The sequence below is a fragment of the Strix uralensis genome, chromosome 10 (genome assembly GCF_047716275.1).
Source record: "Strix uralensis isolate ZFMK-TIS-50842 chromosome 10, bStrUra1, whole genome shotgun sequence".
Lineage (NCBI taxonomy): Eukaryota > Metazoa > Chordata > Aves > Strigiformes > Strigidae > Strix > Strix uralensis.
In genome coordinates this window covers 25,622,730-25,692,798 of record NC_133981.1, presented here as the reverse complement: position 1 = coordinate 25,692,798, position 70,069 = coordinate 25,622,730, and positions in this window count along the sequence as shown.

Sequence of the window (70,069 nt, the reverse complement as noted above, 5' to 3'; positions counted from 1 at the left end):
GGAGAGCTTGCAGAGCACTGGGGAAAGGCAGGCAGAGAATTCCCTGCTAGCACCTTCTCTGTGCCTGGGAAACAGAAGTGTTCACATTGCTTCGCAGAATCGCTTTTGTGCAGAAAACAATAACACCTGTTCAGAACGAAAGAAAGCACAGAGCCCCAGATTTTATGTTGTCCTGGAGAGCTTGCAGAGTACTGGGGAAAAGCAGGCAGAGAATTCCCTGCTAGCACCTTCTCTGTGCCTGGGAAACAGAAGTGTTCACATTGCTTCGCAGAATCGCTTTTGTGCAGAAAACAGTAACACTTGTTCAGAACGAAAGAAAGCACAGAGCCCCAGATTTTATGTTGTCCTGGAGAGCTTGCAGAGCACTGGGGAAAGGCAGGCAGAGAATTCCCTGCTAGCACCTTCTCTGTGCCTGTTCACATTGCTTCGCAGAATCGCTTTTGTGCAGAAAACAGTAACACTTGTTCAGACGAAAGAAAGCACAGAGCCCCAGATTTTATGTTGTCCTGGAGAGCTTGCAGAGCACTGGGGAAAGGCAGGCAGAGAATTCCCTGCTAGCACCTTCTCTGTGCCTGGGAAACAGAAGTGTTCACATTGCTTCGCAGAATCGCTTTTGTGCAGAAAACAGTAACACTTGTTCAGAACGAAAGAAAGCACAGAGCCCCATATTTTATGTTGTGCTGGAGAGCTTGCAGAGTACTGGGGAAAAGCAGGCAGAGAATTCCCTGCTAGCACCTTCTCTGTGCCTGGGAAGCAGAAGTGTTCAGATTGCTTGGCAGAATCGCTTTTGTGCAGAAAACAGTAACACTTGTTCAGAACAAAAGAAAGCACAGAGCCCCAGATTTTATGTTGTCCTGGAGAGCTTGCAGAGCACTGGGGAAAAGCAGGCAGAGAATTCCCTGCTAGCACCTTCTCTGTGCCTGGGAAACAGAAGTGTTCACATTGCTTCGCAGAATCGCTTTTGTGCAGAAAACAGTAACACTTGTTCAGAACGAAAGAAAGCACAGAGCCCCAGATTTTATGTTGTCCTGGAGAGCTTGCAGAGCACTGGGGAAAGGCAGGCAGAGAATTCCCTGCTAGCACCTTCTCTGTGCCTGTTCACATTGCTTGGCAGAATCGCTTTTGTGCAGAAAACAGTAACACTTGTTCAGAACGAAAGAAAGCACAGAGACCCAGATCTGCTGTTGTCCTGGTGAGCTTGCAGAGCACTGGGGAAAAGCAGGCAGAGAATTCCCTGCTAGCACCTTCTCTGTGCCTGGGAAACAGAAGTGTTCACATTGCTTCGCAGAATCGCTTTTGTGCAGAAAACAGTAACACTTGTTCAGAACGAAAGAAAGCACAGAGCCCCAGATTTTATGTTGTCCTGGAGAGCTTGCAGAGCACTGGGGAAAGGCAGGCAGACAATTCACTGCTAGCACCTTCTCTGTGCCTGTTCACATTGCTTCGCAGAATCGCTTTTGTGCAGAAAACAGTAACACTTGTTCAGACGAAAGAAAGCACAGAGCCCCAGATTTTATGTTGTCCTGGAGAGCTTGCAGAGCACTGGGGAAAGGCAGGCAGAGAATTCCCTGCTAGCACCTTCTCTGTGCCTGGGAAACAGAAGTGTTCACATTGCTTCGCAGAATCGCTTTTGTGCAGAAAACATTAACACTTGTTCAGAACAAAAGAAAGCACAGAGCCCCAGATTTTATGTTGTCCTGGAGAGCTTGCAGAGCACTGGGGAAAAGCAGGCAGAGAATTCCCTGCTAGCACCTTCTCTGTGCCTGGGAAACAGAAGTGTTCACATTGCTTCGCAGAATCGCTTTTGTGCAGAAAACAGTAACACTTGTTCAGAACGAAAGAAAGCACAGAGCCCCAGATTTTATGTTGTCCTGGAGAGCTTGCAGAGCACTGGGGAAAGGCAGGCAGAGAATTCCCTGCTAGCACCTTCTCTGTGCCTGGGAAGCAGAAGTCTTCACATTGCTTCGCAGAATCGCTTTTGTGCAGAAAACAATAACACTTGTTCAGAACGAAAGAAAGCACAGAGCCCCAGATTTTATGTTGTCCTGGAGAGCTTGCAGAGCACTGGGGAAAAGCAGGCAGAGAATTCCCTGCTAGCACCTTCTCTGTGCCTGGGAAGCAGAAGTGTTCACATTGCTTCGCAGAATCGCTTTTGTGCAGAAAACAGTAACACTTGTTCAGAACGAAAGAAAGCACAGAGCCCCAGATTTTATGTTGTCCTGGAGAGCTTGCAGAGCACTGGGGAAAGGCAGGCAGACAATTCCCTGCTAGCACCTTCTCTGTGCCTGGGAAGGAGAAGTGTTCACATTGCTTGGCAGAATCGCTTTTGTGCAGACAACAGTAACACTTGTTCAGAACAAAAGAAAGCACAGAGCCCCATATTTTATGTTGTGCTGGAGAGCTTGCAGAGTACTGGGGAAAAGCAGGCAGAGAATTCCCTGCTAGCACCTTCTCTGTGCCTGGGAAACAGAAGTGTTCACATTGCTTCGCAGAATCGCTTTTGTGCAGAAAACAGTAACACTTGTTCAGAACGAAAGAAAGCACAGAGCCCCAGATTCTATGTTGTCCTGGAGAGCTTGCAGAGCTCTGGGGAAAAGCAGGCAGAGAATTCCCTGCTAGCACCTTCTCTGTGCCTGGGAAACAGAAGTGTTCACATTGCTTCGCAGAATCGCTTTTGTGCAGAAAACAGTAACACTTGTTCAGAAGGAAAGAAAGCACAGAGCCCCAGATTTTATGTTGTGCTGGAGAGCTTGCAGAGCACTGGGGAAAGGCAGGCAGAGAATTCCCTGCTAGCACCTTCTCTGTGCCTGGGAAACAGAAGTGTTCACATTGCTTCGCAGAATCGCTTTTGTGCAGAAAACAGTAACACTTGTTCAGAACGAAAGAAAGCACAGAGCCCCAGATTTTATGTTGTCCTGGAGAGCTTGCAGAGCACTGGGGAAAGGCAGGCAGAGAATTCCCTGCTAGCACCTTCTCTGTGCCTGGGAAACAGAAGTGTTCACATTGCTTCGCAGAATCGCTTTTGTGCAGAAAACATTAACACTTGTTCAGAACAAAAGAAAGCACAGAGCCCCAGATTTTATGTTGTCCTGGAGAGCTTGCAGAGCACTGGGGAAAAGCAGGCAGAGAATTCCCTGCTAGCACCTTCTCTGTGCCTGGGAAACAGAAGTGTTCACATTGCTTCGCAGAATCGCTTTTGTGCAGAAAACAGTAACACTTGTTCAGAACGAAAGAAAGCACAGAGCCCCAGATTTTATGTTGTCCTGGAGAGCTTGCAGAGCACTGGGGAAAGGCAGGCAGAGAATTCCCTGCTAGCACCTTCTCTGTGCCTGGGAAGCAGAAGTCTTCACATTGCTTCGCAGAATCGCTTTTGTGCAGAAAACAATAACACTTGTTCAGAACGAAAGAAAGCACAGAGCCCCAGATTTTATGTTGTCCTGGAGAGCTTGCAGAGCACTGGGGAAAAGCAGGCAGAGAATTCCCTGCTAGCACCTTCTCTGTGCCTGGGAAGCAGAAGTGTTCACATTGCTTCGCAGAATCGCTTTTGTGCAGAAAACAGTAACACTTGTTCAGAACGAAAGAAAGCACAGAGCCCCAGATTTTATGTTGTCCTGGAGAGCTTGCAGAGCACTGGGGAAAGGCAGGCAGACAATTCCCTGCTAGCACCTTCTCTGTGCCTGGGAAGGAGAAGTGTTCACATTGCTTGGCAGAATCGCTTTTGTGCAGACAACAGTAACACTTGTTCAGAACGAAAGAAAGCACAGAGCCCCAGATTCTATGTTGTCCTGGAGAGCTTGCAGAGCACTGGGGAAAAGCAGGCAGAGAATTCCCTGCTAGCACCTTCTCTGTGCCTGGGAAACAGAAGTGTTCACATTGCTTCGCAGAATCGCTTTTGTGCAGAAAACAGTAACACTTGTTCAGAAGGAAAGAAAGCACAGAGCCCCAGATTTTATGTTGTGCTGGAGAGCTTGCAGAGCACTGGGGAAAGGCAGGCAGAGAATTCCCTGCTAGCACCTTCTCTGTGCCTGGGAAACAGAAGTGTTCACATTGCTTCGCAGAATCGCTTTTGTGCAGAAAACAGTAACACTTGTTCAGAACGAAAGAAAGCACAGATACCCAGATCTGCTGTTGTCCTGGTGAGCTTGCAGAGCACTGGGGAAAAGCAGGCAGAGAATTCCCTGGTAGCACCTTCTCTGTGCCTGGGAAACAGAAGTGTTCCCATTGCTTGGCAGAATCGCTTTTGTGCAGAAAACAGTAACACTTGTTCAGAACGAAAGAAAGCACAGAGACCCAGATTTGCTGTTGTCCTGGAGAGCTTGCAGAGCACTGGGGAAAGGCAGGCAGAGAATTCCCTGCTAGCACCTTCTCTGTGCCTGGGAAACAGAAGTGTTCCCATTGCTTCGCAGAATCGCTTTTGTGCAGAAAACAGTAACACTTGTTCAGAAGGAAAGAAAGCACAGAGCGCCAGATTTTATGTTGTCCTGGAGAGCTTGCAGAGCACTGGGGAAAAGCAGGCAGAGAATTCCCTGCTAGCACCTTCTCTGTGCCTGGGAAACAGAAGTGTTCACATTGCTTCGCAGAATCGCTTTTGTGCAGAAAACATTAACACTTGTTCAGAACAAAAGAAAGCACAGAGCCCCAGATTTTATGTTGTCCTGGAGAGCTTGCAGAGCACTGGGGAAAAGCAGGCAGAGAATTCCCTGCTAGCACCTTCTCTGTGCCTGGGAAACAGAAGTGTTCACATTGCTTCGCAGAATCGCTTTTGTGCAGAAAACAGTAACACTTGTTCAGAACGAAAGAAAGCACAGAGCCCCAGATTTTATGTTGTCCTGGAGAGCTTGCAGAGCACTGGGGAAAGGCAGGCAGAGAATTCCCTGCTAGCACCTTCTCTGTGCCTGTTCACATTGCTTCGCAGAATCGCTTTTGTGCAGAAAACAGTAACACTTGTTCAGACGAAAGAAAGCACAGAGCCCCAGATTTTATGTTGTCCTGGAGAGCTTGCAGAGCACTGGGGAAAGGCAGGCAGAGAATTCCCTGCTAGCACCTTCTCTGTGCCTGGGAAACAGAAGTGTTCACATTGCTTCGCAGAATCGCTTTTGTGCAGAAAACAGTAACACTTGTTCAGAAGGAAAGAAAGCACAGAGCCCCATATTTTATGTTGTGCTGGAGAGCTTGCAGAGTACTGGGGAAAAGCAGGCAGAGAATTCCCTGCTAGCACCTTCTCTGTGCCTGGGAAGCAGAAGTGTTCAGATTGCTTGGCAGAATCGCTTTTGTGCAGAAAACAGTAACACTTGTTCAGAACAAAAGAAAGCACAGAGCCCCAGATTTTATGTTGTCCTGGAGAGCTTGCAGAGCACTGGGGAAAAGCAGGCAGAGAATTCCCTGCTAGCACCTTCTCTGTGCCTGGGAAACAGAAGTGTTCACATTGCTTCGCAGAATCGCTTTTGTGCAGAAAACAGTAACACTTGTTCAGAACGAAAGAAAGCACAGAGCCCCAGATTTTATGTTGTCCTGGAGAGCTTGCAGAGCACTGGGGAAAGGCAGGCAGAGAATTCCCTGCTAGCACCTTCTCTGTGCCTGTTCACATTGCTTGGCAGAATCGCTTTTGTGCAGAAAACAGTAACACTTGTTCAGAACGAAAGAAAGCACAGAGACCCAGATCTGCTGTTGTCCTGGTGAGCTTGCAGAGCACTGGGGAAAAGCAGGCAGAGAATTCCCTGCTAGCACCTTCTCTGTGCCTGGGAAACAGAAGTGTTCACATTGCTTCGCAGAATCGCTTTTGTGCAGAAAACAGTAACACTTGTTCAGAACGAAAGAAAGCACAGAGCCCCAGATTTTATGTTGTCCTGGAGAGCTTGCAGAGCACTGGGGAAAGGCAGGCAGACAATTCCCTGCTAGCACCTTCTCTGTGCCTGGGAAGGAGAAGTGTTCACATTGCTTGGCAGAATCGCTTTTGTGCAGACAACAGTAACACTTGTTCAGAACAAAAGAAAGCACAGAGCCCCAGATTCTATGTTGTCCTGGAGAGCTTGCAGAGCACTGGGGAAAAGCAGGCAGAGAATTCCCTGCTAGCACCTTCTCTGTGCCTGGGAAACAGAAGTGTTCACATTGCTTCGCAGAATCGCTTTTGTGCAGAAAACAGTAACACTTGTTCAGAAGGAAAGAAAGCACAGAGCCCCAGATTTTATGTTGTGCTGGAGAGCCTGCAGAGCACTGGGGAAAGGCAGGCAGAGAATTCCCTGCTAGCACCTTCTCTGTGCCTGGGAAACAGAAGTGTTCCCATTGCTTCGCAGAATCGCTTTTGTGCAGAAAACAGTAACACTTGTTCAGAAGGAAAGAAAGCACAGAGCGCCAGATTTTATGTTGTCCTGGAGAGCTTGCAGAGCACTGGGGAAAAGCAGGCAGAGAATTCCCTGCTAGCACGTTCTCGGTGCCTGGGAAGCAGAAGTGTTCACATTTCTTAGCAGTATCGCTTTTGTGCAGAAAACAGTAACACTTGTTCAGAACGAAAGAAAGCACAGAGCCCCAGATTTTATGTTGTCCTGGAGAGCTTGCAGAGCACTGGGGAAAGGTAGGCAGAGAATTCCCTGCTAGCACCTTCTCTGTGCCTGGGAAGCAGAAGTCTTCACATTGCTTCGCAGAATCGCTTTTGTGCAGAAAACAGTAACACTTGTTCAGAACGAAAGAAAGCACAGAGCCCCAGATTTTATGTTGTCCTGGAGAGCTTGCAGAGCACTGGGGAAAGGCAGGCAGAGAATTCCCTGCTAGCACCTGCTCTGTGCCTGGGAAACAGAAGTGTTCACATTGCTTCGCAGAATCGCTTTTGTGCAGAAAACAGTAACACTTGTTCAGAACGAAAGAAAGCACAGAGCCCCAGATTTTATGTTGTCCTGGAGAGCTTGCAGAGCACTGGGGAAAGGCAGGCAGAGAATTCCCTGCTAGCACCTGCTCTGTGCCTGGGAAGCAGAAGTGTTCACATTGCTTCGCAGAATCGCTTTTGTGCAGAAAACAGTAACACTTGTTCAGAACGAAAGAAAGCACAGAGCCCCAGATTTTATGTTGTCCTGGAGAGCTTGCAGAGCACTGGGGAAAGGCAGGCAGAGAATTCCCTGCTAGCACCTTCTCTGTGCCTGGGAAGAAGAAGTGTTCACATTGCTTCGCAGAATCGCTTTTGTGCAGAAAACAATAACACCTGTTCAGAACGAAAGAAAGCACAGAGCCCCAGATTTTATGTTGTCCTGGAGAGCTTGCAGAGTACTGGGGAAAAGCAGGCAGAGAATTCCCTGCTAGCACCTTCTCTGTGCCTGGGAAACAGAAGTGTTCACATTGCTTCGCAGAATCGCTTTTGTGCAGAAAACAGTAACACTTGTTCAGAACGAAAGAAAGCACAGAGCCCCAGATTTTATGTTGTCCTGGAGAGCTTGCAGAGCACTGGGGAAAGGCAGGCAGAGAATTCCCTGCTAGCACCTTCTCTGTGCCTGTTCACATTGCTTCGCAGAATCGCTTTTGTGCAGAAAACAGTAACACTTGTTCAGACGAAAGAAAGCACAGAGCCCCAGATTTTATGTTGTCCTGGAGAGCTTGCAGAGCACTGGGGAAAGGCAGGCAGAGAATTCCCTGCTAGCACCTTCTCTGTGCCTGGGAAACAGAAGTGTTCACATTGCTTCGCAGAATCGCTTTTGTGCAGAAAACAGTAACACTTGTTCAGAACGAAAGAAAGCACAGAGCCCCATATTTTATGTTGTGCTGGAGAGCTTGCAGAGTACTGGGGAAAAGCAGGCAGAGAATTCCCTGCTAGCACCTTCTCTGTGCCTGGGAAGCAGAAGTGTTCAGATTGCTTGGCAGAATCGCTTTTGTGCAGAAAACAGTAACACTTGTTCAGAACGAAAGAAAGCACAGAGCCCCAGATTTTATGTTGTCCTGGAGAGCTTGCAGAGCACTGGGGAAAGGCAGGCAGACAATTCCCTGCTAGCACCTTCTCTGTGCCTGGGAAGGAGAAGTGTTCACATTGCTTGGCAGAATCGCTTTTGTGCAGACAACAGTAACACTTGTTCAGAACAAAAGAAAGCACAGAGCCCCATATTTTATGTTGTGCTGGAGAGCTTGCAGAGTACTGGGGAAAAGCAGGCAGAGAATTCCCTGCTAGCACCTTCTCTGTGCCTGGGAAACAGAAGTGTTCACATTGCTTCGCAGAATCGCTTTTGTGCAGAAAACAGTAACACTTGTTCAGAACGAAAGAAAGCACAGAGCCCCAGATTCTATGTTGTCCTGGAGAGCTTGCAGAGCTCTGGGGAAAAGCAGGCAGAGAATTCCCTGCTAGCACCTTCTCTGTGCCTGGGAAGGAGAAGTGTTCACATTGCTTGGCAGAATCGCTTTTGTGCAGACAACAGTAACACTTGTTCAGAACGAAAGAAAGCACAGAGCCCCAGATTTTATGTTGTCCTGGAGAGCTTGCAGAGCACTGGGGAAAGGCAGGCAGACAATTCACTGCTAGCACCTTCTCTGTGCCTGTTCACATTGCTTCGCAGAATCGCTTTTGTGCAGAAAACAGTAACACTTGTTCAGAACGAAAGAAAGCACAGAGCCCCAGATTTTATGTTGTCCTGGAGAGCTTGCAGAGCACTGGGGAAAGGCAGGCAGAGAATTCCCTGCTAGCACCTTCTCTGTGCCTGGGAAACAGAAGTGTTCACATTGCTTCGCAGAATCGCTTTTGTGCAGAAAACATTAACACTTGTTCAGAACAAAAGAAAGCACAGAGCCCCAGATTTTATGTTGTCCTGGAGAGCTTGCAGAGCACTGGGGAAAAGCAGGCAGAGAATTCCCTGCTAGCACCTTCTCTGTGCCTGGGAAACAGAAGTGTTCACATTGCTTCGCAGAATCGCTTTTGTGCAGAAAACAGTAACACTTGTTCAGAACGAAAGAAAGCACAGAGCCCCAGATTTTATGTTGTCCTGGAGAGCTTGCAGAGCACTGGGGAAAGGCAGGCAGAGAATTCCCTGCTAGCACCTTCTCTGTGCCTGGGAAGCAGAAGTCTTCACATTGCTTCGCAGAATCGCTTTTGTGCAGAAAACAATAACACTTGTTCAGAACGAAAGAAAGCACAGAGCCCCAGATTTTATGTTGTCCTGGAGAGCTTGCAGAGCACTGGGGAAAAGCAGGCAGAGAATTCCCTGCTAGCACCTTCTCTGTGCCTGGGAAGCAGAAGTGTTCACATTGCTTCGCAGAATCGCTTTTGTGCAGAAAACAGTAACACTTGTTCAGAACGAAAGAAAGCACAGAGCCCCAGATTTTATGTTGTCCTGGAGAGCTTGCAGAGCACTGGGGAAAGGCAGGCAGACAATTCCCTGCTAGCACCTTCTCTGTGCCTGGGAAGGAGAAGTGTTCACATTGCTTGGCAGAATCGCTTTTGTGCAGACAACAGTAACACTTGTTCAGAACGAAAGAAAGCACAGAGCCCCAGATTCTATGTTGTCCTGGAGAGCTTGCAGAGCACTGGGGAAAAGCAGGCAGAGAATTCCCTGCTAGCACCTTCTCTGTGCCTGGGAAACAGAAGTGTTCACATTGCTTCGCAGAATCGCTTTTGTGCAGAAAACAGTAACACTTGTTCAGAAGGAAAGAAAGCACAGAGCCCCAGATTTTATGTTGTGCTGGAGAGCTTGCAGAGCACTGGGGAAAGGCAGGCAGAGAATTCCCTGCTAGCACCTTCTCTGTGCCTGGGAAACAGAAGTGTTCACATTGCTTCGCAGAATCGCTTTTGTGCAGAAAACAGTAACACTTGTTCAGAACGAAAGAAAGCACAGATACCCAGATCTGCTGTTGTCCTGGTGAGCTTGCAGAGCACTGGGGAAAAGCAGGCAGAGAATTCCCTGGTAGCACCTTCTCTGTGCCTGGGAAACAGAAGTGTTCCCATTGCTTGGCAGAATCGCTTTTGTGCAGAAAACAGTAACACTTGTTCAGAACGAAAGAAAGCACAGAGCCCCAGATTTGCTGTTGTCCTGGAGAGCTTGCAGAGCACTGGGGAAAGGCAGGCAGAGAATTCCCTGCTAGCACCTTCTCTGTGCCTGGGAAACAGAAGTGTTCCCATTGCTTCGCAGAATCGCTTTTGTGCAGAAAACAGTAACACTTGTTCAGAAGGAAAGAAAGCACAGAGCGCCAGATTTTATGTTGTCCTGGAGAGCTTGCAGAGCACTGGGGAAAAGCAGGCAGAGAATTCCCTGCTAGCACGTTCTCGGTGCCTGGGAAGCAGAAGTGTTCACATTTCTTAGCAGTATCGCTTTTGTGCAGAAAACACTAACACTTGTTCAGAACAAAAGAAAGCACAGAGCCCCAGATTCTATGTTGTCCTGGAGAGCTTGCAGAGCACTGGGGAAAGGCAGGCAGAGAATTCCCTGCTAGCACCTTCTCTGTGCCTGGGAAGCAGAAGTCTTCACATTGCTTCGCAGAATCGCTTTTGTGCAGAAAACAGTAACACTTGTTCAGAACGAAAGAAAGCACAGAGCCCCAGATTTTATGTTGTCCTGGAGAGCTTGCAGAGCACTGGGGAAAGGCAGGCAGAGAATTCCCTGCTAGCACCTTCTCTGTGCCTGGGAAGCAGAAGTCTTCACATTGCTTCGCAGAATCGCTTTTGTGCAGAAAACAGTAACACTTGTTCAGAACGAAAGAAAGCACAGAGCCCCAGATTTTATGTTGTCCTGGAGAGCTTGCAGAGCACTGGGGAAAGGCAGGCAGAGAATTCCCTGCTAGCACCTGCTCTGTGCCTGGGAAACAGAAGTGTTCCCATTGCTTCGCAGAATCGCTTTTGTGCAGAAAACAGTAACACTTGTTCAGAACGAAAGAAAGCACAGAGCCCCAGATTTTATGTTGTCCTGGAGAGCTTGCAGAGCACTGGGGAAAGGCAGGCAGAGAATTCCCTGCTAGCACCTTCTCTGTGCCTGGGAAGAAGAAGTGTTCACATTGCTTCGCAGAATCGCTTTTGTGCAGAAAACAATAACACCTGTTCAGAACGAAAGAAAGCACAGAGCCCCAGATTTTATGTTGTCCTGGAGAGCTTGCAGAGTACTGGGGAAAAGCAGGCAGAGAATTCCCTGCTAGCACCTTCTCTGTGCCTGGGAAACAGAAGTGTTCACATTGCTTCGCAGAATCGCTTTTGTGCAGAAAACAGTAACACTTGTTCAGAACGAAAGAAAGCACAGAGCCCCAGATTTTATGTTGTCCTGGAGAGCTTGCAGAGCACTGGGGAAAGGCAGGCAGAGAATTCCCTGCTAGCACCTTCTCTGTGCCTGTTCACATTGCTTCGCAGAATCGCTTTTGTGCAGAAAACAGTAACACTTGTTCAGACGAAAGAAAGCACAGAGCCCCAGATTTTATGTTGTCCTGGAGAGCTTGCAGAGCACTGGGGAAAGGCAGGCAGAGAATTCCCTGCTAGCACCTTCTCTGTGCCTGGGAAACAGAAGTGTTCACATTGCTTCGCAGAATCGCTTTTGTGCAGAAAACAGTAACACTTGTTCAGAAGGAAAGAAAGCACAGAGCCCCATATTTTATGTTGTGCTGGAGAGCTTGCAGAGTACTGGGGAAAAGCAGGCAGAGAATTCCCTGCTAGCACCTTCTCTGTGCCTGGGAAGCAGAAGTGTTCAGATTGCTTGGCAGAATCGCTTTTGTGCAGAAAACAGTAACACTTGTTCAGAACAAAAGAAAGCACAGAGCCCCAGATTTTATGTTGTCCTGGAGAGCTTGCAGAGCACTGGGGAAAAGCAGGCAGAGAATTCCCTGCTAGCACCTTCTCTGTGCCTGGGAAACAGAAGTGTTCACATTGCTTCGCAGAATCGCTTTTGTGCAGAAAACAGTAACACTTGTTCAGAACGAAAGAAAGCACAGAGCCCCAGATTTTATGTTGTCCTGGAGAGCTTGCAGAGCACTGGGGAAAGGCAGGCAGAGAATTCCCTGCTAGCACCTTCTCTGTGCCTGTTCACATTGCTTGGCAGAATCGCTTTTGTGCAGAAAACAGTAACACTTGTTCAGAACGAAAGAAAGCACAGAGACCCAGATCTGCTGTTGTCCTGGTGAGCTTGCAGAGCACTGGGGAAAAGCAGGCAGAGAATTCCCTGCTAGCACCTTCTCTGTGCCTGGGAAACAGAAGTGTTCACATTGCTTCGCAGAATCGCTTTTGTGCAGAAAACAGTAACACTTGTTCAGAACGAAAGAAAGCACAGAGCCCCAGATTTTATGTTGTCCTGGAGAGCTTGCAGAGCACTGGGGAAAGGCAGGCAGACAATTCCCTGCTAGCACCTTCTCTGTGCCTGGGAAGGAGAAGTGTTCACATTGCTTGGCAGAATCGCTTTTGTGCAGACAACAGTAACACTTGTTCAGAACAAAAGAAAGCACAGAGCCCCAGATTCTATGTTGTCCTGGAGAGCTTGCAGAGCACTGGGGAAAAGCAGGCAGAGAATTCCCTGCTAGCACCTTCTCTGTGCCTGGGAAACAGAAGTGTTCACATTGCTTCGCAGAATCGCTTTTGTGCAGAAAACAGTAACACTTGTTCAGAAGGAAAGAAAGCACAGAGCCCCAGATTTTATGTTGTGCTGGAGAGCCTGCAGAGCACTGGGGAAAGGCAGGCAGAGAATTCCCTGCTAGCACCTTCTCTGTGCCTGGGAAACAGAAGTGTTCCCATTGCTTCGCAGAATCGCTTTTGTGCAGAAAACAGTAACACTTGTTCAGAAGGAAAGAAAGCACAGAGCGCCAGATTTTATGTTGTCCTGGAGAGCTTGCAGAGCACTGGGGAAAAGCAGGCAGAGAATTCCCTGCTAGCACGTTCTCGGTGCCTGGGAAGCAGAAGTGTTCACATTTCTTAGCAGTATCGCTTTTGTGCAGAAAACACTAACACTTGTTCAGAACAAAAGAAAGCACAGAGCCCCAGATTCTATGTTGTCCTGGAGAGCTTGCAGAGCACTGGGGAAAGGCAGGCAGAGAATTCCCTGCTAGCACCTTCTCTGTGCCTGGGAAGCAGAAGTCTTCACATTGCTTCGCAGAATCGCTTTTGTGCAGAAAACAGTAACACTTGTTCAGAACGAAAGAAAGCACAGAGCCCCAGATTTTATGTTGTCCTGGAGAGCTTGCAGAGCACTGGGGAAAGGCAGGCAGAGAATTCCCTGCTAGCACCTTCTCTGTGCCTGGGAAGCAGAAGTCTTCACATTGCTTCGCAGAATCGCTTTTGTGCAGAAAACAGTAACACTTGTTCAGAACGAAAGAAAGCACAGAGCCCCAGATTTTATGTTGTCCTGGAGAGCTTGCAGAGCACTGGGGAAAGGCAGGCAGAGAATTCCCTGCTAGCACCTTCCCTGTGCCTGGGAAAGAGAAGTGTTCCCATTGCTTCGCAGAATCGCTTTTGTGCAGAAAACAGTAACACTTGTTCAGAACGAAAGAAAGCACAGAGCCCCAGATTTTATGTTGTCCTGGAGAGCTTGCAGAGCACTGGGGAAAGGTAGGCAGAGAATTCCCTGCTAGCACCTTCTCTGTGCCTGGGAAGCAGAAGTCTTCACATTGCTTCGCAGAATCGCTTTTGTGCAGAAAACAGTAACACTTGTTCAGAACGAAAGAAAGCACAGAGCCCCAGATTTTATGTTGTCCTGGAGAGCTTGCAGAGCACTGGGGAAAGGCAGGCAGAGAATTCCCTGCTAGCACCTTCTCTGTGCCTGGGAAGAAGAAGTGTTCACATTGCTTCGCAGAATCGCTTTTGTGCAGAAAACAATAACACCTGTTCAGAACGAAAGAAAGCACAGAGCCCCAGATTTTATGTTGTCCTGGAGAGCTTGCAGAGTACTGGGGAAAAGCAGGCAGAGAATTCCCTGCTAGCACCTTCTCTGTGCCTGGGAAACAGAAGTGTTCACATTGCTTCGCAGAATCGCTTTTGTGCAGAAAACAGTAACACTTGTTCAGAACGAAAGAAAGCACAGAGCCCCAGATTTTATGTTGTCCTGGAGAGCTTGCAGAGCACTGGGGAAAGGCAGGCAGAGAATTCCCTGCTAGCACCTTCTCTGTGCCTGTTCACATTGCTTCGCAGAATCGCTTTTGTGCAGAAAACAGTAACACTTGTTCAGACGAAAGAAAGCACAGAGCCCCAGATTTTATGTTGTCCTGGAGAGCTTGCAGAGCACTGGGGAAAGGCAGGCAGAGAATTCCCTGCTAGCACCTTCTCTGTGCCTGGGAAACAGAAGTGTTCACATTGCTTCGCAGAATCGCTTTTGTGCAGAAAACAGTAACACTTGTTCAGAACGAAAGAAAGCACAGAGCCCCATATTTTATGTTGTGCTGGAGAGCTTGCAGAGTACTGGGGAAAAGCAGGCAGAGAATTCCCTGCTAGCACCTTCTCTGTGCCTGGGAAGCAGAAGTGTTCAGATTGCTTGGCAGAATCGCTTTTGTGCAGAAAACAGTAACACTTGTTCAGAACAAAAGAAAGCACAGAGCCCCAGATTTTATGTTGTCCTGGAGAGCTTGCAGAGCACTGGGGAAAAGCAGGCAGAGAATTCCCTGCTAGCACCTTCTCTGTGCCTGGGAAACAGAAGTGTTCACATTGCTTCGCAGAATCGCTTTTGTGCAGAAAACAGTAACACTTGTTCAGAACGAAAGAAAGCACAGAGCCCCAGATTTTATGTTGTCCTGGAGAGCTTGCAGAGCACTGGGGAAAGGCAGGCAGAGAATTCCCTGCTAGCACCTTCTCTGTGCCTGTTCACATTGCTTGGCAGAATCGCTTTTGTGCAGAAAACAGTAACACTTGTTCAGAACGAAAGAAAGAACAGAGACCCAGATCTGCTGTTGTCCTGGTGAGCTTGCAGAGCACTGGGGAAAAGCAGGCAGAGAATTCCCTGCTAGCACCTTCTCTGTGCCTGGGAAACAGAAGTGTTCACATTGCTTCGCAGAATCGCTTTTGTGCAGAAAACAGTAACACTTGTTCAGAACGAAAGAAAGCACAGAGCCCCAGATTTTATGTTGTCCTGGAGAGCTTGCAGAGCACTGGGGAAAGGCAGGCAGACAATTCACTGCTAGCACCTTCTCTGTGCCTGTTCACATTGCTTCGCAGAATCGCTTTTGTGCAGAAAACAGTAACACTTGTTCAGACGAAAGAAAGCACAGAGCCCCAGATTTTATGTTGTCCTGGAGAGCTTGCAGAGCACTGGGGAAAGGCAGGCAGAGAATTCCCTGCTAGCACCTTCTCTGTGCCTGGGAAACAGAAGTGTTCACATTGCTTCGCAGAATCGCTTTTGTGCAGAAAACATTAACACTTGTTCAGAACAAAAGAAAGCACAGAGCCCCAGATTTTATGTTGTCCTGGAGAGCTTGCAGAGCACTGGGGAAAAGCAGGCAGAGAATTCCCTGCTAGCACCTTCTCTGTGCCTGGGAAACAGAAGTGTTCACATTGCTTCGCAGAATCGCTTTTGTGCAGAAAACAGTAACACTTGTTCAGAACGAAAGAAAGCACAGAGCCCCAGATTTTATGTTGTCCTGGAGAGCTTGCAGAGCACTGGGGAAAGGCAGGCAGAGAATTCCCTGCTAGCACCTTCTCTGTGCCTGGGAAGCAGAAGTCTTCACATTGCTTCGCAGAATCGCTTTTGTGCAGAAAACAATAACACTTGTTCAGAACGAAAGAAAGCACAGAGCCCCAGATTTTATGTTGTCCTGGAGAGCTTGCAGAGCACTGGGGAAAGGCAGGCAGAGAATTCCCTGCTAGCACCTTCCCTGTGCCTGGGAAAGAGAAGTGTTCCCATTGCTTCGCAGAATCGCTTTTGTGCAGAAAACAGTAACACTTGTTCAGAACGAAAGAAAGCACAGAGCCCCAGATTTTATGTTGTCCTGGAGAGCTTGCAGAGCACTGGGGAAAGGTAGGCAGAGAATTCCCTGCTAGCACCTTCTCTGTGCCTGGGAAGCAGAAGTCTTCACATTGCTTCGCAGAATCGCTTTTGTGCAGAAAACAGTAACACTTGTTCAGAACGAAAGAAAGCACAGAGCCCCAGATTTTATGTTGTCCTGGAGAGCTTGCAGAGCACTGGGGAAAGGCAGGCAGAGAATTCCCTGCTAGCACCTTCTCTGTGCCTGGGAAGAAGAAGTGTTCACATTGCTTCGCAGAATCGCTTTTGTGCAGAAAACAATAACACCTGTTCAGAACGAAAGAAAGCACAGAGCCCCAGATTTTATGTTGTCCTGGAGAGCTTGCAGAGTACTGGGGAAAAGCAGGCAGAGAATTCCCTGCTAGCACCTTCTCTGTGCCTGGGAAACAGAAGTGTTCACATTGCTTCGCAGAATCGCTTTTGTGCAGAAAACAGTAACACTTGTTCAGAACGAAAGAAAGCACAGAGCCCCAGATTTTATGTTGTCCTGGAGAGCTTGCAGAGCACTGGGGAAAGGCAGGCAGAGAATTCCCTGCTAGCACCTTCTCTGTGCCTGTTCACATTGCTTCGCAGAATCGCTTTTGTGCAGAAAACAGTAACACTTGTTCAGACGAAAGAAAGCACAGAGCCCCAGATTTTATGTTGTCCTGGAGAGCTTGCAGAGCACTGGGGAAAGGCAGGCAGAGAATTCCCTGCTAGCACCTTCTCTGTGCCTGGGAAACAGAAGTGTTCACATTGCTTCGCAGAATCGCTTTTGTGCAGAAAACAGTAACACTTGTTCAGAACGAAAGAAAGCACAGAGCCCCATATTTTATGTTGTGCTGGAGAGCTTGCAGAGTACTGGGGAAAAGCAGGCAGAGAATTCCCTGCTAGCACCTTCTCTGTGCCTGGGAAGCAGAAGTGTTCAGATTGCTTGGCAGAATCGCTTTTGTGCAGAAAACAGTAACACTTGTTCAGAACAAAAGAAAGCACAGAGCCCCAGATTTTATGTTGTCCTGGAGAGCTTGCAGAGCACTGGGGAAAAGCAGGCAGAGAATTCCCTGCTAGCACCTTCTCTGTGCCTGGGAAACAGAAGTGTTCACATTGCTTCGCAGAATCGCTTTTGTGCAGAAAACAGTAACACTTGTTCAGAACGAAAGAAAGCACAGAGCCCCAGATTTTATGTTGTCCTGGAGAGCTTGCAGAGCACTGGGGAAAGGCAGGCAGAGAATTCCCTGCTAGCACCTTCTCTGTGCCTGTTCACATTGCTTGGCAGAATCGCTTTTGTGCAGAAAACAGTAACACTTGTTCAGAACGAAAGAAAGAACAGAGACCCAGATCTGCTGTTGTCCTGGTGAGCTTGCAGAGCACTGGGGAAAAGCAGGCAGAGAATTCCCTGCTAGCACCTTCTCTGTGCCTGGGAAACAGAAGTGTTCACATTGCTTCGCAGAATCGCTTTTGTGCAGAAAACAGTAACACTTGTTCAGAACGAAAGAAAGCACAGAGCCCCAGATTTTATGTTGTCCTGGAGAGCTTGCAGAGCACTGGGGAAAGGCAGGCAGACAATTCACTGCTAGCACCTTCTCTGTGCCTGTTCACATTGCTTCGCAGAATCGCTTTTGTGCAGAAAACAGTAACACTTGTTCAGACGAAAGAAAGCACAGAGCCCCAGATTTTATGTTGTCCTGGAGAGCTTGCAGAGCACTGGGGAAAGGCAGGCAGAGAATTCCCTGCTAGCACCTTCTCTGTGCCTGGGAAACAGAAGTGTTCACATTGCTTCGCAGAATCGCTTTTGTGCAGAAAACATTAACACTTGTTCAGAACAAAAGAAAGCACAGAGCCCCAGATTTTATGTTGTCCTGGAGAGCTTGCAGAGCACTGGGGAAAAGCAGGCAGAGAATTCCCTGCTAGCACCTTCTCTGTGCCTGGGAAACAGAAGTGTTCACATTGCTTCGCAGAATCGCTTTTGTGCAGAAAACAGTAACACTTGTTCAGAACGAAAGAAAGCACAGAGCCCCAGATTTTATGTTGTCCTGGAGAGCTTGCAGAGCACTGGGGAAAGGCAGGCAGAGAATTCCCTGCTAGCACCTTCTCTGTGCCTGGGAAGCAGAAGTCTTCACATTGCTTCGCAGAATCGCTTTTGTGCAGAAAACAATAACACTTGTTCAGAACGAAAGAAAGCACAGAGCCCCAGATTTTATGTTGTCCTGGAGAGCTTGCAGAGCACTGGGGAAAAGCAGGCAGAGAATTCCCTGCTAGCACCTTCTCTGTGCCTGGGAAGCAGAAGTGTTCACATTGCTTCGCAGAATCGCTTTTGTGCAGAAAACAGTAACACTTGTTCAGAACGAAAGAAAGCACAGAGCCCCAGATTTTATGTTGTCCTGGAGAGCTTGCAGAGCACTGGGGAAAGGCAGGCAGAGAATTCCCTGCTAGCACCTTCTCTGTGCCTGGGAAGCAGAAGTCTTCACATTGCTTCGCAGAATCGCTTTTGTGCAGAAAACAATAACACTTGTTCAGAACGAAAGAAAGCACAGAGCCCCAGATTTTATGTTGTCCTGGAGAGCTTGCAGAGCACTGGGGAAAGGCAGGCAGAGAATTCCCTGCTAGCACCTTCTCTGTGCCTGGGAAAGAGAAGTGTTCCCATTGCTTCGCAGAATCGCTTTTGTGCAGAAAACAGTAACACTTGTTCAGAACGAAAGAAAGCACAGAGCCCCAGATTTTATGTTGTCCTGGAGAGCTTGCAGAGCACTGGGGAAAGGTAGGCAGAGAATTCCCTGCTAGCACCTTCTCTGTGCCTGGGAAGCAGAAGTCTTCACATTGCTTCGCAGAATCGCTTTTGTGCAGAAAACAGTAACACTTGTTCAGAACGAAAGAAAGCACAGAGCCCCAGATTTTATGTTGTCCTGGAGAGCTTGCAGAGCACTGGGGAAAGGCAGGCAGAGAATTCCCTGCTAGCACCTTCTCTGTGCCTGGGAAGAAGAAGTGTTCACATTGCTTCGCAGAATCGCTTTTGTGCAGAAAACAATAACACCTGTTCAGAACGAAAGAAAGCACAGAGCCCCAGATTTTATGTTGTCCTGGAGAGCTTGCAGAGTACTGGGGAAAAGCAGGCAGAGAATTCCCTGCTAGCACCTTCTCTGTGCCTGGGAAACAGAAGTGTTCACATTGCTTCGCAGAATCGCTTTTGTGCAGAAAACAGTAACACTTGTTCAGAACGAAAGAAAGCACAGAGCCCCAGATTTTATGTTGTCCTGGAGAGCTTGCAGAGCACTGGGGAAAGGCAGGCAGAGAATTCCCTGCTAGCACCTTCTCTGTGCCTGTTCACATTGCTTCGCAGAATCGCTTTTGTGCAGAAAACAGTAACACTTGTTCAGACGAAAGAAAGCACAGAGCCCCAGATTTTATGTTGTCCTGGAGAGCTTGCAGAGCACTGGGGAAAGGCAGGCAGAGAATTCCCTGCTAGCACCTTCTCTGTGCCTGGGAAACAGAAGTGTTCACATTGCTTCGCAGAATCGCTTTTGTGCAGAAAACAGTAACACTTGTTCAGAACGAAAGAAAGCACAGAGCCCCATATTTTATGTTGTGCTGGAGAGCTTGCAGAGTACTGGGGAAAAGCAGGCAGAGAATTCCCTGCTAGCACCTTCTCTGTGCCTGGGAAGCAGAAGTGTTCAGATTGCTTGGCAGAATCGCTTTTGTGCAGAAAACAGTAACACTTGTTCAGAACAAAAGAAAGCACAGAGCCCCAGATTTTATGTTGTCCTGGAGAGCTTGCAGAGCACTGGGGAAAAGCAGGCAGAGAATTCCCTGCTAGCACCTTCTCTGTGCCTGGGAAACAGAAGTGTTCACATTGCTTCGCAGAATCGCTTTTGTGCAGAAAACAGTAACACTTGTTCAGAACGAAAGAAAGCACAGAGCCCCAGATTTTATGTTGTCCTGGAGAGCTTGCAGAGCACTGGGGAAAGGCAGGCAGAGAATTCCCTGCTAGCACCTTCTCTGTGCCTGTTCACATTGCTTGGCAGAATCGCTTTTGTGCAGAAAACAGTAACACTTGTTCAGAACGAAAGAAAGAACAGAGACCCAGATCTGCTGTTGTCCTGGTGAGCTTGCAGAGCACTGGGGAAAAGCAGGCAGAGAATTCCCTGCTAGCACCTTCTCTGTGCCTGGGAAACAGAAGTGTTCACATTGCTTCGCAGAATCGCTTTTGTGCAGAAAACAGTAACACTTGTTCAGAACGAAAGAAAGCACAGAGCCCCAGATTTTATGTTGTCCTGGAGAGCTTGCAGAGCACTGGGGAAAGGCAGGCAGACAATTCACTGCTAGCACCTTCTCTGTGCCTGTTCACATTGCTTCGCAGAATCGCTTTTGTGCAGAAAACAGTAACACTTGTTCAGACGAAAGAAAGCACAGAGCCCCAGATTTTATGTTGTCCTGGAGAGCTTGCAGAGCACTGGGGAAAGGCAGGCAGAGAATTCCCTGCTAGCACCTTCTCTGTGCCTGGGAAACAGAAGTGTTCACATTGCTTCGCAGAATCGCTTTTGTGCAGAAAACATTAACACTTGTTCAGAACAAAAGAAAGCACAGAGCCCCAGATTTTATGTTGTCCTGGAGAGCTTGCAGAGCACTGGGGAAAAGCAGGCAGAGAATTCCCTGCTAGCACCTTCTCTGTGCCTGGGAAACAGAAGTGTTCACATTGCTTCGCAGAATCGCTTTTGTGCAGAAAACAGTAACACTTGTTCAGAACGAAAGAAAGCACAGAGCCCCAGATTTTATGTTGTCCTGGAGAGCTTGCAGAGCACTGGGGAAAGGCAGGCAGAGAATTCCCTGCTAGCACCTTCTCTGTGCCTGGGAAGCAGAAGTCTTCACATTGCTTCGCAGAATCGCTTTTGTGCAGAAAACAATAACACTTGTTCAGAACGAAAGAAAGCACAGAGCCCCAGATTTTATGTTGTCCTGGAGAGCTTGCAGAGCACTGGGGAAAAGCAGGCAGAGAATTCCCTGCTAGCACCTTCTCTGTGCCTGGGAAGCAGAAGTGTTCACATTGCTTCGCAGAATCGCTTTTGTGCAGAAAACAGTAACACTTGTTCAGAACGAAAGAAAGCACAGAGCCCCAGATTTTATGTTGTCCTGGAGAGCTTGCAGAGCACTGGGGAAAGGCAGGCAGACAATTCCCTGCTAGCACCTTCTCTGTGCCTGGGAAGGAGAAGTGTTCACATTGCTTGGCAGAATCGCTTTTGTGCAGACAACAGTAACACTTGTTCAGAACAAAAGAAAGCACAGAGCCCCATATTTTATGTTGTGCTGGAGAGCTTGCAGAGTACTGGGGAAAAGCAGGCAGAGAATTCCCTGCTAGCACCTTCTCTGTGCCTGGGAAACAGAAGTGTTCACATTGCTTCGCAGAATCGCTTTTGTGCAGAAAACAGTAACACTTGTTCAGAACGAAAGAAAGCACAGAGCCCCAGATTCTATGTTGTCCTGGAGAGCTTGCAGAGCTCTGGGGAAAAGCAGGCAGAGAATTCCCTGCTAGCACCTTCTCTGTGCCTGGGAAACAGAAGTGTTCACATTGCTTCGCAGAATCGCTTTTGTGCAGAAAACAGTAACACTTGTTCAGAAGGAAAGAAAGCACAGAGCCCCAGATTTTATGTTGTCCTGGAGAGCTTGCAGAGCACTGGGGAAAGGCAGGCAGAGAATTCCCTGCTAGCACCTTCTCTGTGCCTGGGAAACAGAAGTGTTCACATTGCTTCGCAGAATCGCTTTTGTGCAGAAAACAGTAACACTTGTTCAGAACGAAAGAAAGCACAGAGCCCCAGATTTTATGTTGTCCTGGAGAGCTTGCAGAGCACTGGGGAAAGGCAGGCAGAGAATTCCCTGCTAGCACCTTCTCTGTGCCTGTTCACATTGCTTGGCAGAATCGCTTTTGTGCAGAAAACAGTAACACTTGTTCAGAACGAAAGAAAGCACAGATACCCAGATCTGCTGTTGTCCTGGTGAGCTTGCAGAGCACTGGGGAAAAGCAGGCAGAGAATTCCCTGGTAGCACCTTCTCTGTGCCTGGGAAACAGAAGTGTTCCCATTGCTTGGCAGAATCGCTTTTGTGCAGAAAACAGTAACACTTGTTCAGAACGAAAGAAAGCACAGAGCCCCAGATTTTATGTTGTCCTGGAGAGCTTGCAGAGCACTGGGGAAAGGCAGGCAGAGAATTCCCTGCTAGCACCTTCTCTGTGCCTGGGAAACAGAAGTGTTCCCATTGCTTCGCAGAATCGCTTTTGTGCAGAAAACATTAACACTTGTTCAGAACGAAAGAAAGCACAGAGCCCCAGATTTTATGTTGTGCTGGAGAGCTTGCAGAGCACTGGGGAAAAGCAGGCAGAGAATTCCCTGCTAGCACGTTCTCGGTGCCTGGGAAGCAGAAGTGTTCACATTGCTTCGCAGAATCGCTTTTGTGCAGAAAACAGTAACACTTGTTCAGAACGAAAGAAAGCACAGAGCCCCAGATTTTATGTTGTCCTGGAGAGCTTGCAGAGCACTGGGGAAAGGCAGGCAGAGAATTCCCTGCTAGCACCTTCCCTGTGCCTGGGAAAGAGAAGTGTTCCCATTGCTTCGCAGAATCGCTTTTGTGCAGAAAACAGTAACACTTGTTCAGAACGAAAGAAAGCACAGAGCCCCACATTTTATGTTGTCCTGGAGAGCTTGCAGAGCACTGGGGAAAGGTAGGCAGAGAATTCCCTGCTAGCACCTTCTCTGTGCCTGGGAAGCAGAAGTCTTCACATTGCTTCGCAGAATCGCTTTTGTGCAGAAAACAATAACACTTGTTCAGAACGAAAGAAAGCACAGAGCCCCAGATTTTATGTTGTCCTGGAGAGCTTGAGAGCACTGGGGAAAAGCAGGCAGAGAATTCCCTGCTAGCACCTTCTCTGTGCCTGGGAAACAGAAGTGTTCACATTGCTTCGCAGAATCGCTTTTGTGCAGAAAACAGTAACACTTGTTCAGAACGAAAGAAAGCACAGAGCCCCAGATTTTATGTTGTCCTGGAGAGCTTGCAGAGCACTGGGGAAAGGCAGGCAGAGAATTCCCTGCTAGCACCTGCTCTGTGCCTGGGAAGCAGAAGTGTTCACATTGCTTCGCAGAATCGCTTTTGTGCAGAAAACAGTAACACTTGTTCAGAACGAAAGAAAGCACAGAGCCCCAGATTTTATGTTGTCCTGGAGAGCTTGCAGAGCACTGGGGAAAGGCAGGCAGAGAATTCCCTGCTAGCACCTTCTCTGTGCCTGGGAAGAAGAAGTGTTCACATTGCTTCGCAGAATCGCTTTTGTGCAGAAAACAATAACACCTGTTCAGAACGAAAGAAAGCACAGAGCCCCAGATTTTATGTTGTCCTGGAGAGCTTGCAGAGTACTGGGGAAAAGCAGGCAGAGAATTCCCTGCTAGCACCTTCTCTGTGCCTGGGAAACAGAAGTGTTCACATTGCTTCGCAGAATCGCTTTTGTGCAGAAAACAGTAACACTTGTTCAGAACGAAAGAAAGCACAGAGCCCCAGATTTTATGTTGTCCTGGAGAGCTTGCAGAGCACTGGGGAAAGGCAGGCAGAGAATTCCCTGCTAGCACCTTCTCTGTGCCTGTTCACATTGCTTCGCAGAATCGCTTTTGTGCAGAAAACAGTAACACTTGTTCAGACGAAAGAAAGCACAGAGCCCCAGATTTTATGTTGTCCTGGAGAGCTTGCAGAGCACTGGGGAAAGGCAGGCAGAGAATTCCCTGCTAGCACCTTCTCTGTGCCTGGGAAACAGAAGTGTTCACATTGCTTCGCAGAATCGCTTTTGTGCAGAAAACAGTAACACTTGTTCAGAAGGAAAGAAAGCACAGAGCCCCATATTTTATGTTGTGCTGGAGAGCTTGCAGAGTACTGGGGAAAAGCAGGCAGAGAATTCCCTGCTAGCACCTTCTCTGTGCCTGGGAAGCAGAAGTGTTCAGATTGCTTGGCAGAATCGCTTTTGTGCAGAAAACAGTAACACTTGTTCAGAACAAAAGAAAGCACAGAGCCCCAGATTTTATGTTGTCCTGGAGAGCTTGCAGAGCACTGGGGAAAAGCAGGCAGAGAATTCCCTGCTAGCACCTTCTCTGTGCCTGGGAAGCAGAAGTCTTCACATTGCTTCGCAGAATCGCTTTTGTGCAGACAACAGTAACACTTTTTCAGAACAAAAGAAAGCACAGAGCCTCAGATTTTATGTTGTCCTGGAGAGCTTGCAGAGCACTGGGGAAAAGCAAGCAGAGAATTCCCTGCTAGCACCTTCTCTGTGCCTGGGAAACAGAAGTGTTCACATTGCTTCGCAGTACCGCTTTTGTGCAGAAAACAGTAACACTTGTTCAGAAGGAAAGAAAGCACAGAGCCCCATATTTTATGTTGTGCTGGAGAGCTTGCAGAATACTGGGGAAAAGCAGGCAGAGAATTCCCTGCTAGCACCTTGTCTGTGCCTGGGAAGCAGAAGTGTTCACATTGCTTCGCAGAATCGCTTTTGTGCAGAAAACAGTAACACTTGTTCAGAACGAAAGAAAGCACAGAGCCCCAGATTTTATGTTGTCCTGGAGAGCTTGCAGAGCACTGGGGAAAGGCAGGCAGACAATTCACTGCTAGCACCTTCTCTGTGCCTGTTCATATTGCTTCGCAGAATCGCTTTTGTGCAGAAAACAGTAACACCTGTTCAGACGAAAGAAAGCACAGAGCCCCAGATTTTATGTTGTCCTGGAGAGCTTGCAGAGCACTGGGGAAAGGCAGGCAGAGAATTCCCTGCTAGCACCTTCTCTGTGCCTGTTCACATTCCTTCGCAGAATCGCTTTTGTGCAGAAAACAGTAACACTTGTTCAGAACGAAAGAAAGCACAGAGCCCCAGATTTTATGTTGTCCTGGAGAGCTTGCAGAGCACTGGGGAAAGGCAGGCAGACAATTCCCTGCTAGCACCTTCTCTGTGCCTGTTCACATTGCTTCGCAGAATCGCTTTTGTGCAGAAAACAGTAACACTTGTTCAGACGAAAGAAAGCACAGAGCCCCAGATTTTATGTTGTCCTGGAGAGCTTGCAGAGCACTGGGGAAAGGCAGGCAGAGAATTTCCTGCTAGCACCTTCTCTGTGCCTGGGAAGCAGAAGTGTTCACATTGCTTGGCAGAATCGCTTTTGTGCAGAAAACAGTAACACTTGTTCAGAACGAAAGAAAGCACAGAGCCCCAGATTCTATGTTGTCCTGGAGAGCTTGCAGAGCACTGGGGAAAAGCAGGCAGAGAATTCCCTGCTAGCACCTTCTCTGTGCCTGGGAAACAGAAGTGTTCACATTGCTTCGCAGAATCGCTTTTGTGCAGAAAACAGTAACACTTGTTCAGAAGGAAAGAAAGCACAGAGCCCCAGATTTTATGTTGTCCTGGAGAGCTTGCAGAGTACTGGGGAAAAGCAGGCAGAGAATTCCCTGCTAGCACCTTCTCTGTGCCTGGGAAACAGAAGTGTTCACATTGCTTCGCAGAATCGCTTTTGTGCAGAAAACAGTAACACTTGTTCAGAATGAAAGAAAGCACAGAGCCCCAGATTTTATGTTGTCCTGGAGAGCTTGCAGAGCACTGGGGAAAGGCAGGCAGAGAATTCCCTGCTAGCACCTTCTCTGTGCCTGGGAAACAGAAGTGTTCCCATTGCTTCGCAGAATCGCTTTTGTGCAGAAAACAGTAACACTTGTTCAGAAGGAAAGAAAGCACAGAGCCCCAGATTTTATGTTGTCCTGGAGAGCTTGCAGAGCACTGGGGAAAAGCAGGCAGAGAATTCCCTGCTAGCACGTTCTCGGTGCCTGGGAAGCAGAAGTGTTCACATTTCTTAGCAGTATCGCTTTTGTGCAGAAAACACTAACACTTGTTCAGAACAAAAGAAAGCACAGAGCCCCAGATTCTATGTTGTCCTGGAGAGCTTGCAGAGCACTGGGGAAAGGCAGGCAGAGAATTCCCTGCTAGCACCTTCTCTGTGCCTGGGAAGCAGAAGTCTTCACATTGCTTCGCAGAATCGCTTTTGTGCAGAAAACAGTAACACTTGTTCAGAACGAAAGAAAGCACAGAGCCCCAGATTTTATGTTGTCCTGGAGAGCTTGCAGAGCACTGGGGAAAGGCAGGCAGAGAATTCCCTGCTAGCACCTTCTCTGTGCCTGGGAAGCAGAAGTGTTCACATTGCTTCGCAGAATCGCTTTTGTGCAGAAAACAATAACACTTGTTCAGAACGAAAGAAAGCACAGAGCCCCAGATTTTATGTTGTCCTGGAGAGCTTGCAGAGCACTGGGGAAAGGCAGGCAGAGAATTCCCTGCTAGCACCTTCCCTGTGCCTGGGAAAGAGAAGTGTTCCCATTGCTTCGCAGAATCGCTTTTGTGCAGAAAACAGTAACACTTGTTCAGAACGAAAGAAAGCACAGAGCCCCAGATTTTATGTTGTCCTGGAGAGCTTGCAGAGCACTGGAGAAAGGTAGGCAGAGAATTCCCTGCTAGCACCTTCTCTGTGCCTGGGAAGCAGAAGTCTTCACATTGCTTCGCAGAATCGCTTTTGTGCAGAAAACAATAACACTTGTTCAGAACGAAAGAAAGCACAGAGCCCCAGATTTTATGTTGTCCTGGAGAGCTTGCAGAGCACTGGGGAAAAGCAGGCAGAGAATTCCCTGCTAGCACCTTCTCTGTGCCTGGGAAACAGAAGTGTTCACATTGCTTCGCAGAATCGCTTTTGTGCAGAAAACAGTAACACTTGTTCAGAACGAAAGAAAGCACAGAGCCCCAGATTTTATGTTGTCCTGGAGAGCTTGCAGAGCACTGGGGAAAGGCAGGCAGAGAATTCCCTGCTAGCACCTTCTCTGTGCCTGGGAAGCAGAAGTGTTCACATTGCTTCGCAGAATCGCTTTTGTGCAGAAAACAGTAACACTTGTTCAGAACGAAAGAAAGCACAGAGCCCCAGATTTTATGTTGTGCTGGAGAGCTTGCAGAGCACTGGGGAAAGGCAGGCAGAGAATTCCCTGCTAGCACCTTCTCTGTGCCTGTTCACATTCCTTCGCAGAATCGCTTTTGTGCAGAAAACTGTAACACTTGTTCAGACGAAAGAAAGCACAGAGCCCCAGATTTTATGTTGTCCTGGAGAGCTTGCAGAGCACTGGGGAAAGGCAGGCAGAGAATTCCCTGCTAGCACCTTCTCTGTGCCTGGGAAGCAGAAGTGTTCACATTGCTTCGCAGAATCGCTTTTGTGCAGAAAACAGTAACACTTGTTCAGAAGGAAAGAAAGCACAGAGCCCCATACTTTATGTTGTGCTGGAGAGCTTGCAGAGTACTGGGGAAAATCAGGCAGAGAATTCCCTGCTAGCACCTTCTCTGTGCCTGGGAAGCAGAAGTGTTCAGATTGCTTGGCAGAATCGCTTTTGTGCAGAAAACAGTAACACTTGTTCAGAACAAAAGAAAGCACAGAGCCCCAGATTTTATGTTGTCCTGGAGAGCTTGCAGAGCACTGGGGAAAAGCAGGCAGAGAATTCCCTGCTAGCACCTTCTCTGTGCCTGGGAAGCAGAAGTGTTCACATTGCTTCGCAGTATCGCTTTTGTGCAGAAAACAGTAACACTTGTTCAGAAGGAAAGAAAGCACAGAGCCCCATATTTTATGTTGTGCTGGAGAGCTTGCAGAATACTGGGGAAAAGCAGGCAGAGAATTCCCTGCTAGCACCTTCTCTGTGCCTGGGAAACAGAAGTGTTCACATTGCTTCGCAGAATCGCTTTTGTGCAGAAAACAGTAACACTTGTTCAGAACGAAAGAAAGCACAGAGCCCCAGATTTTATGTTGTCCTGGAGAGCTTGCAGAGCACTGGGGAAAGGCAGGCAGACAATTCACTGCTAGCACCTTCTCTGTGCCTGTTCACATTGCTTCGCAGAATCGCTTTTGTGCAGAAAACAGTAACACTTGTTCAGACGAAAGAAAGCACAGAGCCCCAGATTTTATGTTGTCCTGGAGAGCTTGCAGAGCACTGGGGAAAGGCAGGCAGAGAATTCCCTGCTAGCACCTTCTCTGTGCCTGTTCACATTCCTTCGCAGAATCGCTTTTGTGCAGAAAACAGTAACACTTGTTCAGAACGAAAGAAAGCACAGAGCCCCAGATTTTATGTTGTCCTGGAGAGCTTGCAGAGCACTGGGGAAAGGCAGGCAGAGAATTCCCTGCTAGCACCTTCTCTGTGCCTGTTCACATTCCTTCGCAGAATCGCTTTTGTGCAGAAAACAGTAACACTTGTTCAGACGAAAGAAAGCACAGAGCCCCAGATTTTATGTTGTCCTGGAGAGCTTGCAGAGCACTGGGGAAAGGCAGGCAGAGAATTTCCTGCTAGCACCTTCTCTGTGCCTGGGAAGCAGAAGTGTTCACATTGCTTGGCAGAATCGCTTTTGTGCAGAAAACAGTAACACTTGTTCAGAACGAAAGAAAGCACAGAGACCCAGATTCTATGTTGTCCTGGAGAGCTTGCAGAGCACTGGGGAAAAGCAGGCAGAGAATTCCCTGCTAGCACCTTCTCTGTGCCTGGGAAACAGAAGTGTTCACATTGCTTCGCAGAATCGCTTTTGTGCAGAAAACAGTAACACTTGTTCAGAAGGAAAGAAAGCACAGAGCCCCATATTTTATGTTGTGCTGGAGAGCTTGCAGAGTACTGGGGAAAAGCAGGCAGAGAATTCCCTGCTAGCACCTTCTCTGTGCCTGGGAAACAGAAGTCTTCACATTGCTTCGCAGAATCGCTTTTGTGCAGAAAACAGTAACACTTGTTCAGAACGAAAGAAAGCACAGAGCCCCAGATTTTATGTTGTCCTGGAGAGCTTGCAGAGCACTGGGAAAAGGCAGGCAGAGAATTCCCTGCTAGCACCTTCTCTGTGCCTGTTCACATTGCATCGCAGAATCGCTTTTGTGCAGAAAACAGTAACACTTGTTCAGACGAAAGAAAGCACAGAGCCCCAGATTTTATGTTGTCCTGGAGAGCTTGCAGAGCACTGGGGAAAAGCAGGCAGAGAATTCCCTGCTAGCACCTTCTCTGTGCCTGGGAAACAGAAGTGTTCACATTGCTTCGCAGAATCGCTTTTGTGCAGAAAACAGTAACACTTGTTCAGAAGGAAAGAAAGCACAGAGCCCCATATTTTATGTTGTGCTGGAGAGCTTGCAGAGTACTGGGGAAAAGCAGGCAGAGAATTCCCTGCTAGCACCTTCTCTGTGCATGGGAAGCAGAAGTGTTCAGATTGCTTGGCAGAATCGCTTTTGTGCAGAAAACAGTAACACTTGTTCAGAACAAAAGAAAGCACAGAGCCCCAGATTTTATGTTGTCCTGGAGAGCTTGCAGAGCACTGGGGAAAAGCAGGCAGAGAATTCCCTGCTAGCACCTTCTCTGTGCCTGGGAAACAGAAGTGTTCACATTGCTTCGCAGAATCGCTTTTGTGCAGAAAACAGTAACACTTGTTCAGAACGAAAGAAAGCACAGAGCCCCAGATTTTATGTTGTCCTGGAGAGCTTGCAGAGCACTGGGGAAAGGCAGGCAGAGAATTCCCTGCTAGCACCTTCTCTGTGCCTGGGAAGCAGAAGTCTTCACATTGCTTCGCAGAATCGCTTTTGTGCAGAAAACAATAACACTTGTTCAGAACGAAAGAAAGCACAGAGCCCCAGATTTTATGTTGTCCTGGAGAGCTTGCAGAGCACTGGGGAAAAGCAGGCAGAGAATTCCCTGCTAGCACCTTCTCTGTGCCTGGGAAGCAGAAGTGTTCACATTGCTTGGCAGAATCGCTTTTGTGCAGAAAACAGTAACACTTGTTCAGAACGAAAGAAAGCACAGAGCCCCAGATTTTACGTTGTCCTGGAGAGCTTGCAGAGCACTGGGGAAAGGCAGGCAGAGAATTCCCTGCTAGCACCTTCTCTGTGCCTGTTCACATTGCTTCGCAGAATCGCTTTTGTGCAGAAAACAGTAACACTTGTTCAGACGAAAGAAGCACAGAGCCCCAGATTTTATGTTGTCCTGGAGAGCTTGCAGAGCACTGGGGAAAAGCAGGCAGAGAATTCCCTGCTAGCACCTTCTCTGTGCCTGTTCACAGTGCATCGCAGAATCGCTTTTGTGCAGAAAACAGTAACACTTGTTCAGAACAAAAGAAAGCACAGAGCCCCAGATTTTATGTTGTCCTGGAGAGCTTGCAGAGCACTGGGGAAAAGCAGGCAGAGAATTCCCTGCTAGCACCTTCTCTGTGCCTGGGAAACAGAAGTGTTCACATTGCTTCGCAGAATCGCTTTTGTGCAGAAAACAGTAACACTTGTTCAGAACGAAAGAAAGCACAGAGCCCCAGATTTTATGTTGTCCTGGAGAGCTTGCAGAGCACTGGGGAAAGGCAGGCAGAGAATTCCCTGCTAGCACCTTCTCTGTGCCTGTTCACATTGCTTCGCAGAATCGCTTTTGTGCAGAAAACAGTAACACTTGTTCAGATGAAAGAAAGCACAGAGCCCCAGATTTTATGTTGTCCTGGAGAGCTTGCAGAGCACTGGGGAAAGGCAGGCAGACAATTCCCTGCTATCACCTTCTCTGTGCCTGGGAAGCAGAAGTCTTCACATTGCTTCGCGGAATCGCTTTTGTGCAGACAACAGTAACACTTGTTCAGAACAAAAGAAAGCACAGAGCCCCATATTTTATGTTGTGCTGGAGAGCTTGCAGAGTACTGGGGAAAAGCAGGCAGAGAATTCCCTGCTAGCACCTTCTCTGTGCCTGGGAAACAGAAGTGTTCACATTGCTTCGCAGAATCGCTTTTGTGCAGAAAACAGTAACACTTGTTCAGAACGAAAGAAAGCACAGAGCCCCAGATTCTATGTTGTCCTGGAGAGCTTGCAGAGCACTGGGGAAAAGCAGGCAGAGAATTCCCTGCTAGCACCTTCTCTGTGCCTGTTCACATTGCTTGGCAGAATCGCTTTTGTGCAGAAAACAGTAACACTTGTTCAGAACGAAAGAAAGCACAGAGACCCAGATCTGCTGTTGTCCTGGTGAGCTTGCAGAGCACTGGGGAAAAGTAGGCAGAGAATTCCCTGCTAGCACCTTCTCTGTGCCTGGGAAACAGAAGTGTTCACATTGCTTCGCAGAATCGCTTTTGTGCAGAAAACACTAACACTTGTTCAGAACGAAAGAAAGCACAGAGCCCCAGATTTTATGTTGTCCTGGAGAGCTTGCAGAGCACTGGGGAAAGGCAGGCAGAGAATTCCCTGCTAGCACCTTCTCTGTGCCTGTTCACATTGCTTCGCAGAATCGCTTTTGTGCAGAAAACAGTAACACTTGTTCAGACGAAAGAAAGCACAGAGCCCCAGATTTTATGTTGTCCTGGAGAGCTTGCAGAGCACTGGGGAAAGGCAGGCAGACAATTCCCTGCTAGCACCTTCTCTGTGCCTGTTCACATTCCTTCGCAGAATCGCTTTTGTGCAGAAAACAGTAACACTTGTTCAGACGAAAGAAAGCACAGAGCCCCAGATTTTATGTTGTCCTGGAGAGCTTGCAGAGCACTGGGGAAAGGCAGGCAGAGAATTTCCTGCTAGCACCTTCTCTGTGCCTGGGAAGCAGAAGTGTTCACATTGCTTCGCAGAATCGCTTTTGTGCAGAAAACAGTAACACTTGTTCAGAACGAAAGAAAGCACAGAGCCCCAGATTTTATGTTGTCCTGGAGAGCTTGCAGAGCACTGGGGAAAAGCAGGCAGAGAATTCCCTGCTAGCACCTTCTCTGTGCCTGGGAAACAGAAGTGTTCACATTGCTTCGCAGAATCGCTTTTGTGCAGAAAACAGTAACACTTGTTTAGAAGGAAAGAAAGCACAGAGCCCCATATTTTATGTTGTGCTGGAGAGCTTGCAGAGCACTGGGGAAAAGCAGGCAGAGAATTCCCTGCTAGCACCTTCTCTGTGCCTGGGAAGCAGAAGTGTTCAGATTGCTTGGCAGAATCGCTTTTGTGCAGAAAACAGTAACACTTGTTCAGAACAAAAGAAAGCACAGAGCCCCAGATTTTATGTTGTCCTGGAGAGCTTGCAGAGCACTGGGGAAAGGCAGGCAGAGAATTCCCTGCTAGCACCTTCTCTGTGCCTGGGAAGCAGAAGTCTTCACATTGCTTCGCAGAATTGCTTTTGTGCAGAAAACAGTAACACTTGTTCAGAACGAAAGAAAGCACAGAGCCCCAGATTTTATGTTGTCCTGGAGAGCTTGCAGAGCACTGGGGAAAGGCAGGCAGAGAATTCCCTGCTAGCACCTTCCCTGTGCCTGGGAAAGAGAAGTGTTCCCATTGCTTCGCAGAATCGCTTTTGTGCAGAAAACAGTAACACTTGTTCAGAACGAAAGAAAGCACAGAGCCCCAGATTTTATGTTGTCCTGGAGAGCTTGCAGAGCACTGGGGAAAGGTAGGCAGAGAATTCCCTGCTAGCACCTTCTCTGTGCCTGGGAAGCAGAAGTCTTCACATTGCTTCGCAGAATCGCTTTTGTGCAGAAAACAATAACACTTGTTCAGAACGAAAGAAAGCACAGAGCCCCAGATTTTATGTTGTCCTGGAGAGCTTGCAGAGCACTGGGGAAAAGCAGGCAGAGAATTTCCTGCTAGCACCTTCTCTGTGCCTGGGAAACAGAAGTGTTCACATTGCTTCGCAGAATCGCTTTTGTGCAGAAAACAGTAACACTTGTTCAGAACGAAAGAAAGCACAGAGCCCCAGATTTTATGTTGTCCTGGAGAGCTTGCAGAGCACTGGGGAAAGGCAGGCAGAGAGTTCCCTGCTAGCACCTTCTCTGTGCCTGGGAAGCAGAAGTGTTCACATTGCTTCGCAGAATCGCTTTTGTGCAGAAAACAGTAACACTTGTTCAGAACGAAAGAAAGCACAGAGCCCCAGATTTTATGTTGTGCTGGAGAGCTTGCAGAGCACTGGGGAAAGGCAGGCAGAGAATTCCCTGCTAGCACCTTCTCTGTGCCTGTTCACATTCCTTCGCAGAATCGCTTTTGTGCAGAAAACTGTAACACTTGTTCAGACGAAAGAAAGCACAGAGCCCCAGATTTTATGTTGTCCTGGAGAGCTTGCAGAGCACTGGGGAAAGGCAGGCAGAGAATTCCCTGCTAGCACCTTCTCTGTGCCTGTTCACACTGCTTCGCAGAATCGCTTTTGTGCAGAAAACAGTAACACTTGTTCAGACGAAAGAAAGCACAGAGCCCCAGATTTTATGTTGTCCTGGAGAGCTTGCAGAGCACTGGGGAAAAGCAAGCAGAGAATTCCCTGCTAGCACCTTCTCTGTGCCTGGGAAACAGAAGTGTTCACATTGCTTCGCAGAATCGCTTTTGTGCAGACAACAGTAACACTTGTTCAGAAGGAAAGAAAGCACAGAGCCCCATATTTTATGTTGTGCTGGAGAGCTTGCAGAGTACTGGGGAAAAGCAGGCAGAGAATTCCCTGCTAGCACCTTCTCTGTGCCTGGGAAACAGAAGTGTTCACATTGCTTCGCAGAATCGCTTTTGTGCAGAAAACAGTAACACTTGTTCAGAACGAAAGAAAGCACAGAGCCCCAGATTTTATGTTGTCCTGGAGAGCTTGCAGAGCACTGGGGAAAGGCAGGCAGAGAATTCCCTGCTAGCACCTTCTCTGTGCCTGGGAAACAGAAGTGTTCACATTGCTTCGCAGAATCGCTTTTGTGCAGAAAACAGTAACACTTGTTCAGACGAAAGAAAGCACAGAGCCCCAGATTTTATGTTGTCCTGGAGAGCTTGCAGAGCACTGGGGAAAGGCAGGCAGAGAATTCCCTGCTAGCACCTTCTCTGTGCCTGGGAAGCAGAAGTCTTCACATTGCTTCGCAGAATCGCTTTTGTGCAGAAAACAATAACACTTGTTCAGAACGAAAGAAAGCACAGAGCCCCAGATTTTATGTTGTCCTGGAGAGCTTGCAGAGCACTGGGGAAAAGCAGGCAGAGAATTCCCTGCTAGCACCTTCTCTGTGCCTGGGAAACAGAAGTGTTCACATTGCTTCGCAGAATCGCTTTTGTGCAGAAAACAGTAACACTTGTTCAGAACGAAAGAAAGCACAGAGCCCCAGATTTGCTGTTGTCCTGCAGAGCTTGCAGAGCACTGGGGAAAGGCAGGCAGAGAATTCCCTGCTAGCACCTTCTCTGTGCCTGGGAAGCAGAAGTGTTCACATTGCTTCGCAGAATCGCTTTTGTGCAGAAAACAATAACACCTGTTCAGAACGAAAGAAAGCACAGAGCCCCAGATTTTATGTTGTCCTGGAGAGCTTGCAGAGCACTGGGGAAAAGCAGGCAGAGAATTCCCTGCTAGCACCTTCTCTGTGCCTGGGAAACAGAAGTGTTCACATTTCTTCGCAGAATCGCTTTTGTGCAGAAAACAGTAACACTTGTTCAGAACGAAAGAAAGCACAGAGCCCCAGATTTTATGTTGTGCTGGAGAGCTTGCAGAGCACTGGGGAAAGGCAGGCAGAGAATTCCCTGCTAGCACCTTCTCTGTGCCTGTTCACATTCCTTCGCAGAATCGCTTTTGTGCAGAAAACTGTAACACTTGTTCAGACAAAAGAAAGCACAGAGCCCCAGATTTTATGTTGTCCTGGAGAGCTTGCAGAGCACTGGGGAAAGGCAGGCAGAGAATTCCCTGCTAGCACCTTCTCTGTGCCTGTTCACATTCCTTCGCAGAATCGCTTTTGTGCAGAAAACAGTAACACTTGTTCAGACGAAAGAAAGCACAGAGCCCCAGATTTTATGTTGTCCTGGAGAGCTTGCAGAGCACTGGGGAAAGGCAGGCAGAGAATTCCCTGCTAGCACCTTCTCTGTGCCTAGGAAGCAGAAGTCTTCACATTGCTTCGCAGAATCACTTTTGTGCAGACAACAGTAACACTTTTTCAGAACAAAAGAAAGCACAGAGCCTCAGATTTTATGTTGTCCTGGAGAGCTTGCAGAGCACTGGGGAAAAGCAAGCAGAGAATTCCCTGCTAGCACCTTCTCTGTGCCTGGGAAACAGAAGTGTTCACATTGCTTCGCAGTATCGCTTTTGTGCAGAAAACAGTAACACTTGTTCAGAAGGAAAGAAAGCACAGAGCCCCAGATTTTATGTTGTGCTGGAGAGCTTGCAGAATACTGGGGTAAAGCAGGCAGAGAATTCCCTGCTAGCACCTTCTCTGTGCCTGGGAAACAGAAGTGTTCACATTGCTTCGCAGAATCGCTTTTGTGCAGAAAACAGTAACACTTGTTCAGAACGAAAGAAAGCACAGAGCCCCAGATTTTATGTTGTCCTGGAGAGCTTGCAGAGCACTGGGGAAAGGCAGGCAGAGAATTCCCTGCTAGCACCTTCTCTGTGCCTGTTCACATTGCTTCGCAGAATCGCTTTTGTGCAGAAAACAGTAACACCTGTTCAGACGAAAGAAAGCACAGAGCCCCAGATTTTATGTTGTCCTGGAGAGCTTGCAGAGCACTGGGGAAAGGCAGGCAGAGAATTCCCTGCTAGCACCTTCTCTGTGCCTGTTCACATTCCTTCGCAGAATCGCTTTTGTGCAGAAAACAGTAACACTTGTTCAGAACGAAAGAATGCACAGAGCCCCAGATTTTATGTTGTCCTGGAGAGCTTGCAGAGCACTGGGGAAAGGCAGGCAGAGAATTCCCTGCTAGCACCTTCTCTGTGCCTGTTCACATTGCTTCGCAGAATCGCTTTTGTGCAGAAAACAGTAACACTTGTTCAGACGAAAGAAAGCACAGAGCCCCAGATTTTATGTTGTCCTGGAGAGCTTGCAGAGCACTGGGGAAAGGCAGGCAGAGAATTTCCTGCTAGCACCTTCTCTGTGCCTGGGAAGCAGAAGTGTTCACATTGCTTGGCAGAATCGCTTTTGTGCAGAAAACAGTAACACTTGTTCAGAACGAAAGAAAGCACAGAGCCCCAGATTCTATGTTGTCCTGGAGAGCTTGCAGAGCACTGGGGAAAAGCAGGCAGAGAATTCCCTGCTAGCACCTTCTCTGTGCCTGGGAAACAGAAGTGTTCACATTGCTTCGCAGAATCGCTTTTGTGCAGAAAACAGTAACACTTGTTCAGAAGGAAAGAAAGCACAGAGCCCCATATTTTATGTTGTGCTGGAGAGCTTGCAGAGTACTGGGGAAAAGCAGGCAGAGAATTCCCTGCTAGCACCTTCTCTGTGCCTGGGAAACAGAAGTGTTCACATTGCTTCGCAGAATCGCTTTTGTGCAGAAAACAGTAACACTTGTTCAGAACGAAAGAAAGCACAGAGCCCCAGATTTTATGTTGTCCTGGAGAGCTTGCAGAGCACTGGGGAAAGGCAGGCAGAGAATTCCCTGCTAGCACCTTCTCTGTGCCTGTTCACATTGCATCGCAGAATCGCTTTTGTGCAGAAAACAGTAACACTTGTTCAGAAGGAAAGAAAGCACAGAGCCCCATATTTTATGTTGTGCTGGAGAGCTTGCAGAGTACTGGGGAAAAGCAGGCAGAGAATTCCCTGCTAGCACCTTCTCTGTGCCTGGGAAGCAGAAGTGTTCAGATTGCTTGGCAGAATCGCTTTTGTGCAGAAAACAGTAACACTTGTTCAGAACAAAAGAAAGCACAGAGCCCCAGATTTTATGTTGTCCTGGAGAGCTTGCAGAGCACTGGGGAAAAGCAGGCAGAGAATTCCCTGCTAGCACCTTCTCTGTGCCTGGGAAGCAGAAGTCTTCACATTGCTTCGCAGAACCGCTTTTGTGCAGACAACAGTAACACTTTTTCAGAACAAAAGAAAGCACAGAGCCTCAGATTTTATGTTGTCCTGGAGAGCTTGCAGAGCACTGGGGAAAGGCAGGCAGAGAATTCCCTGCTAGCACCTTCTCTGTGCCTGGGAAACAGAAGTGTTCACATTGCTTCGCAGAATCGCTTTTGTGCAGAAAACAGTAACACTTGTTCAGAACGAAAGAAAGCACAGAGCCCCAGATTTTATGTTGTCCTGGAGAGCTTGCAGAGCACTGGGGAAAGGCAGGCAGACAATTCACTGCTAGCACCTTCTCTGTGCCTGTTCACATTGCTTCGCAGAATCGCTTTTGTGCAGAAAACAGTAACACTTGTTCAGACGAAAGAAAGCACAGAGCCCCAGATTTTATGTTGTCCTGGAGAGCTTGCAGAGCACTGGGGAAAGGCAGGCAGAGAATTTCCTGCTAGCACCTTCTCTGTGCCTGCGAAGCAGAAGTGTTCACATTGCTTGGCAGAATCGCTTTTGTGCAGAAAACAGTAACACTTGTTCAGAACGAAAGAAAGCACAGAGCCCCAGATTCTATGTTGTCCTGGAGAGCTTGCAGAGCACTGGGGAAAAGCAGGCAGAGAATTCCCTGCTAGCACCTTCTCTGTGCCTGGGAAACAGAAGTGTTCACATTGCTTCGCAGAATCGCTTTTGTGCAGAAAACAGTAACACTTGTTCAGAAGGAAAGAAAGCACAGAGCCCCATATTTTATGTTGTGCTGGAGAGCTTGCAGAGTACTGGGGAAAAGCAGGCAGAGAATTCCCTGCTAGCACCTTCTCTGTGCCTGGGAAACAGAAGTGTTCACATTGCTTCGCAGAATCGCTTTTGTGCAGAAAACAGTAACACTTGTTCAGAACGAAAGAAAGCACAGAGCCCCAGATTTTATGTTGTCCTGGAGAGCTTGCAGAGCACTGGGGAAAGGCAGGCAGAGAATTCCCTGCTAGCACCTTCTCTGTGCCTGTTCACATTGCATCGCAGAATCGCTTTTGTGCAGAAAACAGTAACACTTGTTCAGACGAAAGAAAGCACAGAGCCCCAGATTCTATGTTGTCCTGGAGAGCTTGCAGAGCACTGGGGAAAAGCAGGCAGAGAATTCCCTGCTAGCACCTTCTCTGTGCCTGGGAAACAGAAGTGTTCACATTGCTTCGCAGAATCGCTTTTGTGCAGAAAACAATAACACTTGTTCAGAAGGAAAGAAAGCACAGAGCCCCAGATTTTATGTTGTCCTGGAGAGCTTGCAGAGCACTGGGGAAAAGCAGGCAGAGAATTCCCTGCTAGCACCTTCTCTGTGCCTGGGAAGCAGAAGTCTTCACATTGCTTCGCAGAACCGCTTTTGTGCAGACAACAGTAACACTTTTTCAGAACAAAAGAAAGCACAGAGCCTCAGATTTTATGTTGTCCTGGAGAGCTTGCAGAGCACTGGGGAAAGGCAGGCAGAGAATTCCCTGCTAGCACCTTCTCTGTGCCTGGGAAACAGAAGTGTTCACATTGCTTCGCAGAATCGCTTTTGTGCAGAAAACAGTAACACTTGTTCAGAACGAAAGAAAGCACAGAGCCCCAGATTTTATGTTGTCCTGGAGAGCTTGCAGAGCACTGGGGAAAGGCAGGCAGACAATTCACTGCTAGCACCTTCTCTGTGCCTGTTCACATTGCTTCGCAGAATCGCTTTTGTGCAGAAAACAGTAACACTTGTTCAGACGAAAGAAAGCACAGAGCCCCAGATTTTATGTTGTCCTGGAGAGCTTGCAGAGCACTGGGGAAAGGCAGGCAGAGAATTTCCTGCTAGCACCTTCTCTGTGCCTGCGAAGCAGAAGTGTTCACATTGCTTGGCAGAATCGCTTTTGTGCAGAAAACAGTAACACTTGTTCAGAACGAAAGAAAGCACAGAGCCCCAGATTCTATGTTGTCCTGGAGAGCTTGCAGAGCACTGGGGAAAAGCAGGCAGAGAATTCCCTGCTAGCACCTTCTCTGTGCCTGGGAAACAGAAGTGTTCACATTGCTTCGCAGAATCGCTTTTGTGCAGAAAACAGTAACACTTGTTCAGAAGGAAAGAAAGCACAGAGCCCCATATTTTATGTTGTGCTGGAGAGCTTGCAGAGTACTGGGGAAAAGCAGGCAGAGAATTCCCTGCTAGCACCTTCTCTGTGCCTGGGAAACAGAAGTGTTCACATTGCTTCGCAGAATCGCTTTTGTGCAGAAAACAGTAACACTTGTTCAGAACGAAAGAAAGCACAGAGCCCCAGATTTTATGTTGTCCTGGAGAGCTTGCAGAGCACTGGGGAAAGGCAGGCAGAGAATTCCCTGCTAGCACCTTCTCTGTGCCTGTTCACATTGCATCGCAGAATCGCTTTTGTGCAGAAAACAGTAACACTTGTTCAGACGAAAGAAAGCACAGAGCCCCAGATTCTATGTTGTCCTGGAGAGCTTGCAGAGCACTGGGGAAAAGCAGGCAGAGAATTCCCTGCTAGCACCTTCTCTGTGCCTGGGAAACAGAAGTGTTCACATTGCTTCGCAGAATCGCTTTTGTGCAGAAAACAATAACACTTGTTCAGAAGGAAAGAAAGCACAGAGCCCCATATTTTATGTTGTGCTGGAGAGCTTGCAGAGTACTGGGGAAAAGCAGGCAGAGAATTCCCTGCTAGCACCTTCTCTGTGCCTGGGAAGCAGAAGTGTTCAGATTGCTTGGCAGAATCGCTTTTGTGCAGAAAACAGTAACACTTGTTCAGAACAAAAGAAAGCACAGAGCCCCAGATTTTATGTTGTCCTGGAGAGCTTGCAGAGCACTGGGGAAAAGCAGGCAGAGAATTCCCTGCTAGCACCTTCTCTGTGCCTGGGAAGCAGAAGTCTTCACATTGCTTCGCAGAACCGCTTTTGTGCAGACAACAGTAACACTTTTTCAGAACAAAAGAAAGCACAGAGCCTCAGATTTTATGTTGTCCTGGAGAGCTTGCAGAGCACTGGGGAAAGGCAGGCAGAGAATTCCCTGCTAGCACCTTCTCTGTGCCTGGGAAACAGAAGTGTTCACATTGCTTCGCAGTATCGCTTTTGTGCAGAAAACAGTAACACTTGTTCAGAAGGAAAGAAAGCACAGAGCCCCAGATTTTATGTTGTCCTGGAGAGCTTGCAGAGCACTGGGGAAAGGCAGGCAGACAATTCACTGCTAGCACCTTCTCTGTGCCTGTTCACATTGCTTCGCAGAATCGCTTTTGTGCAGAAAACAGTAACACTTGTTCAGACGAAAGAAAGCACAGAGCCCCAGATTTTATGTTGTCCTGGAGAGCTTGCAGAATACTGGGGAAAAACAGGCAGAGAATTCCCTGCTAGCACCTTCTCTGTGCCTGGGAAACAGAAGTGTTCACATTGCTTCGCAGAATCGCTTTTGTGCAGAAAACAGTAACACTTGTTCAGAAGGAAAGAAAGCACAGAGCCCCAGATTTTATGTTGTCCTGGAGAGCTTGCAGAGCACTGGGGAAAGGCAGGCAGACAATTCACTGCTAGCACCTTCTCTGTGCCTGGGAAGCAGAAGTGTTCACATTGCTTCGCAGAATCGCTTTTGTGCAGAAAACAATAACACCTGTTCAGAACGAAAGAAAGCACAGAGCCCCAGATTTTATGTTGTCCTGGAGAGCTTGCAGAGCACTGGGGAAAGGCAGGCAGAGAATTCCCTGCTAGCACCTTCTCTGTGCCTGTTCACATTGCTTCGCAGAATCGCTTTTGTGCAGAAAACAGTAACACTTGTTCAGACGAAAGAAAGCACAGAGCCCCAGATTTTATGTTGTCCTGGAGAGCTTGCAGAGCACTGGGGAAAGGCAGGCAGAGAATTCCCTGCTAGCACCTTCTCTGTGCCTGTTCACATTCCTTCGCAGAATCGCTTTTGTGCAGAAAACAGTAACACTTGTTCAGAACGAAAGAAAGCACAGAGCCCCAGATTTTATGTTGTCCTGGAGAGCTTGCAGAGCACTGGGGAAAGGCAGGCAGACAATTCACTGCTAGCACCTTCTCTGTGCCTGTTCACATTGCTTCGCAGAATCGCTTTTGTGCAGAAAACAGTAACACTTGTTCAGACGAAAGAAAGCACAGAGCCCCAGATTTTATGTTGTCCTGGAGAGCTTGCAGAGCACTGGGGAAAGGCAGGCAGAGAATTTCCTGCTAGCACCTTCTCTGTGCCTGGGAAGCAGAAGTGTTCACATTGCTTGGCAGAATCGCTTTTGTGCAGAAAACAGTAACACTTGTTCAGAACGAAAGAAAGCACAGAGACCCAGATTCTATGTTGTCCTGGAGAGCTTGCAGAGCACTGGGGAAAAGCAGGCAGAGAATTCCCTGCTAGCACCTTCTCTGTGCCTGGGAAACAGAAGTGTTCACATTGCTTCGCAGAATCGCTTTTGTGCAGAAAACAGTAACACTTGTTCAGAAGGAAAGAAAGCACAGAGCCCCATATTTTATGTTGTGCTGGAGAGCTTGCAGAGTACTGGGGAAAAGCAGGCAGAGAATTCCCTGCTAGCACCTTCTCTGTGCCTGGGAAACAGAAGTGTTCACATTGCTTCGCAGAATCGCTTTTGTGCAGAAAACAGTAACACTTGTTCAGAACGAAAGAAAGCACAGAGCCCCAGATTTTATGTTGTCCTGGAGAGCTTGCAGAGCACTGGGGAAAGGCAGGCAGAGAATTCCCTGCTAGCACCTTCTCTGTGCCTGTTCACATTGCATCGCAGAATCGCTTTTGTGCAGAAAACAGTAACACTTGTTCAGAAGGAAAGAAAGCACAGAGCCCCATATTTTATGTTGTGCTGGAGAGCTTGCAGAGTACTGGGGAAAAGCAGGCAGAGAATTCCCTGCTAGCACCTTCTCTGTGCCTGGGAAGCAGAAGTGTTCAGATTGCTTGGCAGAATCGCTTTTGTGCAGAAAACAGTAACACTTGTTCAGAACAAAAGAAAGCACAGAGCCCCAGATTTTATGTTGTCCTGGAGAGCTTGCAGAGCACTGGGGAAAAGCAGGCAGAGAATTCCCTGCTAGCACCTTCTCTGTGCCTGGGAAGCAGAAGTCTTCACATTGCTTCGCAGAACCGCTTTTGTGCAGACAACAGTAACACTTTTTCAGAACAAAAGAAAGCACAGAGCCTCAGATTTTATGTTGTCCTGGAGAGCTTGCAGAGCACTGGGGAAAGGCAGGCAGAGAATTCCCTGCTAGCACCTTCTCTGTGCCTGGGAAACAGAAGTGTTCACATTGCTTCGCAGAATCGCTTTTGTGCAGAAAACAGTAACACTTGTTCAGAACGAAAGAAAGCACAGAGCCCCAGATTTTATGTTGTCCTGGAGAGCTTGCAGAGCACTGGGGAAAGGCAGGCAGACAATTCACTGCTAGCACCTTCTCTGTGCCTGTTCACATTGCTTCGCAGAATCGCTTTTGTGCAGAAAACAGTAACACTTGTTCAGACGAAAGAAAGCACAGAGCCCCAGATTTTATGTTGTCCTGGAGAGCTTGCAGAGCACTGGGGAAAGGCAGGCAGAGAATTTCCTGCTAGCACCTTCTCTGTGCCTGCGAAGCAGAAGTGTTCACATTGCTTGGCAGAATCGCTTTTGTGCAGAAAACAGTAACACTTGTTCAGAACGAAAGAAAGCACAGAGCCCCAGATTCTATGTTGTCCTGGAGAGCTTGCAGAGCACTGGGGAAAAGCAGGCAGAGAATTCCCTGCTAGCACCTTCTCTGTGCCTGGGAAACAGAAGTGTTCACATTGCTTCGCAGAATCGCTTTTGTGCAGAAAACAGTAACACTTGTTCAGAAGGAAAGAAAGCACAGAGCCCCATATTTTATGTTGTGCTGGAGAGCTTGCAGAGTACTGGGGAAAAGCAGGCAGAGAATTCCCTGCTAGCACCTTCTCTGTGCCTGGGAAACAGAAGTGTTCACATTGCTTCGCAGAATCGCTTTTGTGCAGAAAACAGTAACACTTGTTCAGAACGAAAGAAAGCACAGAGCCCCAGATTTTATGTTGTCCTGGAGAGCTTGCAGAGCACTGGGGAAAGGCAGGCAGAGAATTCCCTGCTAGCACCTTCTCTGTGCCTGTTCACATTGCATCGCAGAATCGCTTTTGTGCAGAAAACAGTAACACTTGTTCAGACGAAAGAAAGCACAGAGCCCCAGATTCTATGTTGTCCTGGAGAGCTTGCAGAGCACTGGGGAAAAGCAGGCAGAGAATTCCCTGCTAGCACCTTCTCTGTGCCTGGGAAACAGAAGTGTTCACATTGCTTCGCAGAATCGCTTTTGTGCAGAAAACAATAACACTTGTTCAGAAGGAAAGAAAGCACAGAGCCCCATATTTTATGTTGTGCTGGAGAGCTTGCAGAGTACTGGGGAAAAGCAGGCAGAGAATTCCCTGCTAGCACCTTCTCTGTGCCTGGGAAGCAGAAGTGTTCAGATTGCTTGGCAGAATCGCTTTTGTGCAGAAAACAGTAACACTTGTTCAGAACAAAAGAAAGCACAGAGCCCCAGATTTTATGTTGTCCTGGAGAGCTTGCAGAGCACTGGGGAAAAGCAGGCAGAGAATTCCCTGCTAGCACCTTCTCTGTGCCTGGGAAGCAGAAGTCTTCACATTGCTTCGCAGAACCGCTTTTGTGCAGACAACAGTAACACTTTTTCAGAACAAAAGAAAGCACAGAGCCTCAGATTTTATGTTGTCCTGGAGAGCTTGCAGAGCACTGGGGAAAGGCAGGCAGAGAATTCCCTGCTAGCACCTTCTCTGTGCCTGGGAAACAGAAGTGTTCACATTGCTTCGCAGTATCGCTTTTGTGCAGAAAACAGTAACACTTGTTCAGAAGGAAAGAAAGCACAGAGCCCCATATTTTATGTTGTGCTGGAGAGCTTGCAGAATACTGGGGAAAAGCAGGCAGAGAATTCCCTGCTAGCACCTTCTCTGTGCCTGGGAAACAGAAGTGTTCACATTGCTTCGCAGAATCGCTTTTGTGCAGAAAACAGTAACACTTGTTCAGAACGAAAGAAAGCACAGAGCCCCAGATTTTATGTTGTCCTGGAGAGCTTGCAGAGCACTGGGGAAAGGCAGGCAGACAATTCACTGCTAGCACCTTCTCTGTGCCTGTTCACATTGCTTCGCAGAATCGCTTTTGTGCAGAAAACAGTAACACTTGTTCAGACGAAAGAAAGCACAGAGCCCCAGATTTTATGTTGTCCTGGAGAGCTTGCAGAATACTGGGGAAAAACAGGCAGAGAATTCCCTGCTAGCACCTTCTCTGTGCCTGGGAAACAGAAGTGTTCACATTGCTTCGCAGAATCGCTTTTGTGCAGAAAACAGTAACACTTGTTCAGAAGGAAAGAAAGCACAGAGCCCCAGATTTTATGTTGTCCAGGAGAGCTTGCAGAGCACTGGGGAAAGGCAGGCAGAGAATTCCCTGCTAGCACCTTCTCTGTGCCTGGGAAGCAGAAGTGTTCACATTGCTTCGCAGAATCGCTTTTGTGCAGAAAACAATAACACCTGTTCAGAACGAAAGAAAGCACAGAGCCCCAGATTTTATGTTGTCCTGGAGAGCTTGCAGAGCACTGGGGAAAGGCAGGCAGAGAATTCCCTGCTAGCACCTTCTCTGTGCCTGTTCACATTGCTTCGCAGAATCGCTTTTGTGCAGAAAACAGTAACACTTGTTCAGACGAAAGAAAGCACAGAGCCCCAGATTTTATGTTGTCCTGGAGAGCTTGCAGAGCACTGGGGAAAGGCAGGCAGAGAATTCCCTGCTAGCACCTTCTCTGTGCCTGTTCACATTCCTTCGCAGAATCGCTTTTGTGCAGAAAACAGTAACACTTGTTCAGAACGAAAGAAAGCACAGAGCCCCAGATTTTATGTTGTCCTGGAGAGCTTGCAGAGCACTGGGGAAAGGCAGGCAGACAATTCACTGCTAGCACCTTCTCTGTGCCTGTTCACATTGCTTCGCAGAATCGCTTTTGTGCAGAAAACAGTAACACTTGTTCAGACGAAAGAAAGCACAGAGCCCCAGATTTTATGTTGTCCTGGAGAGCTTGCAGAGCACTGGGGAAAGGCAGGCAGAGAATTTCCTGCTAGCACCTTCTCTGTGCCTGGGAAGCAGAAGTGTTCACATTGCTTGGCAGAATCGCTTTTGTGCAGAAAACAGTAACACTTGTTCAGAACGAAAGAAAGCACAGAGACCCAGATTCTATGTTGTCCTGGAGAGCTTGCAGAGCACTGGGGAAAAGCAGGCAGAGAATTCCCTGCTAGCACCTTCTCTGTGCCTGGGAAACAGAAGTGTTCACATTGCTTCGCAGAATCGCTTTTGTGCAGAAAACAGTAACACTTGTTCAGAAGGAAAGAAAGCACAGAGCCCCATATTTTATGTTGTGCTGGAGAGCTTGCAGAGTACTGGGGAAAAGCAGGCAGAGAATTCCCTGCTAGCACCTTCTCTGTGCCTGGGAAACAGAAGTGTTCACATTGCTTCGCAGAATCGCTTTTGTGCAGAAAACAGTAACACTTGTTCAGAACGAAAGAAAGCACAGAGCCCCAGATTTTATGTTGTCCTGGAGAGCTTGCAGAGCACTGGGGAAAGGCAGGCAGAGAATTCCCTGCTAGCACCTTCTCTGTGCCTGTTCACATTGCTTCGCAGAATCGCTTTTGTGCAGAAAACAGTAACACTTGTTCAGAACGAAAGAAAGCACAGAGCCCCAGATTTTATGTTGTCCTGGAGAGCTTGCAGAGCACTGGGGAAAAGCAGGCAGAGAATTCCCTGCTAGCACCTTCTCTGTGCCTGGGAAGCAGAAGTCTTCACATTGCTTCGCAGAATCGCTTTTGTGCAGAAAACAATAACACTTGTTCAGAACGAAAGAAAGCACAGAGCCCCAGATTTTATGTTGTCCTGGAGAGCTTGCAGAGCACTGGGGAAAAGCAGGCAGAGAATTCCCTGCTAGCACCTTCTCTGTGCCTGGGAAGCAGAAGTGTTCACATTGCTTCGCAGAATCGCTTTTGTGCAGAAAACAGTAACACTTGTTCAGAACGAAAGAAAGCACAGAGCCCCAGATTTTATGTTGTCCTGGAGAGCTTGCAGAGCACTGGGGAAAGGCAGGCAGAGAATTCCCTGCTAGCACCTTCTCTGTGCCTGTTCACATTGCTTCGCAGAATCGCTTTTGTGCAGAAAACAGTAACACTTGTTCAGACGAAAGAAAGCACAGAGCCCCAGATTTTATGTTGTCCTGGAGAGCTTGCAGAGCACTGGGGAAAAGCAGGCAGAGAATTCCCTGCTAGCACCTTCTCTGTGCCTGGGAAACAGAAGTGTTCACATTGCTTCGCAGAATCGCTTTTGTGCAGAAAACAGTAACACTTGTTCAGAAGGAAAGAAAGCACAGAGCCCCATATTTTATGTTGTGCTGGAGAGCTTGCAGAGTACTGGGGAAAAGCAGGCAGAGAATTCCCTGCTAGCACCTTCTCTGTGCCTGGGAAGCAGATGTGTTCAGATTGCTTGGCAGAATCGCTTTTGTGCAGAAAACAGTAACACTTGTTCAGAACAAAAGAAAGCACAGAGCCCCAGATTTCATGTTGTCCTGGAGAGCTTGCAGAGCACTGGGGAAAAGCAGGCAGAGAATTCCCTGCTAGCACCTTCTCTGTGCCTGGGAAGCAGAAGTGTTCACATTGCTTCGCAGAATCGCTTTTGTGCAGAAAACAGTAACACTTGTTCAGAACGAAAGAAAGCACAGAGCCCCAGATTTTATGTTGTCCTGGAGAGCTTGCAGAGCACTGGGGAAAGGCAGGCAGAGAATTCCCTGCTAGCACCTTCTCTGTGCCTGTTCACATTGCTTCGCAGAATCGCTTTTGTGCAGAAAACAGTAACACTTGTTCAGACGAAAGAAAGCACAGAGCCCCAGATTTTATGTTGTCCTGGAGAGCTTGCAGAATACTGGGGAAAAACAGGCAGAGAATTCCCTGCTAGCACCTTCTCTGTGCCTGGGAAGCAGAAGTCTTCACATTGCTTCGCAGAATCGCTTTTGTGCAGAAAACAGTAACACTTGTTCAGAACGAAAGAAAGCACAGAGCCCCAGATTTTATGTTGTCCTGGAGAGCTTGCAGAGCACTGGGGAAAGGCAGGCAGAGAATTCCCTGCTAGCACCTTCTCTGTGCCTGTTCACATTGCTTCGCAGAATCGCTTTTGTGCAGAAAACAGTAACACTTGTTCAGACGAAAGAAAGCACAGAGCCCCAGATTTTATGTTGTCCTGGAGAGCTTGCAGAGCACTGGGGAAAGGCAGGCAGAGAATTTCCTGCTAGCACCTTCTCTGTGCCTGGGAAGCAGAAGTGTTCACATTGCTTGGCAGAATCGCTTTTGTGCAGAAAACAGTAACACTTGTTCAGAACGAAAGAAAGCACAGAGACCCAGATTCTATGTTGTCCTGGAGAGCTTGCAGAGCACTGGGGAAAAGCAGGCAGAGAATTCCCTGCTAGCACCTTCTCTGTGCCTGGGAAACAGAAGTGTTCACATTGCTTCGCAGAATCGCTTTTGTGCAGAAAACAGTAACACTTGTTCAGAAGGAAAGAAAGCACAGAGCCCCATATTTTATGTTGTGCTGGAGAGCTTGCAGAGTACTGGGGAAAAGCAGGCAGAGAATTCCCTGCTAGCACCTTCTCTGTGCCTGGGAAACAGAAGTCTTCACATTGCTTCGCAGAATCGCTTTTGTGCAGAAAACAGTAACACTTGTTCAGAACGAAAGAAAGCACAGAGCCCCAGATTTTATGTTGTCCTGGAGAGCTTGCAGAGCACTGGGGAAAGGCAGGCAGAGAATTCCCTGCTAGCACCTTCTCTGTGCCTGTTCACATTGCATCGCAGAATCGCTTTTGTGCAGAAAACAGTAACACTTGTTCAGAACGAAAGAAAGCACAGAGCCCCAGATTTTATGTTGTCCTGGAGAGCTTGCAGAGCACTGGGGAAAAGCAGGCAGAGAATTCCCTGCTAGCACCTTCTCTGTGCCTGGGAAGCAGAAGTCTTCACATTGCTTCGCAGAATCGCTTTTGTGCAGAAAACAATAACACTTGTTCAGAACGAAAGAAAGCACAGAGCCCCAGATTTTATGTTGTCCTGGAGAGCTTGCAGAGCACTGGGGAAAAGCAGGTAGAGAATTCCCTGCTAGCACCTTCTCTGTGCCTGGGAAGCAGAAGTGTTCACATTGCTTCGCAGAATCGCTTTTGTGCAGAAAACAGTAACACTTGTTCAGAACAAAAGAAAGCACAGAGCCCCAGATTTTATGTTGTCCTGGAGAGCTTGCAGAGCACTGGGGAAAGGCAGGCAGAGAATTCCCTGCTAGCACCTTCTCTGTGCCTGTTCACATTGCTTCGCAGAATCGCTTTTGTGCAGAAAACAGTAACACTTGTTCAGACGAAAGAAAGCACAGAGCCCCAGATTTTATGTTGTCCTGGAGAGCTTGCAGAGCACTGGGGAAAAGCAGGCAGACAATTCCCTGCTAGCACCTTCTCTGTGCCTGTTCACATTGCATCGCAGAATCGCTTTTGTGCAGAAAACAGTAACACTTGTTCAGACGAAAGAAAGCACAGAGCCCCAGATTATATGTTGTCCTGGAGAGCTTGCAGAGCACTGGGGAAAAGCAGGCAGAGAATTCCCTGCTAGCACCTTCTCTGTGCCTGGGAAGCAGAAGTGTTCAGATTGCTTGGCAGAATCGCTTTTGTGCAGAAAACAGTAACACTTGTTCAGAACAAAAGAAAGCACAGAGCCCCAGATTTCATGTTGTCCTGGAGAGCTTGCAGAGCACTGGGGAAAAGCAGGCAGAGAATTCCCTGCTAGCACCTTCTCTGTGCCTGGGAAACAGAAGTGTTCACATTGCTTCGCAGAATCGCTTTTGTGCAGAAAACAGTAACACTTGTTCAGAACGACAGAAAGCACAGAGCCCCAGATTTTATGTTGTCCTGGAGAGCTTGCAGAGCACTGGGGAAAGGCAGGCAGAGAATTCCCTGCTAGCACCTTCTCTGTGCCTGGGAAGCAGAAGTCTTCACATTGCTTCGCAGAATCGCTTTTGTGCAGAAAACAATAACACTTGTTCAGAACGAAAGAAAGCACAGAGCCCCAGATTTTATGTTGTCCTGGAGAGCTTGCAGAGCACTGGGGAAAAGCAGGCAGAGAATTCCCTGCTAGCACCTTCTCTGTGCCTGGGAAGCAGAAGTGTTCACATTGCTTCGCAGAATCGCTTTTGTGCAGAAAACAGTAACACTTGTTCAGAACGAAAGAAAGCACAGAGCCCCAGATTTTATGTTGTCCTGGAGAGCTTGCAGAGCACTGGGGAAAGGCAGGCAGAGAATTCCCTGCTAGCACCTTCTCTGTGCCTGTTCACATTGCTTCGCAGAATCGCTTTTGTGCAGAAAACAGTAACACTTGTTCAGACGAAAGAAAGCACAGAGCCCCAGATTTTATGTTGTCCTGGAGAGCTTGCAGAGCACTGGGGAAAGGCAGGCAGACAATTCCCTGCTAGCACCTTCTCTGTGCCTGGGAAGGAGAAGTGTTCACATTGCTTGGCAGAATCGCTTTTGTGCAGACAACAGTAACACTTGTTCAGAACAAAAGAAAGCACAGAGCCCCATATTTTATGTTGTGCTGGAGAGCTTGCAGAGTACTGGGGAAAAGCAGGCAGAGAATTCCCTGCTAGCACCTTCTCTGTGCCTGGGAAACAGAAGTGTTCACATTGCTTCGCAGAATCGCTTTTGTGCAGAAAACAGTAACACTTGTTCAGAACGAAAGAAAGCACAGAGCCCCAGATTCTATGTTGTCCTGGAGAGCTTGCAGAGCACTGGGGAAAAGCAGGCAGAGAATTCCCTGCTAGCACCTTCTCTGTGCCTGGGAAACAGAAGTGTTCACATTGCTTGGCAGAATCGCTTTTGTGCAGAAAACAATAACACTTGTTCAGAAGGAAAGAAAGCACAGAGCCCCAGATTTTATGTTGTGCTGGAGAGCTTGCAGAGCACTGGGGAAAGGCAGGCAGACAATTCACTGCTAGCACCTTCTCTGTGCCTGTTCACATTGCTTCGCAGAATCGCTTTTGTGCAGAAAACAGTAACACTTGTTCAGACGAAAGAAAGCACAGAGCCCCAGATTTTATGTTGTCCTGGAGAGCTTGCAGAATACTGGGGAAAAACAGGCAGAGAATTCCCTGCTAGCACCTTCTCTGTGCCTGGGAAACAGAAGTGTTCACATTGCTTCGCAGAATCGCTTTTGTGCAGAAAACAGTAACACTTGTTCAGAACGAAAGAAAGCACAGAGCCCCAGATTTTATGTTGTCCTGGAGAGCTTGCAGAGCACTGGGGAAAGGCAGGCAGAGAATTCCCTGCTAGCACCTTCTCTGTGCCTGTTCACATTCCTTCGCAGAATCGCTTTTGTGCAGAAAACAGTAACACTTGTTCAGAACGAAAGAAAGCACAGAGCCCCAGATTTTATGTTGTCCTGGAGAGCTTGCAGAGCACTGGGGAAAGGCAGGCAGACAATTCACTGCTAGCACCTTCTCTGTGCCTGTTCACATTGCTTCACAGAATCGCTTTTGTGCAGAAAACAGTAACACTTGTTCAGACGAAAGAAAGCACAGAGCCCCAGATTTTATGTTGTCCTGGAGAGCTTGCAGAGCACTGGGGAAAGGCAGGCAGAGAATTTCCTGCTAGCACCTTCTCTGTGCCTGGGAAGCAGAAGTGTTCACATTGCTTGGCAGAATCGCTTTTGTGCAGAAAACAGTAACACTTGTTCAGAACGAAAGAAAGCACAGAGACCCAGATTCTATGTTGTCCTGGAGAGCTTGCAGAGCACTGGGGAAAAGCAGGCAGAGAATTCCCTGCTAGCACCTTCTCTGTGCCTGGGAAACAGAAGTGTTCACATTGCTTCGCAGAATAGCTTTTGTGCAGAAAACAGTAACACTTGTTCAGAACGAAAGAAAGCACAGAGCCCCAGATTTTATGTTGTCCTGGAGAGCTTGCAGAGCACTGGGGAAAAGCAGGCAGAGAATTCCCTGCTAGCACCTTCTCTGTGCCTGGGAAACAGAAGTGTTCACATTGCTTGGCAGAATCGCTTTTGTGCAGAAAACAATAACACTTGTTCAGAAGGAAAGAAAGCACAGAGCCCCAGATTTTATGTTGTGCTGGAGAGCTTGCAGAGCACTGGGGAAAGGCAGGCAGAGAATTCCCTGCTAGCACCTTCTCTGTGCCTGGGAAGCAGAAGTGTTCACATTGCTTCGCAGAATAGCTTTTGTGCAGAAAACAGTAACACTTGTTCAGAACGAAAGAAAGCACAGAGCCCCAGATTTTATGTTGTCCTGGAGAGCTTGCAGAGCACTGGGGAAAGGCAGGCAGAGAATTCCCTGCTAGCACCTTCTCTGTGCCTGGGAAGCAGAAGTGTTCACATTGCTTCGCAGAATCGCTTTTGTGCAGAAAACAGTAACACTTGTTCAGACGAAAGAAAGCACAGAGCCCCAGATTTTATGTTGTCCTGGAGAGCTTGCAGAGCACTGGGGAAAAGCAGGCAGACAATTCCCTGCTAGCACCTTCTCTGTGCCTGGGAAGCAGAAGTGTTCAGATTGCTTCGCAGAATCGCTTTTGTGCAGAAAACAGTAACACTTGTTCAGAACAAAAGAAAGCACAGAGCCCCAGATTTTATGTTGTCCTGGAGAGCTTGCAGAGCACTGGGGAAAAGCAGGCAGAGAATTCCCTGCTAGCACCTTCTCTGTGCCTGGGAAACAGAAGTGTTCACATTGCTTCGCAGAATCGCTTTTGTGCAGAAAACAGTAACACTTGTTCAGAACGAAAGAAAGCACAGAGCCCCAGATTTTATGTTGTCCTGGAGAGCTTGCAGAGCACTGGGGAAAGGCAGGCAGAGAATTCCCTGCTAGCACCTTCTCTGTGCCTGGGAAGCAGAAGTCTTCACATTGCTTCGCAGAATCGCTTTTGTGCAGAAAACAATAACACTTGTTCAGAACGAAAGAAAGCACAGAGCCCCAGATTTTATGTTGTCCTGGAGAGCTTGCAGAGCACTGGGGAAAAGCAGGCAGAGAATTCCCTGCTAGCACCTTCTCTGTGCCTGGGAAGCAGAAGTGTTCACATTGCTTCGCAGAATCGCTTTTGTGCAGAAAACAGTAACACTTGTTCAGAACGAAAGAAAGCACAGAGCCCCAGATTTTATGTTGTCCTGGAGAGCTTGCAGAGCACTGGGGAAAGGCAGGCAGAGAATTCCCTGCTAGCACCTTCTCTGTGCCTGTTCACATTGCTTCGCAGAATCGCTTTTGTGCAGAAAACAGTAACACTTGTTCAGACGAAAGAAAGCACAGAGCCCCAGATTTTATGTTGTCCTGGAGAGCTTGCAGAATACTGGGGAAAAACAGGCAGAGAATTCCCTGCTAGCACCTTCTCTGTGCCTGGGAAGCAGAAGTCTTCACATTGCTTCGCAGAATCGCTTTTGTGCAGAAAACAGTAACACTTGTTCAGAACGAAAGAAAGCACAGAGCCCCAGATTTGCTGTTGTCCTGGAGAGCTTGCAGAGCACTGGGGAAAGGCAGGCAGAGAATTCCCTGCTAGCACCTTCTCTGTGCCTGTTCACATTGCTTCGCAGAATCGCTTTTGTGCAGAAAACAGTAACACTTGTTCAGACGAAAGAAAGCACAGAGCCCCAGATTTTATGTTGTCCTGGAGAGCTTGCAGAGCACTGGGGAAAGGCAGGCAGAGAATTCCCTGCTAGCACCTTCTCTGTGCCTGTTCACATTCCTTCGCAGAATCGCTTTTGTGCAGAAAACAGTAACACTTGTTCAGAACGAAAGAAAGCACAGAGCCTCAGATTTTATGTTGTCCTGGAGAGCTTGCAGAGCACTGGGGAAAGGCAGGCAGACAATTCACTGCTAGCACCTTCTCTGTGCCTGTTCACATTGCTTCGCAGAATCGCTTTTGTGCAGAAAACAGTAACACTTGTTCAGACGAAAGAAAGCACAGAGCCCCAGATTTTATGTTGTCCTGGAGAGCTTGCAGAGCACTGGGGAAAGGCAGGCAGAGAATTTCCTGCTAGCACCTTCTCTGTGCCTGGGAAGCAGAAGTGTTCACATTGCTTGGCAGAATCGCTTTTGTGCAGAAAACAGTAACACTTGTTCAGAACGAAAGAAAGCACAGAGACCCAGATTCTATGTTGTCCTGGAGAGCTTGCAGAGCACTGGGGAAAAGCAGGCAGAGAATTCCCTGCTAGCACCTTCTCTGTGCCTGGGAAACAGAAGTGTTCACATTGCTTCGCAGAATCGCTTTTGTGCAGAAAACAGTAACACTTGTTCAGAACGAAAGAAAGCACAGAGCCCCAGATTTTATGTTGTCCTGGAGAGCTTGCAGAGCACTGGGGAAAGGCAGGCAGAGAATTCCCTGCTAGCACCTTCTCTGTGCCTGGGAAGCAGAAGTCTTCACATTGCTTCGCAGAATCGCTTTTGTGCAGAAAACAATAACACTTGTTCAGAACGAAAGAAAGCACAGAGCCCCAGATTTTATGTTGTCCTGGAGAGCTTGCAGAGCACTGGGGAAAAGCAGGCAGAGAATTCCCTGCTAGCACCTTCTCTGTGCCTGGGAAACAGAAGTGTTCACATTGCTTGGCAGAATCGCTTTTGTGCAGAAAACAATAACACTTGTTCAGAAGGAAAGAAAGCACAGAGCCCCAGATTTTATGTTGTGCTGGAGAGCTTGCAGAGCACTGGGGAAAAGCAGGCAGAGAATTCCCTGCTAGCACCTTCTCTGTGCCTGGGAAGCAGAAGTGTTCACATTGCTTCGCAGAATAGCTTTTGTGCAGAAAACAGTAACACTTGTTCAGAACGAAAGAAAGCACAGAGCCCCAGATTTTATGTTGTCCTGGAGAGCTTGCAGAGCACTGGGGAAAGGCAGGCAGAGAATTCCCTGCTAGCACCTTCTCTGTGCCTGGGAAGCAGAAGTGTTCACATTGCTTCGCAGAATCGCTTTTGTGCAGAAAACAGTAACACTTGTTCAGACGAAAGAAAGCACAGAGCCCCAGATTTTATGTTGTCCTGGAGAGCTTGCAGAGCACTGGGGAAAAGCAGGCAGACAATTCCCTGCTAGCACCTTCTCTGTGCCTGGGAAGCAGAAGTGTTCAGATTGCTTCGCAGAATCGCTTTTGTGCAGAAAACAGTAACACTTGTTCAGAACAAAAGAAAGCACAGAGCCCCAGATTTTATGTTGTCCTGGAGAGCTTGCAGAGCACTGGGGAAAAGCAGGCAGAGAATTCCCTGCTAGCACCTTCTCTGTGCCTGGGAAACAGAAGTGTTCACATTGCTTCGCAGAATCGCTTTTGTGCAGAAAACAGTAACACTTGTTCAGAACGAAAGAAAGCACAGAGCCCCAGATTTTATGTTGTCCTGGAGAGCTTGCAGAGCACTGGGGAAAGGCAGGCAGAGAATTCCCTGCTAGCACCTTCTCTGTGCCTGGGAAGCAGAAGTCTTCACATTGCTTCGCAGAATCGCTTTTGTGCAGAAAACAATAACACTTGTTCAGAACGAAAGAAAGCACAGAGCCCCAGATTTTATGTTGTCCTGGAGAGCTTGCAGAGCACTGGGGAAAAGCAGGCAGAGAATTCCCTGCTAGCACCTTCTCTGTGCCTGGGAAGCAGAAGTGTTCACATTGCTTCGCAGAATCGCTTTTGTGCAGAAAACAGTAACACTTGTTCAGACGAAAGAAAGCACAGAGCCCCAGCTTTTATGTTGTCCTGGAGAGCTTGCAGAGCACTGGGGAAAGGCAGGCAGACAATTCCCTGCTAGCACCTTCTCTGTGCCTGGGAAGGAGAAGTGTTCACATTGCTTGGCAGAATCGCTTTTGTGCAGACAACAGTAACACTTGTTCAGAACAAAAGAAAGCACAGAGCCCCATATTTTATGTTGTGCTGGAGAGCTTGCAGAGTACTGGGGAAAAGCAGGCAGAGAATTCCCTGCTAGCACCTTCTCTGTGCCTGGGAAACAGAAGTGTTCACATTGCTTCGCAGAATCGCTTTTGTGCAGAAAACAGTAACAATTGTTCAGAACGAAAGAAAGCACAGAGCCCCAGATTCTATGTTGTCCTGGAGAGCTTGCAGAGCACTGGGGAAAAGCAGGCAGAGAATTCCCTGCTAGCACCTTCTCTGTGCCTGGGAAACAGAAGTGTTCACATTGCTTGGCAGAATCGCTTTTGTGCAGAAAACAATAACACTTGTTCAGAAGGAAAGAAAGCACAGAGCCCCAGATTTTATGTTGTGCTGGAGAGCTTGCAGAGCACTGGGGAAAGGCAGGCAGACAATTCACTGCTAGCACCTTCTCTGTGCCTGTTCACATTGCTTCGCAGAATCGCTTTTGTGCAGAAAACAGTAACACTTGTTCAGACGAAAGAAAGCACAGAGCCCCAGATTTTATGTTGTCCTGGAGAGCTTGCAGAATACTGGGGAAAAACAGGCAGAGAATTCCCTGCTAGCACCTTCTCTGTGCCTGGGAAACAGAAGTGTTCACATTGCTTCGCAGAATCGCTTTTGTGCAGAAAACAGTAACACTTGTTCAGAACGAAAGAAAGCACAGAGCCCCAGATTTTATGTTGTCCTGGAGAGCTTGCAGAGCACTGGGGAAAGGCAGGCAGAGAATTCCCTGCTAGCACCTTCTCTGTGCCTGTTCACATTCCTTCGCAGAATCGCTTTTGTGCAGAAAACAGTAACACTTGTTCAGAACGAAAGAAAGCACAGAGCCCCAGATTTTATGTTGTCCTGGAGAGCTTGCAGAGCACTGGGGAAAGGCAGGCAGACAATTCACTGCTAGCACCTTCTCTGTGCCTGTTCACATTGCTTCGCAGAATCGCTTTTGTGCAGAAAACAGTAACACTTGTTCAGACGAAAGAAAGCACAGAGCCCCAGATTTTATGTTGTCCTGGAGAGCTTGCAGAGCACTGGGGAAAGGCAGGCAGAGAATTTCCTGCTAGCACCTTCTCTGTGCCTGGGAAGCAGAAGTGTTCACATTGCTTGGCAGAATCGCTTTTGTGCAGAAAACAGTAACACTTGTTCAGAACGAAAGAAAGCACAGAGCCCCAGATTCTATGTTGTCCTGGAGAGCTTGCAGAGCACTGGGGAAAAGCAGGCAGAGAATTCCCTGCTAGCACCTTCTCTGTGCCTGGGAAACAGAAGTGTTCACATTGCTTCGCAGAATAGCTTTTGTGCAGAAAACAGTAACACTTGTTCAGAACGAAAGAAAGCACAGAGCCCCAGATTTTATGTTGTCCTGGAGAGCTTGCAGAGCACTGGGGAAAAGCAGGCAGAGAATTCCCTGCTAGCACCTTCTCTGTGCCTGGGAAACAGAAGTGTTCACATTGCTTGGCAGAATCGCTTTTGTGCAGAAAACAATAACACTTGTTCAGAAGGAAAGAAAGCACAGAGCCCCAGATTTTATGTTGTGCTGGAGAGCTTGCAGAGCACTGGGGAAAAGCAGGCAGAGAATTCCCTGCTAGCACCTTCTCTGTGCCTGGGAAGCAGAAGTGTTCACATTGCTTCGCAGAATAGCTTTTGTGCAGAAAACAGTAACACTTGTTCAGAACGAAAGAAAGCACAGAGCCCCAGATTTTATGTTGTCCTGGAGAGCTTGCAGAGCACTGGGGAAAGGCAGGCAGAGAATTCCCTGCTAGCACCTTCTCTGTGCCTGGGAAGCAGAAGTGTTCACATTGCTTCGCAGAATCGCTTTTGTGCAGAAAACAGTAACACTTGTTCAGACGAAAGAAAGCACAGAGCCCCAGATTTTATGTTGTCCTGGAGAGCTTGCAGAGCACTGGGGAAAAGCAGGCAGACAATTCCCTGCTAGCACCTTCTCTGTGCCTGGGAAGCAGAAGTGTTCAGATTGCTTCGCAGAATCGCTTTTGTGCAGAAAACAGTAACACTTGTTCAGAACAAAAGAAAGCACAGAGCCCCAGATTTTATGTTGTCCTGGAGAGCTTGCAGAGCACTGGGGAAAAGCAGGCAGAGAATTCCCTGCTAGCACCTTCTCTGTGCCTGGGAAACAGAAGTGTTCACATTGCTTCGCAGAATCGCTTTTGTGCAGAAAACAGTAACACTTGTTCAGAACGAAAGAAAGCACAGAGCCCCAGATTTTATGTTGTCCTGGAGAGCTTGCAGAGCACTGGGGAAAGGCAGGCAGAGAATTCCCTGCTAGCACCTTCTCTGTGCCTGGGAAGCAGAAGTCTTCACATTGCTTCGCAGAATCGCTTTTGTGCAGAAAACAATAACACTTGTTCAGAACGAAAGAAAGCACAGAGCCCCAGATTTTATGTTGTCCTGGAGAGCTTGCAGAGCACTGGGGAAAAGCAGGCAGAGAATTCCCTGCTAGCACCTTCTCTGTGCCTGGGAAGCAGAAGTGTTCACATTGCTTCGCAGAATCGCTTTTGTGCAGAAAACAGTAACACTTGTTCAGAACGAAAGAAAGCACAGAGCCCCAGATTTTATGTTGTCCTGGAGAGCTTGCAGAGCACTGGGGAAAGGCAGGCAGAGAATTCCCTGCTAGCACCTTCTCTGTGCCTGTTCACATTGCTTCGCAGAATCGCTTTTGTGCAGAAAACAGTAACACTTGTTCAGACGAAAGAAAGCACAGAGCCCCAGATTTTATGTTGTCCTGGAGAGCTTGCAGAGCACTGGGGAAAGGCAGGCAGACAATTCCCTGCTAGCACCTTCTCTGTGCCTGGGAAGGAGAAGTGTTCACATTGCTTGGCAGAATCGCTTTTGTGCAGACAACAGTAACACTTGTTCAGAACAAAAGAAAGCACAGAGCCCCATATTTTATGTTGTGCTGGAGAGCTTGCAGAGTACTGGGGAAAAGCAGGCAGAGAATTCCCTGCTAGCACCTTCTCTGTGCCTGGGAAACAGAAGTGTTCACATTGCTTCGCAGAATCGCTTTTGTGCAGAAAACAGTAACACTTGTTCAGAACGAAAGAAAGCACAGAGCCCCAGATTCTATGTTGTCCTGGAGAGCTTGCAGAGCACTGGGGAAAAGCAGGCAGAGAATTCCCTGCTAGCACCTTCTCTGTGCCTGGGAAACAGAAGTGTTCACATTGCTTGGCAGAATCGCTTTTGTGCAGAAAACAATAACACTTGTTCAGAAGGAAAGAAAGCACAGAGCCCCAGATTTTATGTTGTGCTGGAGAGCTTGCAGAGTACTGGGGAAAAGCAGGCAGAGAATTCCCTGCTAGCACCTTCTCTGTGCCTGGGAAACAGAAGTGTTCACATTGCTTGGCAGAATCGCTTTTGTGCAGAAAACAGTAACACTTGTTCAGAACAAAAGAAAGCACAGAGCCCCAGATTTTATGTTGTCCTGGAGAGCTTGCAGAGCACTGGGGAAAAGCAGGCAGAGAATTCCCTGCTAGCACCTTCTCTGTGCCTGGGAAACAGAAGTGTTCACATTGCTTCGCAGAATCGCTTTTGTGCAGAAAACAGTAACACTTGTTCAGAACGAAAGAAAGCACAGAGCCCCAGATTTTATGTTGTCCTGGAGAGCTTGCAGAGCACTGGGGAAAGGCAGGCAGACAATTCACTGCTAGCACCTTCTCTGTGCCTGTTCACATTGCTTCGCAGAATCGCTTTTGTGCAGAAAACAGTAACACTTGTTCAGACGAAAGAAAGCACAGAGCCCCAGATTTTATGTTGTCCTGGAGAGCTTGCAGAGCACTGGGGAAAGGCAGGCAGAGAATTCCCTGCTAGCACCTTCTCTGTGCCTGTTCACATTCCTTCGCAGAATCGCTTTTGTGCAGAAAACAGTAACACTTGTTCAGAACGAAAGAAAGCACAGAGCCCCAGATTTTATGTTGTCCTGGAGAGCTTGCAGAGCACTGGGGAAAGGCAGGCAGAGAATTCCCTGCTAGCACCTTCTCTGTGCCTGTTCACATTCCTTCGCAGAATCGCTTTTGTGCAGAAAACAGTAACACTTGTTCAGACGAAAGAAAGCACAGAGCCCCAGATTTTATGTTGTCCTGGAGAGCTTGCAGAGCACTGGGGAAAGGCAGGCAGAGAATTCCCTGCTAGCACCTTCTCTGTGCCTGGGAAGCAGAAGTGTTCACATTGCTTGGCAGAATCGCTTTTGTGCAGAAAACAGTAACACTTGTTCAGAACGAAAGAAAGCACAGAGCCCCAGATTCTATGTTGTCCTGGAGAGCTTGCAGAGCACTGGGGAAAAGCAGGCAGAGAATTCCCTGCTAGCACCTTCTCTGTGCCTGGGAAACAGAAGTGTTCACATTGCTTCGCAGAATCGCTTTTGTGCAGAAAACAGTAACACTTGTTCAGAAGGAAAGAAAGCACAGAGCCCCATATTTTATGTTGTGCTGGAGAGCTTGCAGAGTACTGGGGAAAAGCAGGCAGAGAATTCCCTGCTAGCACCTTCTCTGTGCCTGGGAAGCAGAAGTGTTCAGATTGCTTGGCAGAATCGCTTTTGTGCAGAAAACAGTAACACTTGTTCAGAACAAAAGAAAGCACAGAGCCCCAGATTTTATGTTGTCCTGGAGAGCTTGCAGAGCACTGGGGAAAAGCAGGCAGAGAATTCCCTGCTAGCACCTTCTCTGTGCCTGGGAAACAGAAGTGTTCACATTGCTTCGCAGAATCGCTTTTGTGCAGAAAACAGTAACACTTGTTCAGAACGAAAGAAAGCACAGAGCCCCAGATTTTATGTTGTCCTGGAGAGCTTGCAGAGCACTGGGGAAAGGCAGGCAGAGAATTCCCTGCTAGCACCTTCTCTGTGCCTGGGAAGCAGAAGTCTTCACATTGCTTCGCAGAATCGCTTTTGTGCAGAAAACAATAACACTTGTTCAGAACGAAAGAAAGCACAGAGCCCCAGATTTTATGTTGTCCTGGAGAGCTTGCAGAGCACTGGGGAAAAGCAGGCAGAGAATTCCCTGCTAGCACCTTCTCTGTGCCTGGGAAGCAGAAGTGTTCACATTGCTTCGCAGAATCGCTTCTGTGCAGAAAACAGTAACACTTGTTCACAACGAAAGAAAGCACAGAGCCCCAGATTTTATGTTGTCCTGGAGAGCTTGCAGAGCACTGGGGAAAGGCAGGCAGAGAATTCCCTGCTAGCACCTTCTCTGTGCCTGTTCACATTGCTTCGCAGAATCGCTTTTGTGCAGAAAACAGTAACACTTGTTCAGACGAAAGAAAGCACAGAGCCCCAGATTTTATGTTGTCCTGGAGAGCTTGCAGAGCACTGGGGAAAAGCAGGCAGACAATTCCCTGCTAGCACCTTCTCTGTGCCTGGGAAGCAGAAGTGTTCAGATTGCTTCGCAGAATCGCTTTTGTGCAGAAAACAGTAACACTTGTTCAGAACAAAAGAAAGCACAGAGCCCCAGATTTTATGTTGTCCTGGAGAGCTTGCAGAGCACTGGGGAAAAGCAGGCAGAGAATTCCCTGCTACCACCTTCTCTGTGCCTGGGAAACAGAAGTGTTCACATTGCTTCGCAGAATCGCTTTTGTGCAGAAAACAGTAACACTTGTTCAGAACGAAAGAAAGCACAGAGCCCCAGATTTTATGTTGTCCTGGAGAGCTTGCAGAGCACTGGGGAAAGGCAGGCAGAGAATTCCCTGCTAGCACCTTCTCTGTGCCTGGGAAGCAGAAGTCTTCACATTGCTTCGCAGAATCGCTTTTGTGCAGAAAACAGTAACACTTGTTCAGAACGAAAGAAAGCACAGAGCCCCAGATTTTATGTTGTCCTGGAGAGCTTGCAGAGCACTGGGGAAAAGCAGGCAGAGAATTCCCTGCTAGCACCTTCTCTGTGCCTGGGAAGCAGAAGTGTTCACATTGCTTCGCAGAATCGCTTTTGTGCAGAAAACAGTAACACTTGTTCAGAACGAAAGAAAGCACAGAGCCCCAGATTTTATGTTGTCCTGGAGAGCTTGCAGAGCACTGGGGAAAAGCAGGCAGAGAATTCCCTGCTAGCACCTTCTCTGTGCCTGGGAAGCAGAAGTGTTCACATTGCTTCGCAGAATCGCTTTTGTGCAGAAAACAGTAACACTTGTTCAGAACGAAAGAAAGCACAGAGCCCCAGATTTTATGTTGTCCTGGAGAGCTTGCAGAGCACTGGGGAAAGGCAGGCAGAGAATTCCCTGCTAGCACCTTCTCTGTGCCTGTTCACATTGCTTCGCAGAATCGCTTTTGTGCAGAAAACAGTAACACTTGTTCAGACGAAAGAAAGCACAGAGCCCCAGATTTTATGTTGTCCTGGAGAGCTTGCAGAGCACTGGGGAAAGGCAGGCAGACAATTCCCTGCTAGCACCTTCTCTGTGCCTGGGAAGGAGAAGTGTTCACATTGCTTGGCAGAATCGCTTTTGTGCAGACAACAGTAACACTTGTTCAGAACAAAAGAAAGCACAGAGCCCCATATTTTATGTTTTGCTGGAGAGCTTGCAGAGTACTGGGGAAAAGCAGGCAGAGAATTCCCTGCTAGCACCTTCTCTGTGCCTGGGAAACAGAAGTGTTCACATTGCTTCGCAGAATCGCTTTTGTGCAGAAAACAGTAACACTTGTTCAGAACGAAAGAAAGCACAGAGCCCCAGATTCTATGTTGTCCTGGAGAGCTTGCAGAGCACTGGGGAAAAGCAGGCAGAGAATTCCCTGCTAGCACCTTCTCTGTGCCTGGGAAACAGAAGTGTTCACATTGCTTGGCAGAATCGCTTTTGTGCAGAAAACAATAACACTTGTTCAGAAGGAAAGAAAGCACAGAGCCCCAGATTTTATGTTGTGCTGGAGAGCTTGCAGAGTACTGGGGAAAAGCAGGCAGAGAATTCCCTGCTAGCACCTTCTCTGTGCCTGGGAAACAGAAGTGTTCATATTGCTTCGCAGAATCGCTTTTGTGCAGAAAACAGTAACACTTGTTCAGAACGAAAGAAAGCACAGAGCCCCAGATTTTATGTTGTCCTGGAGAGCTTGCAGAGCACTGGGGAAAGGCAGGCAGAGAATTCCCTGCTAGCACCTTCTCTGTGCCTGTTCACATTGCTTGGCAGAATCGCTTTTGTGCAGAAAACAGTAACACTTGTTCAGAACGAAAGAAAGCACAGAGCCCCAGATTTTATGTTGTCCTGGAGAGCTTGCAGAGCACTGGGGAAAGGCAGGCAGAGAATTCCCTGCTAGCACCTTCTCTGTGCCTGTTCACATTCCTTCGCAGAATCGCTTTTGTGCAGAAAACAGTAACACTTGTTCAGACGAAAGAAAGCACAGAGCCCCAGATTTTATGTTGTCCTGGAGAGCTTGCAGAGCACTGGGGAAAGGCAGGCAGAGAATTTCCTGCTAGCACCTTCTCTGTGCCTGGGAAGCAGAAGTGTTCACATTGCTTGGCAGAATCGCTTTTGTGCAGAAAACAGTAACACTTGTTCAGAACGAAAGAAAGCACAGAGCCCCAGATTCTATGTTGTCCTGGAGAGCTTGCAGAGCACTGGGGAAAAGCAGGCAGAGAATTCCCTGCTAGCACCTTCTCTGTGCCTGGGAAACAGAAGTGTTCACATTGCTTCGCAGAATCGCTTTTGTGCAGAAAACAGTAACACTTGTTCAGACGAAAGAAAGCACAGAGCCCCAGATTTTATGTTGTCCTGGAGAGCTTGCAGAGCACTGGGGAAAGGCAGGCAGACAATTCCCTGCTAGCACCTTCTCTGTGCCTGTTCACATTGCATCGCAGAATCGCTTTTGTGCAGAAAACAGTAACACTTGTTCCGAAGGAAAGAAAGCACAGAGCCCCAGATTTTATGTTGTCCTGGAGAGCTTGCAGAGCACTGGGGAAAAGCAGGCAGAGAATTCCCTGCTAGCACCTTCTCTGTGCCTGGGAAACAGAAGTGTTCACATTGCTTCGCAGAATCGCTTTTGTGCAGATAACAGTAACACTTGTTCAGAACGAAAGAAAGCACAGAGCCCCAGATTTTATGTTGTCCTGGAGAGCTTGCAGAGCACTGGGGAAAGGCAGGCAGAGAATTCCCTGCTAGCACCTTCTCTGTGCCTGGGAAGCAGAAGTGTTCACATTGCTTCGCAGAATCGCTTTTGTGCAGAAAACAGTAACACTTGTTCAGAACGAAAGAAAGCACAGAGCCCCAGATTTTATGTTGTCCTGGAGAGCTTGCAGAGCACTGGGGAAAAGCAGGCAGAGAATTCCCTGCTAGCACCTTCTCTGTGCCTGGGAAGCAGAAGTGTTCACATTGCTTCGCAGAATCGCTTTTGTGCAGAAAACAGTAACACTTGTTCAGAACGAAAGAAAGCACAGAGCCCCAGATTTTATGTTGTCCTGGAGAGCTTGCAGAGCACTGGGGAAAGGCAGGCAGAGAATTCCCTGCTAGCACCTTCTCTGTGCCTGGGAAGCAGAAGTCTTCACATTGCTTCGCAGAATCGCTTTTGTGCAGAAAACAATAACACTTGTTCAGAACGAAAGAAAGCACAGAGCCCCAGATTTTATGTTGTCCTGGAGAGCTTGCAGAGCACTGGGGAAAAGCAGGCAGAGAATTCCCTGCTAGCACCTTCTCTGTGCCTGGGAAGCAGAAGTGTTCACATTGCTTGGCAGAATCGCTTTTGTGCAGAAAACAGTAACACTTGTTCAGAAGGAAAGAAAGCACAGAGCCCCAGATTTTATGTTGTGCTGGAGAGCTTGCAGAGTACTGGGGAAAAGCAGGCAGAGAATTCCCTGCTAGCACCTTCTCTGTGCCTGGGAAACAGAAGTGTTCACATTGCTTCGCAGAATCGCTTTTGTGCAGAAAACAATAACACTTGTTCAGAACGAAAGAAAGCACAGAGCCCCAGATTTTATGTTGTCCTGGAGAGCTTGCAGAGCACTGGGGAAAAGCAGGCAGAGAATTCCCTGCTAGCACCTTCTCTGTGCCTGGGAAACAGAAGTGTTCACATTGCTTCGCAGAATCGCTTTTGTGCAGAAAACAGTAACACTTGTTCAGAACGAAAGAAAGCACAGAGCCCCAGATTTTATGTTGTCCTGGAGAGCTTGCAGAGCACTGGGGAAAGGCAGGCAGAGAATTCCCTGCTAGCACCTTCTCTGTGCCTGTTCACATTGCTTCGCAGAATCGCTTTTGTGCAGAAAACAGTAACACTTGTTCAGACGAAAGAAAGCACAGAGCCCCAGATTTTATGTTGTCCTGGAGAGCTTGCAGAGCACTGGGGAAAGGCAGGCAGACAATTCCCTGCTAGCACCTTCTCTGTGCCTGGGAAGGAGAAGTGTTCACATTGCTTGGCAGAATCGCTTTTGTGCAGACAACAGTAACACTTGTTCAGAACGAAAGAAAGCACAGAGCCCCAGATTCTATGTTGTCCTGGAGAGCTTGCAGAGCACTGGGGAAAAGCAGGCAGAGAATTCCCTGCTAGCACCTTCTCTGTGCCTGGGAAACAGAAGTGTTCACATTGCTTGGCAGAATCGCTTTTGTGCAGAAAACAATAACACTTGTTCAGAAGGAAAGAAAGCACAGAGCCCCAGATTTTATGTTGTGCTGGAGAGCTTGCAGAGTACTGGGGAAAAGCAGGCAGAGAATTCCCTGCTAGCACCTTCTCTGTGCCTGGGAAACAGAAGTGTTCACATTGCTTCGCAGAATCGCTTTTGTGCAGAAAACAGTAACACTTGTTCAGAACGAAAGAAAGCACAGAGCCCCAGATTTTATGTTGTCCTGGAGAGCTTGCAGAGCACTGGGGAAAGGCAGGCAGAGAATTCCCTGCTAGCACCTTCTCTGTGCCTGTTCACATTGCTTGGCAGAATCGCTTTTGTGCAGAAAACAGTAACACTTGTTCAGAACGAAAGAAAGCACAGAGACCCAGATCTGCTGTTGTCCTGGTGAGCTTGCAGAGCACTGGGGAAAAGCAGGCAGAGAATTCCCTGCTAGCACCTTCTCTGTGCCTGGGAAGCAGAAGTGTTCACATTGCTTCGCAGAATCGCTTTTGTGCAGAAAACAGTAACACTTGTTCAGAACGAAAGAAAGCACAGAGCCCCAGATTTTATGTTGTCCTGGAGAGCTTGCAGAGCACTGGGGAAAGGCAGGCAGAGAATTCCCTGCTAGCACCTTCTCTGTGCCTGGGAAGCAGAAGTCTTCACATTGCTTCGCAGAATCGCTTTTGTGCAGAAAACAATAACACTTGTTCAGAACGAAAGAAAGCACAGAGCCCCAGATTTTATGTTGTCCTGGAGAGCTTGCAGAGCACTGGGGAAAAGCAGGCAGAGAATTCCCTGCTAGCACCTTCTCTGTGCCTGGGAAGCAGAAGTGTTCACATTGCTTGGCAGAATCGCTTTTGTGCAGAAAACAGTAACACTTGTTCAGAAGGAAAGAAAGCACAGAGCCCCAGATTTTATGTTGTGCTGGAGAGCTTGCAGAGTACTGGGGAAAAGCAGGCAGAGAATTCCCTGCTAGCACCTTCTCTGTGCCTGGGAAACAGAAGTGTTCACATTGCTTCGCAGAATCGCTTTTGTGCAGAAAACAATAACACTTGTTCAGAACGAAAGAAAGCACAGAGCCCCAGATTTTATGTTGTCCTGGAGAGCTTGCAGAGCACTGGGGAAAAGCAGGCAGAGAATTCCCTGCTAGCACCTTCTCTGTGCCTGGGAAACAGAAGTGTTCACATTGCTTCGCAGAATCGCTTTTGTGCAGAAAACAGTAACACTTGTTCAGAACGAAAGAAAGCACAGAGCCCCAGATTTTATGTTGTCCTGGAGAGCTTGCAGAGCACTGGGGAAAGGCAGGCAGAGAATTCCCTGCTAGCACCTTCTCTGTGCCTGTTCACATTGCTTGGCAGAATCGCTTTTGTGCAGAAAACAGTAACACTTGTTCAGACGAAAGAAAGCACAGAGCCCCAGATTTTATGTTGTCCTGGAGAGCTTGCAGAGCACTGGGGAAAGGCAGGCAGACAATTCCCTGCTAGCACCTTCTCTGTGCCTGGGAAGGAGAAGTGTTCACATTGCTTGGCAGAATCGCTTTTGTGCAGACAACAGTAACACTTGTTCAGAACGAAAGAAAGCACAGAGCCCCAGATTCTATGTTGTCCTGGAGAGCTTGCAGAGCACTGGGGAAAAGCAGGCAGAGAATTCCCTGCTAGCACCTTCTCTGTGCCTGGGAAACAGAAGTGTTCACATTGCTTGGCAGAATCGCTTTTGTGCAGAAAACAATAACACTTGTTCAGAAGGAAAGAAAGCACAGAGCCCCAGATTTTATGTTGTGCTGGAGAGCTTGCAGAGTACTGGGGAAAAGCAGGCAGAGAATTCCCTGCTAGCACCTTCTCTGTGCCTGGGAAACAGAAGTGTTCACATTGCTTCGCAGAATCGCTTTTGTGCAGAAAACAGTAACACTTGTTCAGAACGAAAGAAAGCACAGAGCCCCAGATTTTATGTTGTCCTGGAGAGCTTGCAGAGCACTGGGGAAAGGCAGGCAGACAATTCCCTGCTAGCACCTTCTCTGTGCCTGTTCACATTGCTTGGCAGAATCGCTTTTGTGCAGAAAACAGTAACACTTGTTCAGAACGAAAGAAAGCACAGAGACCCAGATCTGCTGTTGTCCTGGTGAGCTTGCAGAGCACTGGGGAAAAGCAGGCAGAGAATTCCCTGCTAGCACCTTCTCTGTGCCTGGGAAACAGAAGTGTTCACATTGCTTCGCAGAATCGCTTTTGTGCAGAAAACAGTAACACTTGTTCAGAACGAAAGAAAGCACAGAGCCCCAGATTTTATGTTGTCCTGGAGAGCTTGCAGAGCACTGGGGAAAGGCAGGCAGAGAATTCCCTGCTAGCACCTTCTCTGTGCCTGGGAAGCAGAAGTCTTCACATTGCTTCGCAGAATCGCTTTTGTGCAGAAAACAATAACACTTGTTCAGAACGAAAGAAAGCACAGAGCCCCAGATTTTATGTTGTCCTGGAGAGCTTGCAGAGCACTGGGGAAAAGCAGGCAGAGAATTCCCTGCTAGCACCTTCTCTGTGCCTGGGAAGCAGAAGTGTTCACATTGCTTGGCAGAATCGCTTTTGTGCAGAAAACAGTAACACTTGTTCAGAAGGAAAGAAAGCACAGAGCCCCAGATTTTATGTTGTGCTGGAGAGCTTGCAGAGTACTGGGGAAAAGCAGGCAGAGAATTCCCTGCTAGCACCTTCTCTGTGCCTGGGAAACAGAAGTGTTCACATTGCTTCGCAGAATCGCTTTTGTGCAGAAAACAATAACACTTGTTCAGAACGAAAGAAAGCACAGAGCCCCAGATTTTATGTTGTCCTGGAGAGCTTGCAGAGCACTGGGGAAAAGCAGGCAGACAATTCCCTGCTAGCACCTTCTCTGTGCCTGGGAAACAGAAGTGTTCACATTGCTTCGCAGAATCGCTTTTGTGCAGAAAACAGTAACACTTGTTCAGAACGAAAGAAAGCACAGAGCCCCAGATTTTATGTTGTCCTGGAGAGCTTGCAGAGCACTGGGGAAAGGCAGGCAGAGAATTCCCTGCTAGCACCTTCTCTGTGCCTGTTCACATTGCTTCGCAGAATCGCTTTTGTGCAGAAAACAGTAACACTTGTTCAGACGAAAGAAAGCACAGAGACCCAGATCTGCTGTTGTCCTGGTGAGCTTGCAGAGCACTGGGGAAAAGCAGGCAGAGAATTCCCTGCTAGCACCTTCTCTGTGCCTGGGAAGCAGAAGTGTTCACATTGCTTGGCAGAATCGCTTTTGTGCAGAAAACAGTAACACTTGTTCAGACGAAAGAAAGCACAGAGCCCCAGATTTTATGTTGTCCTGGAGAGCTTGCAGAGCACTGGGGAAAGGCAGGCAGACAATTCCCTGCTAGCACCTTCTCTGTGCCTGGGAAGGAGAAGTGTTCACATTGCTTGGCAGAATCGCTTTTGTGCAGACAACAGTAACACTTGTTCAGAACGAAAGAAAGCACAGAGCCCCAGATTCTATGTTGTCCTGGAGAGCTTGCAGAGCACTGGGGAAAAGCAGGCAGAGAATTCCCTGCTAGCACCTTCTCTGTGCCTGGGAAACAGAAGTGTTCACATTGCTTGGCAGAATCGCTTTTGTGCAGAAAACAATAACACTTGTTCAGAAGGAAAGAAAGCACAGAGCCCCAGATTTTATGTTGTGCTGGAGAGCTTGCAGAGTACTGGGGAAAAGCAGGCAGAGAATTCCCTGCTAGCACCTTCTCTGTGCCTGGGAAACAGAAGTGTTCACATTGCTTCGCAGAATCGCTTTTGTGCAGAAAACAGTAACACTTGTTCAGAACGAAAGAAAGCACAGAGCCCCAGATTTTATGTTGTCCTGGAGAGCTTGCAGAGCACTGGGGAAAGGCAGGCAGAGAATTCCCTGCTAGCACCTTCTCTGTGCCTGTTCACATTGCTTGGCAGAATCGCTTTTGTGCAGAAAACAGTAACACTTGTTCAGAACGAAAGAAAGCACAGAGACCCAGATCTGCTGTTGTCCTGGTGAGCTTGCAGAGCACTGGGGAAAAGCAGGCAGAGAATTCCCTGCTAGCACCTTCTCTGTGCCTGGGAAACAGAAGTGTTCCCATTGCTTCGCAGAATCGCTTTTGTGCAGAAAACAGTAACACTTGTTCACAACGAAAGAAAGCACAGAGCCCCAGATTTGCTGTTGTCCTGGAGAGCTTGCAGAGCACTGGGGAAAGGCAGGCAGAGAATTCCCTGCTAGCACCTTCTCTGTGCCTGGGAAACAGAAGTGTTCCCATTGCTTCGCAGAATCGCTTTTGTGCAGAAAACAATAACACTTGTTCAGAACGAAAGAAAGCACAGAGCCCCAGATTTTATGTTGTCCTGGAGAGCTTGCAGAGCACTGGGGAAAAGCAGGCAGAGAATTCCCTGCTAGCACCTTCTCTGTGCCTGGGAAGCAGAAGTGTTCACATTGCTTCGCAGAATCGCTTTTGTGCAGAAAACAGTAACACTTGTTCAGAACGAAAGAAAGCACAGAGCCCCAGATTTTATGTTGTCCTGGAGAGCTTGCAGAGCACTGGGGAAAGGCAGGCAGAGAATTCCCTGCTAGCACCTTCTCTGTGCCTGTTCACATTGCTTCGCAGAATCGCTTTTGTGCAGAAAACAGTAACACTTGTTCAGACGAAAGAAAGCACAGAGCCCCAGATTTTATGTTGTCCTGGAGAGCTTGCAGAGCACTGGGGAAAGGCAGGCAGAGAATTCCCTGCTAGCACCTTCTCTGCGCCTGGGAAACAGAAGTGTTCACATTGCTTCGCAGAATCGCTTTTGTGCAGAAAACAGTAACACTTGTTCAGAACGAAAGAAAGCACAGAGCCCCAGATTTTATGTTGTCCTGGAGAGCTTGCAGAGCACTGGGGAAAGGCAGGCAGAGAATTCCCTGCTAGCACCTTCTCTGTGCCTGGGAAGCAGAAGTCTTCACATTGCTTCGCAGAATCGCTTTTGTGCAGAAAACAATAACACTTGTTCAGAACGAAAGAAAGCACAGAGCCCCAGATTTTATGTTGTCCTGGAGAGCTTGCAGAGCACTGGGGAAAAGCAGGCAGAGAATTCCCTGCTAGCACCTTCTCTGTGCCTGGGAAGCAGAAGTGTTCACATTGCTTGGCAGAATCGCTTTTGTGCAGAAAACAGTAACACTTGTTCAGAAGGAAAGAAAGCACAGAGCCCCAGATTTTATGTTGTGCTGGAGAGCTTGCAGAGTACTGGGGAAAAGCAGGCAGAGAATTCCCTGCTAGCACCTTCTCTGTGCCTGGGAAACAGAAGTGTTCACATTGCTTCGCAGAATCGCTTTTGTGCAGAAAACAATAACACTTGTTCAGAACGAAAGAAAGCACAGAGCCCCAGATTTTATGTTGTCCTGGAGAGCTTGCAGAGCACTGGGGAAAAGCAGGCAGAGAATTCCCTGCTAGCACCTTCTCTGTGCCTGGGAAACAGAAGTGTTCACATTGCTTCGCAGAATCGCTTTTGTGCAGAAAACAGTAACACTTGTTCAGAACGAAAGAAAGCACAGAGCCCCAGATTTTATGTTGTCCTGGAGAGCTTGCAGAGCACTGGGGAAAGGCAGGCAGAGAATTCCCTGCTAGCACCTTCTCTGTGCCTGTTCACATTGCTTGGCAGAATCGCTTTTGTGCAGAAAACAGTAACACTTGTTCAGACGAAAGAAAGCACAGAGCCCCAGATTTTATGTTGTCCTGGAGAGCTTGCAGAGCACTGGGGAAAGGCAGGCAGACAATTCCCTGCTAGCACCTTCTCTGTGCCTGGGAAGGAGAAGTGTTCACATTGCTTCGCAGAATCGCTTTTGTGCAGACAACAGTAACACTTGTTCAGAACGAAAGAAAGCACAGAGCCCCAGATTCTATGTTGTCCTGGAGAGCTTGCAGAGCACTGGGGAAAAGCAGGCAGAGAATTCCCTGCTAGCACCTTCTCTGTGCCTGGGAAACAGAAGTGTTCACATTGCTTGGCAGAATCGCTTTTGTGCAGAAAACAATAACACTTGTTCAGAAGGAAAGAAAGCACAGAGCCCCAGATTTTATGTTGTG